Source organism: Chrysoperla carnea, chromosome 1 (genome assembly GCF_905475395.1).
Source record: "Chrysoperla carnea chromosome 1, inChrCarn1.1, whole genome shotgun sequence".
Classification (NCBI taxonomy): domain Eukaryota; kingdom Metazoa; phylum Arthropoda; class Insecta; order Neuroptera; family Chrysopidae; genus Chrysoperla; species Chrysoperla carnea.
In genome coordinates, this window is record NC_058337.1 from 12,468,944 (window position 1) to 12,541,032 (window position 72,089).

Consider the following 72,089-nt stretch of genomic DNA (forward strand, 5'->3'; position numbering starts at 1 on the left):
CATAAGTTAAAAAAAAATTGTTTTCGTAATGGTAGGGTCTGCCTGTAGTTATAGATAACACTTTAAAATCTAAATCAATCGCATCATATGATCGTGTTGATTGATGTCTCCTTGATCGTCAATTGAATAACCTTTCATTGTCAATATTGTTTAATTTTAATTATTAATTGATTTGATACAGTTGAGTACATTGAACATACTATCAAAACTAGTAAATATTTCTATAATAGTTCAATTAATAATGTATGTCAAGCAAGGCCAAGCAAGTTTTGTCGATTAAATTGGTAATAGGCCAAAAATTAGCCGATATTTAAGCGTAAATTAACCGGGAAAAACATTTCAAGTTCTTTCCATAACAGAGATTTTGATCTGTGATTTCCATAACAGAGTCTTTATTAATTTGACAGTCAAGTCAGTGAAACAACTTTTAATTTTAAATCCCACAACAATTTTCAATAGTCTCATAATTATAATCGCTCTTTAACCGTAAATTAACCGCGCAAATTTATTATTTGGCACCCTTTTCATAACGGAGAAAAGTCAAGTTGATCCAAAAAACAGCTCCCTGAACTTTTATAATTTATATTTAATAAACAGTAATTAAATTTTTTAGATTTTGTTTGTCCCAATTTCTTAGATCAATTTTATTGTATTATATATAAAATACATATTTCGACTACGAAGTAATCATCACCAGTATGAATTAGCTAGTCCGTAATTACTCTTATTGTGTATGTTACTCGTTGCTAATTTAGTAGGGGGCTGCGGAAAAAATATTGATCTAGGAAATTGGGGCAAAACATCGAAATTTATTTCGAAATATCCTACAGTTCTCATTTATTATCTTTGATAATATTTATATGTATATAACGTAATGTTTGGCAAGTACAACTTAAACATAACAAGTGAAAACAAACAATTGACTGAATTAATTGTTGAAATACCATGCATAGTCAGTGTTGATTTCTTTATACATAACAGTATACATAACACATACATACATGTGACACATACATAACTGATATTCAAGTATGGTACATACTATAAAATTTCCGCCTAGTTGGCGCCCTCACGGGTAAACAGTGATGTTTACGAAAAAATGTTTCAAACAAAAGATGTTTAATTTTTGATAAGGAACATTTTTGTTCTATCTCTAACGGTTTACAAGATGGGTCCTACGGACCCAAGACCCAATTAACCAATGAATATGATGCTCATTTACGAACTTGACCTCAATTTTTACGTCTTGAGTACGCTGTAAAAATTTCAGCTCGATATCTATTTTCGTTTTTGAGTTATCGTGTCCACAGACGAACGGACAACCGGAAATGGACAAATTAGGCAATTTTATGAACACCTATGACAAAATTTTTTTCCTAGCATCATTATTTTTAAGCGTTACAAACTTGGGACTAAACTTAATATACTATGTATATTTCATATATACATGGTATAACAATATTTTTAATTGACCTACCTTACCCAATAAATGACTTTCACTCTACATAGTTAGGTTAGGTTATATTTAGGTTAGGTTAGGTTATATTTAGGTTAGGTTAGGTTATTTAGGCCATAGAGCCCATTGTGATACCCATTATGCGTTTTACCACCTTTTCGCTGATAATTTCATTTATCAGTTCCACAATCATTTTCAGAGGCTGAGTGCATCTCCTTCATATACCATATACCATACACTACACCAACCCTTCACAACTATTAATTAAATTAATTTTTATTGTGACGGAGAAGAAACCGCGTACGGAGTTGGCTACGCTTTAACTAACTGAGCCGCTAGGGTCGAATTCACTTTACATGGAAAAAACAAATCAAAGTTAAAACAACAATTTTGTTTGTCGGGATTTCATAATATGTGGAAAACGATTGAAAATTTCCCTTAATTACTTCCACTGATTTATTTTAGTAACAGTACCTGGATGACCGAGCTCCGCTCGATATTTATTTTAAATAAAACTAAGCTAGATTGATTTTTCGCCCCCGAAATCCCCTGCATACTTAATGTCATGAAAATCGTTGGAGCCGTTTTTGTTATTACAGTTTCCGAGAGAAAACGACGTATTCTTATAATGAAACCTAGCTAGATCGATTTTTCACCCCAAAAACCTTTTGCGTACTAATCGGGTAACAACGCCCTCTACTGAAACTTATCTTTAGTGTTTCAGTGTGTAAAACAGTTAGTTGCTCCCAATTTGAAAAAATAATAGTATTACTACGAGTACTAGCCAATAGATGGCAGCAAGAGTCGCATTTTTCAGTCTGTATCAGTTTTTCCCATGAAGGTTATAAAGAAGGAGAAAGATCGCTATGTACTAAAGCATTAGCGCACCTGTCCCTGAAAATTTGTAGAGTTAATAGTTAATTTTTAAGCCACCAGCCGCGCTGTCATCAAGAAGTATTATCTGCGAAGTGGATGAAGTTAGTTGCATAATGTACAAATTGATATATCATTTCAAATTAGCGCACAACAGCCCGCCTTTATTGATACTTCTTAGCGGTCGCAGCGCCTCACTTATTTTATCCATATTTCGGGGACAATATTTTCTATAGCGATCGTTCTCCTTCTTATAAGCTTCATGGTTTTTCCTGAAAACACTCATAAAACGAAATTTTCTAAAATGAAACCAAGCTAGATTGATTTTTCGCCCCAAAAAAACCCTGGCATATTAATTTTCATGAAAATATATAGATATATTGTCGTGTGCCCAAAAGGTCTTTACTGCCACCACAAAATCTTAATGTTTTATTAGGATAAGATTTCGAAAATCCTTGAGGATGAAAACAAATTCCAATGAATGAAACACTGATGTAATTTTGATATTATCTATAATTAATATTATTATATTCGATGCGTTTAAATATATTTTATGAATTATCACTTGTATGGATTGATTGAATTAAGTTTCACTTGAATCTCTAAGTTGTAATAATTACTGTATGATTCTGATCAATTTCCGATGTCGAATATAAAACTTTTAGGTCAAAATATTAAATATTGTGACGTAAAAATTAAAATATTAATTATTCACATAAGGATTTAAAAAAATACATTTTATTTTATGCAAGGAAGGTTTATTTTGTTAAAAGTTTTACACAATTGATTGATATTAAAAAACAATTTTAAAGTTTATAGGTACAGTGATGTTTTTAAAATAAAAAATTATTTGAAAAATTATAAATAACTCATTTAGAAACATACTAGAAAAATAAAAGAGATGACATAAATTATTTCTCTTAAAGAGACAACATTTGTCCTTTTATACTAACTTTTATTTTAATTTTTTTTTTTTTTAATATTTACTATATCTCTATATATTATTTTGTATTTATTTTATTTTTATATATTATATAAATTTGTCTAAAATTTTAATAATTTTCTATTATTAATTTTTCTTTGTTATTTAGTTTTATTGAGGAAAAAAAACATTGCAGATTGAAAATTGTTCAAACGTGTACCTTTAATTAAAATAAATCCCTGCAAATTAATCTTGGAAAACGTTCTTAATCGAAAATGTATTAAGTAGCATTTATAAAGAGAGAGAATAGTTACAAATGCGCGATTAGTTATCTCTCTCTCTCTTCACGCAAATATTAATTTAAGTGCGACAAGTAAATTCGCAAGTAGCAAGAAAACTAGTGCGGAAAGAGAGGACTCAACCTGCATGAATAAAATAATTGAAATATTTGTATAATTAAAATTGGATAGAAATTTTATCATCGGTTGTATCGACTTTCTATCTATTCTGATATTCCATGAACTCTATATGACAAGATACACAATAACAAAAAAAAAACAAGTGAAAACAAACAATTGACTGAGTTAATTGTTGAAATACCATGTATAGTCAGTGTTGATTTCTTTATCACATTACATATACCAACATGTGACACATACAGAACTGATAATCAAGTATAGTACATATTATAAAATTTCCGCCCTAATTGTCGCCCTCACGGGTAAACAGTGATGTTTACGAAAAAATGTTTCAAACTAAAGTTGTTTAATTTTTGATAAGGATACATTTAAACTTTTGTTCTATCTCTAACGGTTTACAAGATGGGTCCTACGGACCCAAGTCCCAATTGACCTATGATGCTCATTTACGAACTTGACCTCACTTTTTACGTCCTGAGTACGCTGTAAAAATTTCAGCTCGATATCTTTTTTCGTTTTTGAGTTATCGTGTCCACAGACGGACGGACAACCGAAAATGGACTAATTAGGTGATTTTATGAACACCTATGACAAAATTTTTTTCCTAGCATCATTATTTTTAAGCGTTACAAACTTGGAACTAAACTTAATATACTATGTATATTTCATATATACATGGTATAATTAATTTTTATTTGGCATAAAGAGTTTCCACAATGAAATAAAGTACAAATATAGTAGTCTAAGATCCCAATTAGGATCGACCTTCACCCATCTGTTTACCGAATGAAAGTTATTTTTTATGAAATATAAAATGTTAACAAATATCCCGGCAATGGGTTGCCTAAAAAAATGTGGTCAAGACTTTTCACACTTACACTGACTTACATATCTAACGAATATTGATCTACTCGAAAGTAAAAGCCATAAAGAATATGCAGCAGCTATGCTGTCTGCCTCTTTTCGTTCACTATTTTCGCATTTATACAAGTTGTGAATAGTAATTACGTTCATCTGTTAATTCATTGACTCGCATATATAAATAAAGATAATTTTATTGCAAATACGGTGCTATATGATTGTCCACAAAATATCAGTCAAAAAATAAAGTTTACAAGCTTTTCAAGTTTTGATATTTTTATTAAAAGTTGTCTGGACCATATTTTTTAGGGCAACCCACAACAGGGATATTTGTAAATATTTTACATTTCATAAAAAATAACTTTCATTCGGTAAACAGATGGGTGAAGGTCGACCTTAATTCGGATCTTGTACTATAGATACTCATGATAGATACTAAAACTAATGTTAGGTTACTATAGGTATGTTTATTGTTTAATCTCAATAAATGTTTCGGAAAAGGTCTACAGGACAGTATCTAATCAGATGAAAAAAATTAGTATTTTCTTTGTACTATACATGAAATGCAAAACTAACATTTTGACAACGGGACACTTTTTTCTAAAAATTTTAATAAAAAAAACAGAAAATTTTTGTTCAAAAATGCTAGAAAAAATTTCAAATTAAAATTTAAGCTAACTTATGTCGGCTTTATTAATTGCTTAACGTCATGACAGATTTTTCCAATTTGCAATGTTTTTTTTTTTCCAATAATTATTTTTAAATAGTGTAATTTATCTTAAAATTTAAAAACTAAAATAATCACATATGAAGGTAAGGAGCAAACATTGATATAATTTTTTTCATATACAAAAAGGCAATGATTTTGTTTACACTACCATTGAGAGTTTTAGTTATTTTTTTTGTTATTTTTTATTTTTTTTTTATATATATTTTTTATTTCTCTACAAATTAAAATATACTAAATAGATGATTACCTACTATAAGTTTGACTAAAGTTTCATTTTTGAATTTTATTAGGGAAGTTTTTTATTGATTAATAATATATAAGTCTAAGCTTTGTTTAGAACAAAGTTTTTCACAGCATCATTGCCTTACTACTAATATATTTATTAAACATTTCTTTTATTTATGATCCAGAATTTTTAATTATTATTTTCCTTCATTTCAAATTTAATGTAGCGATTAATTGCGGGTTCACTATAACTTTATCGTACGGTATATGTACACGGTTTCACTATTTCATTCACTAAAACATAAATTTTTCAGTATGTTGGCACGTTGAAGGGTTCAAAGGATTGTACTAGATGACCTTGAAGTTGATTTACAAAGGTATTTGGTACCTAACTTGAAAATTTCAAGTAGAAACACCCATTTTTGCATTATAAATGAACCGAGCACAAAATTTTACGTATAAAGATATATTCGTGGCCCGGGGTAGCATTGTGTCTAAAGTTCGTGGAAATCGATTTCAAGGATCTTAAAAACGAAGAATATCGGTATAAATATTATCAAAGATACGAAATCCCCCTCCCCACATTTCAAACAATATATCTAGTTACTTTTATTCAGATTCTCTTAAAATTCATAACCAAGAGTTTAAATTACTAAGGAAAAATTTGGTTGCATCAAGGTACACTCATTGCTACAGTAAAAATTCTCATGGCCGTTATAAAGTGAATTTCTGTGAATGAAATTTATACCTACGATTAAAATTTATCGCGATATAAAATAATTGGTTTGTTTTATAAACTGAATAAACGGACAAGACTTTATTATATTATAAAATTGATATATTATTATTGTAATATTTTGATTGAAAGCAGATTTGATTGTAAGAATTATTTAAACACAAGAAAAAGTCTTAGTTTCTTAACTTCACTAATTTGGCTTAATTAAGTTTTATTTATTTCTTTATTTGATTTATTTGATTATGTGAACATTCTCGAATTTTCCTGGATATGTAGCCTATAGCAATCCTAGGAACACCTTAAGGTCTAGCCTTGTGTCAAGTTTAATCGAAATCGTTAGAGCCATTTTTGAGGAAACCCCAAAAAAAAGGTTTTCCCTAGGGTGTGGGCCTTCTCGAATTTTCCCGGATATGTGGGTTATACCAATCCTAGGAACAACTTAAGGTCTAGCCTTGTGCCCAGTTTAATCGAAATCGTTAGAGCCATCTTTGAGAAAACCCAAAAAAAAGTTTTCCCCAAGAGTATGGGCCTTCTCGAATTTTCCCGGATATATGGCTTATACCAATCCTAGGAACACCTTAAGGTCTAGCCTTGTGTCCAGTTAAATCGAAATCGTCAGAGCCGTTTTTGAGATAGACCCAAAAATCCTGTTTTGGTCTAGAGGGAAGTACCCTTAAAAAAAGGCCTAGGGAAAAAATGAAAAAATCGTCTGGAATTATGACCAAACTGAACCTATGTACCGAGTTTTAGAAAAATCAGTTGCAAATTGAAGGCTCCAGCTTGGTTACAGACATACCGACATACCGACGGACGGAACATTTTTTAAAAACCACTTTTTTGGAATCAGGGACCCATAAAACGTGTATTTCCGTTGAAACTCCGATATCGATTTTTTTTTCGATCACAATACTTTATTATATTTATAATATAATAAAGTAAAAAAAAAAATTAAATTCTTAATAAGGTGTAGTATTATACGAATTTGGTAATATTATCTTTTATAATTCTGCGAAGTCGTAATTAGCTTCGAAATTGATACCAATTTACAAATATAAATATCAAATAATAATTTTTATGAATTTTGTAATTAATAATAATTAGATATTATGTGAAGGTACACATCGTTATCATTATTATTGAAGTGTCAATTATTATTATTAAGTATAATAATTAATAAATACGATAATAGATGCTTGTCGAGTTGCCTATCAAAATGTGACCGCAAGTATTTCTAACTAGAAGTAAATTTATTCAAAATAATTATATATTTAGTACGTCGCATTTAAGATAAAGACACCATCATATTTTCATTATTTATAGGAAAATCTAATTGAAATTTTGTATAGTCATACAGGGTGAAAAGTCACATTTTTTAAGATACTTAACCGAAATCAGAAGAAGAGGCAGACCTCGACTCAGATGATTGGACCAAGTTATCGACCGCGATTTTTCATTATGTTGGTCTTTTCTCAAATTTATTACAAGTTTATTGAAATATTTGAATACATAACACAATTAAATTATCAATTTGTCCAGTTTTTACATTCCATAGCACACTAGTTAAAAAAGTTTATTTTTTCATTTCATAGCTGGTGTGTTATAGAATGTAAAAACTGGACAAATTGATAAATTAAAGTGTTATGTATTCAAATATTTCAATAAACTTTATTATGAGTGTAGACCCAAAAAAAAATGAAAAATGAGAATTTTGTCATGACAATCCGTGTAGGTATGGGTATAAAAAAATATTACAAGCAACTTTTTCTAATAGTTTTTTTTTTCGATATCTCTAACCATCTCTGACAATAGACAAAATATTAATAAAATCGACCCTATTTGTCAATTTTTAGTAGGCTGAGTTAAAAGCTCAGATTTCGATGAAGTATTTTTTTTAAATGTGAACCCTGAAGAAGCGCAAGCGCAACCAGCGGTGGATTTACACTAAGAGCAGTCGGGGCTAGTGCCCAGGGCGGCAAATTTTCTAGGGCGGCAAAATTTGGAAAGTGGAAAAAAATTTTGTTATTGTCATCAAAATTTCTCAATAGAAATTTTTATTCTTATAATTAATCATACATCGTTCATCAGATAGTTTAAGAAATTCGATTCATACAATATTTGTCAAATCATTATTTTGGCACCTTAAGCGAAATGGAAATATTTGATTTTTTAATTTGCTGGAATCATAAAATTTAAATTTGGTTTTTTTTTGGAAAAATTAAGAACGTTTTTGAGTTATTTTTGCATTTAAAAAAAAATAAATTTTAATTAATCAATAAATTTCTTCAAAATTGAATAATTTAAAAAAAATAAGATCAAAACTACATAACTTTTTCAATGATGGGGCGGCATTTTTTCAGTGCCCAAGGGCGGCATAAGTTTAGATCCGGCCCTGAGCGCAGCCGGGATGTTAAAAGATTGGCATTTAAATTTTTCGTTCTATTTTGTGAAATAATGACTGTTTTAATTAGTACGAATTTTTATCGTCAGGTGGCGGAATTTATCTGATTTGGATTTGAAGCTGTTAGTCTAAATTGGTACTACTGAAATCGGACCTATTTTTTCTTTTAATTAGTATGGCGGGTTCAACTCCGAGATCTCAATATTAGCTAATATATCCTATATTAGTTAACTTATATTAGCTAATATTTTCCATTTTAGTCAATATAAATTTTTGAAATAATTTCATATATTTAAATATACAGGCTGTACCTAAAATGTCTATGCAACGTTCTACCAGATATAATACAACTCAAGATAAGTCGATTTAGCTAAACTTGATTTGAGTACCATTTCGCTTTTCTATGATTTTATCTCAAAATTGTTTGATCTTACACTTTAAACTTATCTGATTTAATGCACTCCATTCCTATTTCTATCGTTTCTTCCAATATTTTTGAGTGCGATGATTACTTATACTTAAAATCGCTTAATCGCCTCAACCGTGGACAACCGCAATAACATATCAAATAGAGTTGATAACTGTAATATTAGATCAAAGTCGTAAGAAATTTTTCCTTGATTTGAAACAGATAATTTTAGAAAATAATAGTTTTAAATTCAGGATCATATTTTTTGCTGATTGTGTAAACGCAATAAAAATGGAAAAAACATTTATCGCACATTAAAATAGTTTTCTTTTATGTATATAATATATGATATCACGAATTTTCATTCTATATAAATAATTCACACACACACAATTCGTCTATAAGAATTTTCTTTCAATAGAAATTAAAAAGGAAGTTCACATTTTTTATTAAAAATAAATCATAATAAAGGAACATACTAGTATAGTATTCGAAAAATAAAATAACGAATAGAAGATATATTCAATTCCTTAGATATACTTAAATATATTTATTTTATTCGCCTGGTAAATCTGAAATCAATCAATTAATAAAAGTTATTAATAATTTATTTAAAAAATACAGTCGAATTGATAACCTCCTCCTTTTTTGTTTGAATTCGGTTAAAAAAGTAGTTATTATAGTGCAATCATCCTAGAATTTTTAAATCACATTTTTGGGGAGAAGTCCGACTTTTTGGTTACGGTTAGGGTGGCCAAAGATAAGTTTAAATTTGAAAGGACGGGGAAACTATCCCTTGAGAGAAGCTTGCCATCTTGGTTTAAAGTTTTTTTTTTTTTTTTGCATAAACATACTACACTATTGATTTTAGCAAAGAAAGTGTCCGGAGAATTTTTGTAGAGAATTTTATTCTCTACAAAAAAAGGTCTGATGTATTTCTTGCGTAAGTCAAATAGTAAACACAATCTACTGGAATAGTGCAACATTTGAAACAAATAATTTTGAAATTTTACGATGCACACATTGCAATAATTCCATAACAGCAACATTTATATAGGTATTGTACTCTCAAATAGACATATTAATGTTTCAGAGGCGTATAAGCTGCTTTTAAATAAATCTGTATGTGCTTTGTTCGAGAGAACGAAACTTGGGCGACCTTTGATGCGAGAACAATTGTTTAGACAAATGTTATTGCTTGTTATGCTGTCTATAACTTTCAGTAAGACTTTTTTTCCCTTCCTTTCGCCAAAAATGCTTAAATCGCAAAAAGAAAAATTATTTGTTTCAAATTTGGCACTAACTTTTCAGTAGTTTGATTAATATGTGACTTACGCAAAAAATGCTTCCGACACTTTTTTCGCTCAAATCAATAGTGTAGCAGTTAATGCAAAAAAAACAAACTCACTCCTTCAAAGCAAGATGGTGGACTTTCTCTAAGGGGTAGCATCTCGTCCTTTCAAATTTAAATCCATCCTGTAACTGTTACCAAAAAGTCGAGCTTCCCCCCAAAAATGCGATTTACTGTATAGCATTTCGGCTAGGATTACTGTATTATTAAGAATATTTTAAGATTACCTGAAAGTTGATCCAGTTTATCTTCCTCATCTGAAGAATATCTAGATTCAACTAAAGATGATTGCTTTGATAATGACTGAAAAAAATAAGATATATTTTGATTAATAATATTTATATAGAAAGAAATTAACTTTTTCCCGGAAAATTTATAATAAAATATATAATGACGGAATGATCTAGTTATCAAATTAACAAAAGGCCAATTTTTTAAATAATACGATAATTTGTTTACTTGTGTAATTCGCCGTCTTGGAGGTGAACGTTTATTCCATAATGCTTCCAATTGATCAAAGTGTTGTGATTGTGCTAAAGAACCTTGTCCTTGTTGTTGAGATGCTAAATTTTTATTTTGCGGTATTTTTGAGATTTCTTCCATGCTTGCTGAAACTGAGAAACGCCGTTTTAAACGTTCATCAACAGCTGCAATCATTATATTTGATGTTAAATGACCATATTTCTTTTGCCATGTGTATGTGTCCAATGACACTTCTTTCTTTAACAGTCGCCGCATTTGTCGTTTTGGTACAGGTCGTGCTGAAATAATAAATTTTTATCGTTAGTTTTCATTTTTACAAAACTTGTAAACTTTATTAGTACGCAATATGCTTAAATGTCACTTTTTGCTAAGAATTCATCCCTTTAACGATATTCTCGATGTCATTTCAATATATATTTTTTCACCCCCTAGAAAAGGTGATTACCACTCCCTGGGCAAAAGCACTACTCGATAACATATAACTTTTGTTTTTTGCGGTCTTATATACTTATCGTCAAATTTTCCAGTCAATCGGAGTTATAGGAAAGAATTTAGTGGTTTAACCCACGTTTACTGGAGTGATATTGGTTATGTATAGAAACAGTACACGATCACAGATTTGAATCACTGCAGATATTTTGCAAATTACCAGTTAATCTATAGAATGATTATAGCAAATTTTATATTACATTGCTTAGAAATAAATTTATAGCATACAAATTGTTTAGAAAAAAACTTTTTGCCTAAAAAATAAGCTATTTTTTTAAACACCGTTATATATCGAAAACGGCGAGTTTAGGTGAAAAAAGTCATAGGATAAAAATTATTAAGACGTGTCCAAAATAAAAGCTCTAATAATAATTTTATCAAATATTTGATCAAAACCACACAATAATAGTTAATTTTGACAATGCAAAATTTTTGAACGCTTATATTTAAAAAGGCCGCAAGGTTTAGGGGAAAAATGAAAAGGACAAAAAATGCTAAGAATAGTTCGAAATATCCGGTGCAATAGATTTTTTCCCCCATTTTCATGGTATTTCAGCACGATTGGCTATGACAAACCTGACTACATCCTCATTCGAACAGTTCGCGCTCGGCCCCGTAAAAACCGAAGTTGTACTTATTAATTCCGAGCTTTTGGTCATTTTTTTGTTTTATTACCTCGATTATTTGATATGTGGTGTGACTAAATAAAGTATTTTAAATTTATTTTCAACTTAATACGTATTTGGAGAAGAATTGCATATTAAATTTCATTGATGGAATACTTTTCATTATTGAAAATGTATAATTTCTATGATATTTTTTTAGTGGTATCTAGCGGTACAAATTGGAAAGAAATTATTACGAAGTTACGAAGAGTTTGGAGTATGATAAATTTCAACAATTATACTATTTTCGTTTTGAAACTTATTCACAAGATGGTAGCAGTAACCCTAAATATATATACATACCTTCTACGTCTTTTGCTGGTGCACAGTATGTTGGCAACTTAACATATTTGGCGGGTGTATTATGTAAACAAATAATTGGTAAATATTTAGTGTCTTTTAAATATACGACTATTCTAGAACAATCACATGTTATTTGAACATTCACAACAGGAATGCATAGTTGTAATGATGTTAGTAAAATTCCTTTTTTTGTATCCCAAACAATAATCGTCTTATCTTCACCTCCTAAAAATCAATTTAAAAAAATAAATTTTATTGTTAAAAATATTTTTAATCTAAGATATTTGTCGAAATTCGAATGTTTTAGTTAGAAATCGTAGAGGGAATTAAAATAACTTTAAGATAGTTTAAATGAAGTTTTACTCTTCATGCCACAATAAGCTATTATTTCATCTTGAATTTGGGAGTGATTTCGGGTTTTGTCGTTTGTGCATGGTTTAACTGACATTTTTTTTTGGGAAGTATGTAGCCATGAAAATCCTTGAAAATCCTTGAAAATAAAATTCCCTATCGACTGATATAATGTTCAACCAAAGAATACAGATACATATTTAACGTTTAATTTTCTTTAAGAAGCCTGTCGTCTGAGTGACTAGCATTAAGAAAGACTTAAAATTGGCATTTTTATTGACTAAAGTTGAATGAGACTTCAAAAAAGGACAAATTAAATATATAATTTAAGGTGTACTTGTTATTCATGTATCAATGATAGAGCACGTTGTTTGATCCAAGATACATGGTGTAAGTTTTTTAAACTTTACCTCTCGACATTTAACGTTATGTTCAAAACATATTATAAAAAATACCCAACAATAGTAGCGATTTACGTAGAATGTGACTTAAAATACAAAACACAAAAGCCAACTTTAATTGAACAGTTAAACTTTTTTACTTTGAAACATCAAAAAATTTCTACTTTAGGTACTTGAAAGCAAATGCACATGGATAGTCATTCTATACGTTGCTTGCCTTTTTGAAAGTAATCCTTGTCTTATATAGTTGTTATCTCATTCATAACAATGTCTGATAAGAAACTGAAGAATGATTCAAGATACCTTGTATCCGAGGTACTACACTTTAACCTATCATATACATCAGTAGGGAATTTTTTTCTACAACTTTTATAGCACGCCTCACGGCAGGAACAGTAAGGCTTTAGGCTGTCGACTTAGGCACATACTACGTGATGTATGATATAAAATAACCACTACTATGAATGCCAGATAGCTTAGGCAGTAGAGGCGCAACTAAAGTTATTTTAGTAATTACTTAGTTCGAATTCAGCAGCAATCTGAAAATTTTTGTTTATATTATTTTTTTATTTTTAATTATTATCATATGTAACTCTTGTTGTAATTACGAGTTGGTTGGATTGAGTTTGTCAACTACAGAGGAGTTGGTTGGATTGAGTTTGTCGACTACAGAGATGTTGGTTGGGTTCTGAAGTTTTTAGGCATTAAAATCAAGATGTCATAAACAACTATTGAGACATGAAGTCAAAAATCAATTTCGAACTAAAATACATATTCGGAATTAAAAGCAAATCTATATATCAGCACTGCGATCATCTAAGCTAGGTTTAACCGATTTTATATAAAGTGTAATAATAATGAAACGATAATTTGAATAAATTGGGGAAAGAGAGTCACTATATAGAGAGGGCACTATACAAGGACATTCAACTTCATGTAACCAAATATCTATAAAAAACAAGATGGCAGTTGTGTTAGTGTTGCACCGTGATAGACGAAGGAAAGTAAGGCGCGAGTTTGATTTTAAAAATATGGCGCATTTATGTAGTATTTCGTTCGTATATTCGTATTTATCTGTATATATTTCGTGCAATGCATTTCGGTGTAAAAGGAACACCACCGACGCTATCATTTCTACTATTTCGTTGATAAATTTTGTCAATCCTCTCGTTTGAGTTGAGTACCTTTGTACAGTAAGAGTCCATCGAGAGAGTCATAATTTTTTTAACTATTATATCTATGGTTTATAATATTCATTTTATTTTAAGTTAGTGAGGTTAAATGGAACAATGATATTTCTTGAACCTAGCTTGCGTTAGTAACGGATTTTAACAGACGTAAGTCACTTTGTTGCTTTTAATTGCGGATAACTTGAATATTTACACAAATTGCTATTCATTAATTACATGATACTTTATGCTTTTCAAGATAATAGCTGTCATTAGCCAATATAAAGCCACATCAAAACCTACTCGAACCTAACGAAATATGAGTCCAACACTTCACATTTGAAATGAAGTTACAGTCAAAACAATTGACTATAATGGATAAAAGGGGTTACAAAGATAGAAAACAGTTTCATTTGCTGACAAGGTCATGTCAAAATCCTCTGTTCTAGTTCAACTAGCACCTGACCGTATTTTTTAAATCACCTAGGCATTATGGTGCCTGGTGAATTAATGTGCTACTTAGAGTAAGATTATTATTTTGGTTCTAGTAAATACTTGTACAGACAAGTATAAATATGATTCGTAGTTTTTTCTAGATAATTCTGTAATAAATTAATGTACTTAATGAATAGTTTATTTATACAATTTAAAAGGGTAGAATACCGCTAACTGCCGCACTTCCATCCGGACTAACTTGTAGACATGTAACAGGAGCCAAATGTCCAGCTAATGTATGAATATCACTGCCGGTATGAACATCCCAAACAATACAATTTGTATCACAAGATCCACTTACAATTAAACTTTTATTTAAAGCCGATACGGCTACACATGTAACTGCATCTGTATGCCCAACTAAAACCTATTAACATTTTATTAATTTATTTAATTTTAAATTGTTAACCGTTTTGAATTTTTTCTTTATTTTACTTGTGATAGTTTTCCACCGGACAGCTGCCACACTTTTAAAGACATATCTCTGGAACCAGTTATCACTTGTAATGAATCCAAACTTAATACAAAACATGTGATTTCTTCTGAATGACATATTGAATATTTTTCGTCATCTCGTAACAATGACCATATTTTTAGAGTATTATCACCATTTGTGCACGCCTAGAAAAATAAAAATTTTATTAGAAAATAAATCAAGCTTCTTGAAATGGTGGGGATTCGACTAAGTCTATTTTATAAAGATATTTAGGCGTTATCATTAATAAAAAAATTACTCTGGGAAACAAATGTGCTTGGAAGAGTCTGGAAAGCACTTGTATATTGCTATATAGCTTGTACTGGAAAGCATTGTTGTTAGAGAATCAACAGTGGCGTGGAACTCGAAAAATAAGTTTAATCGAGGAAAATGCTTTAAACGAAAAATGTTAACTTAGTTGCACTCTCAATGTGCAACTTGTTGGTACGAGTAATAAGACTTTTCAACCACGATGTAATTAGTGATTGTTGAAAGTACCAATTTGCAACATGTTTAGTAAATGTATTTTAGAAGGAAATTTTACTTAGAAATGTTTTTAATGTAACAGAAAAGCTTACATCATATTTCATATATTTTTTAAGCACATATTGTTATTTATAATTATAATGTACTCTCCAAGACCTTTAATTTGGTACCAAAATTGCGGGATTATCGCTTGCAGCGGGCGATACAATTCTAACGATCGTTTTGAAACGCTGATCGTTTTGAAACAAACATACGTAGACTGGTAAATATATAATCCTCTTTTTGGGTGTAGTCGAGTAAATTTAGTTAATGTATTTTGTAATAAAAATTCTACTTGGAAATGTTTTTAATGAAATAAAAAGACTTACAACGTATTTCATATTATTTGTAACTGCTAATCGCTCGCTTGGACCTTTACATGATTGTAACAATGATCCATTGTCAGCTAACCAAATAGCCAACATTCCATCTTTGTCTGCAGATATTACACGAGCTGAATCTAACATCACTGATAAGGTTGTAATTGGTGCTTGGTGACCCTTAAAACAGAATATTTCATAAGTACGAAGTTTTCAAAAACTATAAGAATTGCGAAAATATATACTTACAGTAAAATTGACCACAACTGTGCCCAAAGTTAAGCCCCAAACTTTAACAGTACTATCATCCGAACCACTTACTAAAAATAAACCATTTGGAGCAAAATGGACACATGTTACGGCAGCTGTGTGTGCATCTAACGTTTGAATTAATTCATGTGATGTTAATTGCCAAATATTTACTAAATTATCAGCTGCACCAGATGCAGCTAACTGATTATCACGTGATACATCACAACATGTGATATAAGACGTATGTGCTTGTAACGATTGTTGTAATTTTCTATTCAGTTTGGAGAGAACCGGTTTAATAGCATCCGTTTCCCGGAATGGATAAATATTGACTTTGTTTCCACCTGTAAAGATGAAGAAACAAAATATATTTTTAGTTTTAACAGAAAAATAAATCATTAAGATTTTTTATTGAATACGTAACGGTATAATGTTTTGACGGTGGGATGATTAAGTCGAAAATCACATTTTCTAAAATTTTCTTGGATAACTGTAAATTATTAATTTTAAGAAATTTGACGTTAATTAAAAAACACGGCTAATAATGGTTGGTTGAACGAAATTAGTCAAAAACTGTCCGAGTTTCGTAAAAAATTGTTCTTTCGTTTTTTTATTTTGCGGATGAAATGTCCAAGTTTGGTCAATTTATCAAGCACTTTTTGGTGTAAACTACATTCAAATGATATCATTGGAATAATTTACAAAAGAAAAAAAAAAAAAAAAAGAAAAAAAAAATGATTTTGTAAAAAATATTCTGTTAATAATTTCCCTATGACTAAATTACGTTTCGAGGTCACGCCAATAAGCCTTTTTTTAGTTAAAGGGGCAGTTGAACCCAAAACGTAATTTCTCACAAGAAAAATTGATTTAAAATTACTATTTAATTTTTTTTATTAAATTTTCTCCCTAAATGTGTTTGTTAAGCTCCCCTTCCTTGAGTAGTCGACTTTTCGGTACGAAATTTTAACAATTTCAGTTTAATGATTATTTCAGAAGTTACAGAATGTTAAATTCTGAATTTTCTTTTTTGCTGGAAAAGCAAATATCTTTTTCCAAAAAGCTTGTACATTTCCCACAGTTCAACTCTCCGTGTTAATCGGCAAGGGGTGATAAAAATTATTAAGCTTTAGATTCCACGACTGGAAATTACAAGTTTTCAAATGAGCTATTGCAATTTCAAATTTTATTATTTTTCGCAGAGATACACCTGTTTGAACTTTAAGTAAAATTTTGTATTAAAAAAAGTTTTTCTTTAATACTTTGGTCGAGTATCTTAAAAGTCGATAGTAATATATTACTAAGAATTGAATACTAACCTGCGGTAATTAAAAAATCATCTTTATCAGTAACTCGGATACATGTGACTTCATGACCTTGACCAGTAATTGTTTTGATTATTTTACCAGCATGCATGTCGTATATACAAACATTTCCATCAGCACATCCAACCACAGCTCGACAACTATCTTGAGCAACACATAATGATCGTACCTATTGTTAAAAATGTATTAAAAAGATGGATGTTTTATTATATTAAAATTAAAAGTCGTAATTTTCCATCTGTACATGTCCTAAAACACGTGCCGCCATGATGTGACATCATATAGGCAAAAATAATATATAGATTTTTAAAATAGCTCAATATGGGTACGGTACTTATAAAACTTATTACAATACATAATCATTAATATTATTGATTTACCTTTGATTTATGTCCAACTAAATTATGTAGTTCAGTACCAGTAGCTAATGTACGTAAATATAAATTATTATCTTCGCATGCAGCTAGTAAAAATACGCTGTCACTTGATATATCAATCATTTGTATTGGTGAAACTAATGTGATTGTATTTAATAGTGTAAAATTCTCTAGTGACCATAAACATATATTTTTATCATGACTACCAGAAACTAAAACGTCTCCAGTTGAATTCACTTGAACGGATGTAACAGGTCCTCTGTGATGGTCAATTTTCATTACCTGATAATCAAATATATTATCTGATATATAAAATATAATAAAATATAATATCTAATGGCTTTTAATTAATTTTTTGAGCAGAATCAAAAAATAGATTATTTTCGTTAATAATGAGTTATCGACGATAATCTGCATTTTTTTTTATTTTAAAATGCTTATATATCTCGAAAACGGTTCGATTAGGTGCAAAATATCAGGGATGTAAAAAAAAAGATTACGGTCGTGGGACCCACGTTAGGAGCGAAGTTTCTTACGATGCGAAGCTGTACAGAAGCAAATGTTAATCCATACTAATATTATAAATGCGAAAGTAACTCTGTCTGTCTGTCTGCCTGTCTGTCTGTTACTCTTTCACGCCTAAACGGCTGAACGGATTTTGATGAAATTTGGTATGGTGATAGATGATAACCTAGAAATGGTCATAGGCTATAAATAATCACGCCATCGTTCTTAGGGGGTAGGCAGTAGGCAGATAACTAAATTGAGTTAGTGATTTTTAGTCGTTTTTGTTGGGACTTTTGCTCTTTCACGTCTAAACGGCTGAACAGATTTTGATGAAATTTAGTAAGGTAATAGATGGTTACCTAAAAACGGATATAAGATCAAAATGATCACGTCATCGTACTTTGGTAGGAAGTAGGCAGAAAACTGAATTGAGTTAGTGATTTTTTTATGGTTTTTGCTGGGAGTTTTGCTCTATCATGCCTAAACGGCTGAACGGATTTTGATGAAATTTAGTTAGGTGATAGATAGTAACCTAGAAAAGAATATGGAATATGGGGGGAGGGGTGAAAGTGGGAATGTTGCCCAGCAAAGCGGGTAGTTCACAGCTAGTGTTAAATAAATGCATATAGATAATCTGTTCAATTTGTAGTGTCAAGTAGGCAGGGTTCGAAGACGAACATAATTATAGTACACTAATTTTTATTGTCCGACCGAAGTTTTGGTTTCGGTTTCGGTCAAAAAATCTAGTTTCGGCTTCGGCAAAAAATCTGCCAAACTTTCGGCCACACCGAAACTCTGCGTTCGTGAATTCTCGCGCGTCGTTCGGCTAACTTTAAGTGAGGAGCCTACCAGTCCGGTGTAATTTTGTTGTGACTTTATGTGTTGTGTTGAGTATGCGTTCTTGGATTTGGTTTTATAAATTTTAACCACCCAAACATTGAAACAACTGCCTGCTATCGCTATAATTTATTTGTGTGTGATCTTCAGATACTTGTTTGTTGATTTTAATTGTGAGAAAAAACAGTATGTAAACAATATTCATTTAATTCAAACTACATTTTAATTTAATCACTAGTGGTGTGGATTTTATTTAGATCAGCAATTTTCTCCAATATTATTAATATTAAAATAATAAAAGGTAATTATTGTCTGTATAAGTGTAAAAAATGAGCCAAATTTCAGTAAACAATCAATTTTTCGGTTTCGGCCGAAACTGAGACAGATAACGAAGATTCGGTTTCGGTAAAAATTCCAGTTTCGGTCGGATACTACTAATTTTACCATTTTTGTACTATAATAAATAGTGTAGGTGCTGGTGGGTTTCGTATGCATTTACAGATCCCACCGAACAAGGAGTGTATTCCGACGTATTTTGACCCGTTGAACCCTAATTTTCAACTTGCTCATCGCTGAGAATGAGGGGAAATTTGGTTTGTAACGAAACCCACTCAGCGCCTCCATGGATATGGCACACACACACACACAAAGCATATCCCATTTTATTACGAGACGGTTTTTGCCAGTTTGCTCACCATGGCAAGCCGTTTTAAGGAACTCCAAAAAATGCTTAGAATCATACAAAATATAAAATGAAGTAGAGAATGTTGTGTCCGAAAGTAGGGTAATGTTAGAAATTAAAATGCATATACTTACAACTTGACCATTTGTTAATGACGTAATAATGATACTGCTATCTTCACCACCACTAACAATAACACTATTGTTTAATGCAGATGTGACAGTTAAAACAGGTGCAATATGTTCATAAATGCGTAATTTTAACGTTAATGTTTTCAAATCCCATACAATAATACTGATATCCTCTGAGCCGGTAATTAAATATTGTGATTGTTTTGTAATATGCATACATAAAACTGGACCACTATGACCTAGAATACAGTCATCAAATTTTAATTAAATTTTGAATATCATCCAAATATAAATGGTTTACCTTTAAAAGTATGCACCAATTGTTTACTCATTACATGCCAAAGTGTTGGTTGTTCAGCGTTCGACATATTTTTATGGCTAACACATACAATATGTTGTCCAGGTGGTGTTGCCACACATTGATAAACGCCATTTACCTAAAATGTTAAAGCGTATTATAGGGTTTTAATCAGATTCGTGCACACGGCACTGGCTGATGCTGAAAACCGTTAGCGATATCTGCAATGAATACGACATGAAACCGTCAAAACAGACTTAACGCTCGAATGTATCTTTTGGACAAAAAAATGCGACACTTTCCCATGATCAGATATACTTGGTGACATTAAAACACATATTAATTAATATGTATTTTTCAACCACCAAATATATCTGATATACAGCAAAGTGTCGCATTTTTTTGTCCACAAGTATACAGACTGATTCAGTTGAAGATTATTTGCGGATAACAATCGATATACCGTACATTGATTTGTTTCATGACACATTTACAGGATTGATTTTTGAATCACAGCAATATTTTATCAAATTTTGCTTCTCTCTTTCTCAGCACTTACTACTCTTATGTCTATACGCTTCAATTTGCTCGATGATTTCCGTGACATCTGGGTTTAGGTCATTCACTCGAAGCACTCGATATTTACAATGAAGATGCGTTTCTAAATATCTACCAAATGAGGCGCATTCTGACAGTTTGCCTGTGACAAGACTTATCAATGTTTCTCAAAGTCAGCGATAACGCCACTGTGCGGGCGCTAGAGTCTTACAGGGAGGGGGGCGGTAAGGCTAATTTATATAGGATAAATATAATGGGCTATGACTAATTTAACACGCTTTAGAGGAGGAGCGCTGATAAATAATTAATTCTCGAAGTGGGGGGTAAACGAAATAAGTTGAAGAATCTCTGCCTTATATCGAGAATGTTTAAAAGTTAGCTAAACGGTTTAGCCTCGCGAAATATACACCACGTTGTAGATGGGCATGTCGATGGGAAAGACTTTTGAAAGAGTTTTTTTCTGTACCTTGCAGAATCAACTTATTGATAAATAGTGACTGAATATCACATTTTGACATAATAAAATGTTCTCTTACTCGAAAAAAAGTTTCAAATTTTATCCACTTTATAACCTAACATGAGAACAAAATTTGCTCTCAGTCATGCTTCTATAGTATATCTGTTCATATAAATGTAGACAAACACTGATGTATGGTTATGTACACTGATGTACTCTGATATATATAGATGAACAACTGTACATCAATTGTGATGTAAGTTTTTAATCAAAAGAAATCATCGGAGACATCCTGATATATAATCCAGTTTTTGCCGGGCTGGTTTATTAGATTAGTGGCTTTGGCATGAGCTGAAATAACAAAACTGGATTGTCCAAGGCAGATCCATCCTCGATTCTACCGTCAAGTTTTCCTTTCCAACCTTTGTCGAATCATAATTTGTTTAACTCCACACATAGTTTCAAATATATACGTTGCCAAAGATGTATAAGATCGTCGTCAAAAACGATAAAAAAAAATATAAAAAAATATGTTCACCTGTAAACCTCTCCCAACACATCCACCCAATGGAGTACTCAGCCAACATGTCAATGGAAGTAACAAAGGTAATGTAAAACCATCACACCAAGCCATTGCTTGTGTAACCAATAATGATAATACCGGACTTTGTGCGTCTGCTGACGGTCGCAACCATGATATAATTTGAGATCCTAATTGTAAAGGATCACGCGTTAATACATCACTTGATTTACGTATTGTGTAGTAAACAAGTTCTAAATCACGATCCAATAAATAACAACGAACATGTTCTAAAACACATCGTAAATAACTAACGGAAACTGTTTGAACCTAAATGAAAAAAAACAAAATCAATTTCATTCAACATAATCAATTGAGTTGATTCAAAATAAATCTGCAGCTTCTAACAAAATTTTGGGGTCGATTAAATCGCGTTTGCTTTACTGAATTTTATATTATTTTAAAGGTTTTTATTAACGATTGCGGTTTATTCATTTGCACTCTTGAAACATGAAACATACAATAGAATGAAAAATCGTATAGCGCTTATCGGACGCGTCACTTTAATTTTTGGAAAATGTAAAGTAAAACAAAACCACCCTATTAAAAAAGTTCGATTCATGAATGGAAATTTCCAATTCTACCAATCGGATTGAATAGGATTTAATTGGAAAAAATTTCCAAATAATTCCAATTTTAAACGTATTAAAATTTTGAATCAAACTTTAATTGAAATGAATAGGATTTAATTGGAAAAAATTTCCAATTCACTCCGATTGAATTCCGATTTAATCCAGTAGAACAATCGGAAATTTCCAATTCATGAATGGTATCGAATTAAAAATTGCTTATTTGATTGGTTATATTAGATTGAATCGGAATTCCATCGGAAATTTGAATCGGAATTTAATCGGACCTTTTTATCAGAATCAATTCCATCAATTCTAATATTGTGACGCAATCAAAAATTTTCAAAGTCTCTCGAAATTAATCCTTTTTTTAGAATTTTCCCATAAAAAAAGTGTTTTAGATTCACCATTAATACAGTGAATTAGCCGGAAAAAAGTGTTGATAGTGGAAAAGATGGGAAACAGCAGCTAGTTATTGGGGGGCATAGAACCCCAGCGGGACGCATACGTAGCCTAAAATTTTTTTGCAATATTCATTTGGGATGGAAAAAGTAGATATTTTTGGTTGCTGAATACGAATTTGATGTCAGATTACACGAATTCTGTCACGTGTTTCAAAAATCCGACATCGAATTCATAATCAGCGACCAAAAATTCCCCCTAGAGCACAAGTTGGACAGTAAATACTTAGTTTGCCGTTTTTCTGACAAAAAAAAATTTTTGGGCAAAAATGGCTCGAGTTTCGGAGTACGTGACAGTATCCGTGTATCAATGTACAAAAATACCATTATCTGAATGACAATTTTAAGCCAAAATAAGCATTTAAAAAAAAAAAATTGGGTTACATATGTACCCGCTGAGGCCCTATGCCCCTATACGACCAGTTAAAGTTGGCTGAATGTTCCTTTGAGTTCCATAAACTCGTAACAGAAAGTAGTCGGTGCTTTTTCCTAACTTTTCAATACATCCCGGCTTATTAAATATGCCACATAACGAAGTTTTTTTTTTTAACGAAGTAAACACATTGAAAAAGGGCCTTGTACTTGCGCACTATATCTTTCAATAAATTAAAAATCTTGAAGGACTTACGCGATTCGATCGACAAGAAAGTTCTGTTACAGCTGTCGATCTAAAATGTTGAACTTACAGCGGCTAATAGAAAATCAAAATTACAAACAGTTAATGTTTTCAATTTTGTTGAATCCCCAGCTTTGAGTAAATGTATCCAAGATTCTTCTACATGCCGTAAGCTGTAGGTAACATCGCTGTGTAAAGTTGACTGGAAAGGTGTATCTTTGATGTCAATAACAGGCGGTGCTAATGAAAGTAATCAAGCAATTAGTAATATGAACTTATTAGCTGCACCCTGCTGTGTTACCATCGATTAAAAGAGATTTTGAGAGTTTTTATCGTTACTGGGTAAATAAATCAAGCCTTCTTGAGAAAAATGCGATAAAAAATCGATTTCTCAAACTTTTACAAAACCGTTTAAAAACACGGTTCCTGTATGCTATCACATAGGAACCGCACATTTTTCCAAAATAAAAATAAGCCTATGCTATTTTCTAATCCTTAAACTACCACTACCTATGCAAAACATTATGTCGATTCTTTGCGAGAAAATCCAAAAACAAATTTGGAATGAGTTTTTCTCGGAAGCTACATTTGATGTCATTGGAGCAACGTCATACGAGTTAAATTACAAAAAGTAGGTGGCGCTAATGTATCAAAAAAGGGTTTTTCACGATTTTCATTAAGAAAAAATGATTTTTTTGTAAAAGTGTAAATGAGAAAGTTGTTTGACTCAAAATTAGCTTCAACTTTTTTTTATTTAAACAATTTTTATGAAAAACTTACCGTTTCTGAGCTATAGGCCAAAAATGCAACGCACCGTAATTAATGGTTCTTCGAACAATGAATTCAATTTTAAATTCTACAATAATCTCAAACATCGCACGGCATAAAATGTCCGATGTGTACTCTTCAGCACGCTGTATTTCAAAAACGGTAAGTTTTACAAAAAAATTGTTTTAATAAAAGTTGAAGCAAATATTGAGTCAAACAACTTTCTTATTTACACTTTTACAAAAAAATCATTTTTTCTTAATGAAAATCGTGAAAAACCCTTTTTTTGATACTTTAGCGCCACCTACTTTTTGTAATTTAACTCGTATGACGTTGCTCCAATGTAATAAAATGTAGCTGATAATGTCCTCTACATTTTTTAAAACTTTTCCCTTAAACCAATACATTTCGAGAAAAACGCATACCAAAATTTTTTTGGATTTTCTCAAAAACAGCGGAACGAAAAATTCTCTTAATTTTTTTTAAAGTTATTTACATGCCCCCCTAACGATCTATAACCTCAGATCCACCATTGAAATTTTTTCCAGTCAAAATGCCAGATTGACTGTACTATACAGTATAATAGATTTTCTTACAAAATCAAATATCATGGAATGAATATTTGATACAGAACTATTAATAGTTACAGTTCTACAAAATATGAACTAAATTTTTTCTTTCCCGTCATAGACACGCATACCTCTTAATATTCATGAACAATCGAACATTTTCAAATATACTCAAGTGATGGGGTATCACATAAAAGAGCGCATCACGTGTACATCCTAAAACTGTGGTCCCGATGCAAGTCCGATATCAAATACGAGGACATGAAGTTTACATTTAAACTGTAAGTTACATGAAAACCAGTTCAGCTGATTTGCTAGATACTTCTCATCTATTTGCATTCAACTCATAATGTCCCACAGCGAAGTGTGGTGGGGTACAGCTAGTAGAGTATAATTAACGATGTTAAAAATGAGTAGGTATTGTTCTTACCAGTTTCTTGTTGTTCTTCATTCTCAGAATTTTCTTCATTTTCACCAAATTCACTAAAGAATAAATTTGCAATTTCCGCATGTTGTGTACGTATATATTCTTGATTAACCAAATAACGTTTTTTTGCAACATCACGTATTGAATCATGACTCCAATCAATTAAAAGTTTGCCGCTCATTAATTTCTTACGAAGAAAATATGCTATTTTAAAAATATATAATATTAATACATAATTCATTAATGTAATATTTAAATGTTGTCTAAAAAACTTTCATTCATTCGATTTGTTATTGCGTGACATTATTTCCCTTATATTAAATATTTATATTATGATTATTATCACGAAAAAGAAAACCAGTTGATAAAACCATCAGTGCTGTAACAATCTAGGTAAAATCTGTAAGTAGCTAGATATAACATCTAGATACATTTCTTGTATCTTGTATCTGTATCTAGATATATTTTAAATGTATCTTGTATCTTTAAGGATGTATGAGCATGGTAGTGGGGGCACAAATTTAAAAATAGATATTTTCAATTTTGATGATAAATTTATATTATTACTTGACGATATAAGACGAAAAGTAAGAATAAAATTTTTCGATATCTGGCTTAGTTTTCAAAATATCGAAAATTGAAAATTTTGTTTAATTATTTTCGTCTACATTCATGAAGTTATAACAAAATTCATCATCAAAGTTGAAAATAAGATAAAAATAATTTCAACCCTTAATCTACCCTGCTCTTACATCCCTTATATGGACGGTGACACTAAGTTTTTTTCTTTTCTAATTCATTGCTAATATGTTTACTTTCTATTAAAAAGTTTTTTTTTTAATTTGTTTTCATTCATTCCAAATGAAAATTATCAAAAACTGAAACCTAAGCTGAAATTTTAACATATTCTTTGAGTAAAAGACTACCTACAAACAAATTTTGAGCCTTTAAATCAAACATTGTTGTCATGCTCATACATCCTTAAATGAACTTCAGATACAGATACAAATTTTTTTTTGATACCAAAATTTATGTGTTTTACTTTCATTCAGCCATCCATTCATTTATTTGATATAATTATCAATTTTACAAATTTTGGTTTTCAAATTAATAATAATTATTAATTTAACAATTTTACCAAAATTGGTGTACATTATATGGATTTGTATTATGTAAGCTCTACGAATTTGTTCAAAATTAATTACGGTATAAGCTTGGTTCACTTTTCCATATAAAATATTAATTTAAATTTTTATAAAGGGCAATAATTTATTAAAAACAGCTATGGATTCATATTTATGTAATTTATAAATAAAATTTGTGAAAAAAGCTGAGAAAATTGCTGGGTTAGTTATTTTTAGATAAAGATTCCTTTTACATTTAGACTTTTCTTTTATCACTTACGGCTTACAAAATGGGTTCAACGAACCCAAGACCCCATTGACCTATGTTGCTCATTTACGAACTCAAACTCAATTTTTACGTCCGGAGAACGCATTTACATTTAGCTTTTTGTTATGAAACAAGGCAACTTGATACGCTGTGACATCAACTATTTGAAGACACTCGGTGACCGCCCGGTTTGATTTCAGATTCCTTTTTTAAGATACACTCTACAGCGAAACGCTCTAAACTGCAAGTAATTGAGCTGCGGAAAAACTGTATCGAGGTTTTTCACTTTGCTGATCTCAAAAAAAAAAAAAAAAAAATACTAAAAATAATTTTTCACGGGCAAGTTTTTGTTGTATTAAAAAGTAAATTGTTTTTAGGAGTCACTCGAAATTGGTAGCTTTCAATAACATAGCTTTACTTGGTTCAAAACATTGATATTTATCAGTTTCTGTGGAACGGGAGGGATATACAAAAATTGGAGCAATAGAATTTCTGGTAACATTTGAAATAGAAATGTGTAAGATTTTCTGTACAAGATATATTTATCAAAATGCGGTACACATATTTAGTTCTGGCTCCTGGTATGTAAATGGACGTGGTTTGTTTGTTTACCCACAATAATATAATGTTTACTCACAATAATATTTCTTTAATAAAATAAAAATAGAAAAAGTGGGATAATTTGGCCAAATCCAATTAAATCATTTTATACTATAAAAAAAAATCCCTTCCATAGTTCAATATTATTAAATGGAACCTACTTAGGTCTACTGATTATTGAATGATAGTCAGCGAATGAACAAATTTTTCAATTTTTGTTATGCCCGTATCTATCAAATTAGGCCTCAGATTCAAATTTGGGAAAAAGTTTTTTCGTTGCCCTTGATGAGCTTATTTTGGTAAGCTGGATTTTTGCAATAACTAACAGAACACTCTGTATATACTGTCATTACTTAGGTAGTCATTAATACAAGAAAAAATAATGAAGAATATAGCACACGACAGGACGATAAAAAACGAAAAAATTTTGATTTTCTATTCCTACTTAAGAAGACAACCCACAGTTATGTGCAGCCCCAAGTACTTTTTTGAGATCAGCGAAGCGAAACCCCTCAGTAAAGGCTTATTCACATCCCAAGGTATTGCTCAACTGCAGGTGAGTACATGTAAATTGATTTTCATGTACTTACCAAATTTGAGATACCACAGCGTAAGAAAACAGCGAAAATCTATAGATATGATTGAAATTTATTTTTTGGAACTAAAAAAACTTCTGAAGTAATGAACATCGTCTGTTCAAGATAATTAATACATATGATGGAATTGAAAATTTTTTACCAAATTTGAACATATGTTAATTTTTCACATCATAGGATAAACATCTAAACTTATTTTAAATTATTATTATTTAATGCCATGTCATGCTACTTTACTTTTATTACTAATTTTATATGAAATATTCTATTTTATATCGAATAGTTTCATAAATATTTGTTCATTTTAAGTACAGTAGAATCTCGATAACTTAAACCTCGGTAACATAAAAACCTCTGTTACTTCAAAAAATACTATGTTCCCTTCCCATCAGAGCCCAAAACCTCTATAACTTAAAATACGCAACCTCTATAACTTAAATAAATAATCTCTGTATAGGCCCTCAGTAACTACATAGAAACATGTACATACCTCTATATTAACTAGGGTACATAGAAACATGTACATACCTCTATATTAACCTTTACCTAACATAGACACTTGATAACTTAAAACCTCTATAACTTAAAATATTTTGTGTTTCCCTTGGACTTTAACTTATCGAGATTCTACTGTAGTTAAATCAGTAATACAGTAGAATCTCGATAAGTTAAAGTCCAAGGGAAACACAAAATATTTTAAGTTATAGAGGTTTTAAGTTATCAAGTGTCTATGTTAGGTAAAGGTTAATATAGAGGTATGTACATGTTTCTATGTACCCTAGTTAATATAGAGGTATGTACATGTTTCTATGTAGTTACTGAGGGCCTATACAGAGATTATTTATTTAAGTTATAGAGGTTGCGTATTTTAAGTTATAGAGGTTTTGGGCTCTGATGGGAAGGGAACATAGTATTTTTTGAAGTAACAGAGGTTTTTATGTTACCGAGGTTTAAGTTATCGAGATTCTACTGTAATAGGAGAAATATATACTAGCAAAAAATATTTCCAAGCATAATATATGTATATTGATGAGTAGAAACCGCTACTGTAATTAATACTTGCCGCTTTCCAATTTACTTTATTTAGGTACTGACAACATCTCAAAAAGTTCAGGTAGTTTCAGATATCCTATATTTTTTGAAATATTGTAATTACTCCAATAAACGAGGAGTAAAAAAGATGAAATATCTAAATTTTGACCAATAGTACCGATTTCGATGAAAATTTGGGATTAAGCTTTGTGAACTCTCTAGAACAAAAGTTATATGGCGTCGAGTGGTGCTTCTGCCCAAGGGGGGGGTAACCACCTCTTCCAAGGGGTAATAAATTAATTTCTAGAGAATTAGAACGGCAAAAAAAATATCTGACTTTCGAGTATTAATTTTAAATTTTTTCATACTAAATTCATTAGTTCGTTTGTTCAAAAGTTATACAAGTGAAATTTACAAAATTAAGAAAAACTTCGACAAACTTTTCTGGAACGGAACCCTAAATTCCCTTTTCCTTAAAGCCTTTTCTAAACTGAATTTTAAACTCACACTTCAAATATAGCTAAGAACACTCTCCAATAAATTACTTTTCAAACGAAACAAAAAAAAAATCGGTTCATCCGTTTAGGCACTACGATGTCACAGACAGGCAAACAGACACACACACAAACACACACATAACGGTCAAACTTATAACATTCCTTTTTTAGTTCGGGGATTAGTAAAAATTTTCCATGGATTGATCAAGATCTTCATTCAAACGAGTATATGATACAATATGTAAAATTTAACAACAAAATACTCACCAATTTTTTGACAAACAGTGGAAAATGTAGAAAAATTAAAATTTCCATCTTCTAACAACAAAACATCTTCACTGCTATTAATTGGCATTAACAATTCTAAAAGTTCTGTTTCGCTTAATCCATATTCAGAACACGTAATTAATGTTGATAATTTACTGATTGCCGGTCTAGAGAATTGTTTTTCATAAAAATCGAATTTTTCTTCAATCATTGTTGTAGTTATTTGATCGTTATCTCCAATATCAAAGAAGACTTCATTACTACGAAAACGTTCCTTTTGTACTGGCGTTAATTTTAATAATTCCAATGGTACAGCGGTTGTAAATATTAAAAATACATTACGTGGTAAACTGATTGGTATCCATGATAATGCTGCCACAATATCCGAATCCAATGGATTAAACTTATGTAAATCATCAATGATTATAATTAAAACATGATTAACTAGTTCTTCAAAGCGTCGCAATAAATTTTGAAACCAATTGTTTATGTACAACGGATCAAAACTCGCATCTTTTGGTAAAAATCCGTCTGGTAACTTTAAAACTATACAAATTTGTTGACAAATAACACGTAATAATTCTAAATTGTATGCGGAACGTGGTGTGGCCGCTGCAAAACGTACAAATCGAAATATTCGTGTACAACCGAGACTTGAGAACCATTCGGAACAATTATTATAAATTGATTTAATTAAATAACTTTTTCCAGAACCAGAACCACCTTTCACAATGAATGGACAGTGCTTGGTGTTGTTTGTATAATTTGTTTTAACATGTTCTTCAATTGTTTCTAAGATATCTGATATCTTTTTTGTGGTGTGTGTATCTACAGTTGTTTCTTCAAAACATAGTGATAAATGTGTAATATTTTCTTGAAATACTTCCTAAAACATATCAATGCTTTTAAGAACCATATTAATTTATTAAATTGCTGTCAATAGGGTATTACACCCCCTTCCGAAAAGTGTCTCAATTAGATTCTACAGTGCTAATAAACTACTAAAAAAAGATATAGAACTACTATAAAAGATATAATTTTATAAATAATCAATCGTCAAAACGGGCCTGACTATGCTAATATGCAAACACTTCTAACTTTTGGACGTTGGAATGTGAACAATTATTGTGTAAATTGAATATGCGTTTTAAAAAATATTTCCAAAAAATTGTTTTGTTTGTTTGGAGTGCCTATATGCACGGATAATTAGCTATTACTTAAAATATACCCAGTTGGGAAGGGAGTATAGTTAGAAACTGCGCTGAGAGCTTCAACGTTACGCTGGCGCGTACGTATGCATAGATGTGCAAGTGTGTGAATGTGTAGGAACTGGCGACTGTAAGTGCTTCGGATCAAAAAATGGAAGAGGACTTTTCTTCTTAGAATTTTATTTTCTATCTGATGCAACAAATGCGTACGTTACTCCTGGGACACCCTGTATATAAAAAGCATATACTGTTACACAGTGATTCACTATTAGTTTGATCGTGCTGATAACAACCTTTGATCAGTATGCTAAGATCTACAAATTTTGCAATATGAGCAAATTTGAAAGATACCCAATACCTGTAATAATTAGTGCGGGGTTTCTTTATGTTTTATAACATTAACATTATCACCTCTTTAATATGGTAAGCTAGAACCTGTTCTTAGTTAACAACTAATTTGTTAATTAAGAGAAATTTTATTTCGATAATCCGATTGGACGAATTGGCTTAAAATAAATTGGATCATTCTGTTTCTGTCGAGGTTATTAGTTTTTCGAAAAAATCTTTCCAGCAAAAGTTGTTTTATACAGAACAACTTTCTAGTTTAAATATTTCATGCATCTCTTATCATTTATGAACGTGAGTTGAATTTGTAACTCACGCTCATAAATGATAAGAGATACATGAACATGTTTCGGTATTTCAGGAACGATTTTTCCGATGAAGAAAAATTTAAATGGGGAGAATAAAATATGGTTCTGTTAATGATTTTTCCGTTTACGACAGCAAAAATAATTATTCAACAATTCAATTTTAATTTAAAATAAAAAGTATAAAAAGATAGAAAATTATAATAAAAAATTTACCTGAACAATTTTTTTTCGTGATACCAATTCTGGTTCTTCTTCTTTATGTGTATTTATTAAATATTTAACATGTTCTCGTATATGCGATCGAAATTTACTTAAATATGTATCGTGTTCTTCAAGATCACTATCAATTCCATCAGGTCTCCAAGGTACACTTCGGAAAGTGTAACGAAATAAAAGAAATATTGTAAATACCACTTTAATTATAAATTGTTTTAAAAATGAAAGACTATGTATGAATGTCTTCAAAATATAGCAAATTATTTTTGAAACAGTAGTCGGTTTAGAATATTAAAATATGTATCCACTATTTTTAAAATATCAAACTTATTTAAAAGAATAGTATTTAAAAGAATTAATTAGTCTTCCCGCGGTTATACCCTAATTTATAGGAATTTTGTAATGGAAACAAAATTTTGTATTGCTTTAACCGAAAGGAATGATATCTAACAATAAAATAACTCAATAATTTTGTTTTTGAAAACTCTATATAGATTCTCAACTACAGATTTTCCAAAATATCTGCCTTGGGAGGAGTGTTTGTTTGAGGAAGAAAGAAGTTTTTTTTGTTATAATATAATTTAATTGTTTGTCACAGGTGTTGCAAAATAACAAAAACTTTAAAGATATTTTGTCGAAAAATCTGTGCCAAATAAATAACACTTCCTTTTAAGCGGAGCTGGAGGTTTTATACATTTTAAGTAAATAATCTTACGAAACTTTCGCATTAAATCATCAAATTAATATTTCTTTTTTGTACTTTGCCCTTTTTCGGAGATATATAGGGTGGACCATTTGAACCTATTATGGGTAATAGCTCGTTAGCTTGTTATGTTTATTATTCGCACATATGTTTAATAACTTTCTCTTCCATTTCCCTGCCCATTTCGTTCAGGTATAACTAATTTGATATACCAGTAGATAATAGAAAATAAATATTTATGATAAAAGATTACCTTAAACAAAGGCAATTTTGTGGATCTACATTGCTTTTAACATAACTTTTAAATGTATCTATTGCAGTTGGTTCTTCATCGAAGAAGTTGGTATCTATTTTATCGTCTGCTGCTTTTTCAAATTCACGAAAAAGTGCTATTATTTTCCGTTTTTTATCACCACATAATTCTACGATTGAAAAAAAAAATATTCAAAAATAATTTTATTATTATATACAATTTTGTCGAGTTTTTCTCCTTTGAATGTTGCCAAATTATTCTGCTTGATCAAGTTTCTTATTTAGTACTATTAAGCCATTGTATTGTATCAAGCTGTATATAGCTCTAAAACGGCAGACTTAACGAAAACATTACAAGCTAAATTGGCTACATATGAAAAACTTTTTATACCATGTATATATGAAATATACATAGTATATTAAGTTTCGTCCCAAGTTTGTAACGCTTAAAAATAATGATGCTACGAAAAAAATTTTGGTATAGGTGTTCATAGAATCACCTAATTAATCCATTTCCGGTTGTCCGTCCGTCCGTCTGTGGACACGATAACTCAAAAACGAAAAAATATATCGAGCTGAAATTTTTACAGCGTACTCAGGACGTAAAAAGTGAGGTCAAGTTCGTAAATTTTTTTGTAAACATCACTGTTTACCCGCGAGGGCGTTAATTAGGTGCAAATTTTATAGTATGTATTAACATAGGAATATCAGTTGTGTGTGTGTCTATTTAAAAGTGAATATCTTTTGTTATTTACGTGACGTCAAAAAAACAAACGATTGCGCATCAACACTGTCTATACATGGTATTTCAACAATTAACTCAGTCAATTGTTTGTTTTCACTTGTTTATTATCAGGTTTACGAAAAAAATTTATTATTTATAAAAAGCTCTGCTTTCAAAAATATTAAGATTCAGCTATTCACTTTTGATATCGAATATACAGAGTGTCCACAAATTGAGAAAGTTCGATTGGAATGCTAATGATCGTTTAGAAATGTAGACCATTTAGAATCGGGAAAAGATTCAAGAAATCAATCCCGAGATATGTTAGAGTGTATTTAATGAATTTTGTAAAAGAACAATTATATGTATGGAACGCGAAGGTGGATACGTTGAGGCAAAAACGAACAGAAGATAACAGTTTTTTACTTGCGTCAATAATGATAATTGTAACGGAATGTAAGAAAAATAAATTTTCTGTATTAATTATTTTGTTATAAATGTTTCAAATTACCAAATAAACAGTTTAAGTATTGACATGGTCAATTTGGATAATAGATAACGTTTTTATACCATGTATATATGAAATATACATAGTATATTAAGTTTCGTCCCAAGTTTGTAACGCTTAAAAATATTGATGCTACGAAAAAAATTTTGGTATAGGTGTTCATAGAATCACCTAATTAATCCATTTCCGGTTGTCCGTCCGTCCGTCTGTGGACACGATAACTCAAAAACGAAAAAATATATCGAGCTGAAATTTTTACAGCGTACTCAGGACGTAAAAAGTGAGGTCAAGTTCGTAAATGAGCATCATAGGTCAATTGGGGCTTGTAAATCGTTAGAGATAAAACAAAAGTTTAAATGTAAAAAATGTTCCTTATAAAAAAATAAAAAACTTTTGTTTGAAACATTTTTTTGTAAACATCACTGTTTACCCGCGAGGGCGTTAATTAGGTGCAAATTTTATAGTATGTATTAACATAGGAATATCAGTTGTGTGTGTGTCTATTTAAAAGTGAATATCTTTTGTTATTTACGTGACGTCAAAAAAACAAACGATTGCGCATCAACACTGTCTATACATGGTATTTCAACAATTAACTCAGTCAATTGTTTGTTTTCACTTGTTTATTATCAGGTTTACGAAAAAAATTTATTATTTATAAAAAGCTCTGCTTTCAAAAATATTAAGATTCAGCTATTCACTTTTGATATCGAATATACAGAGTGTCCACAAATTGAGAAAGTTCGATTGGAATGCTAATGATCGTTTAGAAATGTAGACCATTTAGAATCGGGAAAAGATTCAAGAAATCAATCCCGAGATATGTTAGAGTGTATTTAATGAATTTTGTAAAAGAACAATTATATGTATGGAACGCGAAGGTGGATACGTTGAGGCAAAAACGAACAGAAGATAACAGTTTTTTACTTGCGTCAATAATGATAATTGTAACGGAATGTAAGAAAAATAAATTTTCTGTATTAATTATTTTGTTATAAATGTTTCAAATTACCAAATAAACAGTTTAAGTATTGACATGGTCAATTTGGATAATAGATAACGTTTTTATACCATGTATATATATGAAATATACATAGTATATTAAGTTTAGTCCCAAGTTTGTAACGCTTAAAAATAATGATGCTAGGAAAAAAATTTTGTCATAGGTGTTCATAAAATCACCTAATTAGTCCATTTCCGGTTGTCCGTCCGTCCGTCCGTTCGTCCGTCTGTGGACACGATAACTCAAAAACGAAAAAAGAAAACGAGCTGAAATTTTTACAGCGTACTCAGGACGTAAAAAGTGAGGTCAAGTACGTAAATGAGCATCATAGGTCAATTGGGTCTTGGGTCCGTAGAACCCATCTTGTAAGCCGTTAGATATAGAACAAAAGTTTAAATGTAAAAAATGTTCCTTATCAAAAATTAAACAACTTTTGTTTGAAACATTTTTTCGTAAACATCACTGTTTACCCGTGAGTGTCACATGTTTGTATGTGTAGTGTGATAAAGAAATCAACACTGACTATGCATGGTATTTCAACAATTAACTCAGTCAATTGTTTGTTTTCACTTGTTTATAAGTAGGATTTGAAAAATTTAATTTAAAATTGAAGTGGGAACAACTATATTCCCATTGTTAACAATTCATTCTTAAACACTTATTTTCAGTTCGTTTTTCCACAACGTATCCACCTTCGAGTTCCATACATGTTATTGTTCTTTTACAAAATTCTTTAAATACACGCTGACATATCTCGGGAATGTTTTCTTAAACCTTTTCCCTAGTTATCTTTTCAAAAAGGTCTACATTTTTAAACAACCATTAAAATTCCTATCGAATTTTCTCAATTTGTGGACACTCTGCATATCGATGTTAAAAGTGAATAGCTGAATGTCAATCTTTTTGAAAGCAGAGCTTTTTATAAAGAATAAATTTTTTTCGTTAACCATATAATAAAAAAGTTTTCCATATGTAGCCCACTTAGCTCTAGCACCCTGTACATAAAATGTGCGAAATAGCCAGAAAAAATTTAATTGTCGTTTTTGTTGAAAAAAATGTAAAAACAATTTTTGGCACCATTTACGAGCCAAGTACCCTTGAAAATAGATTTAAGCAGCTAAAATTACGTAAGAAAAACTTGTCTTTAAGAAACTTAGCTTAGCATCTAGACACAAATGAGCTTAAAAAAAATTGAACATACTTATTGCATATTTAAATTGTTTTTCAACATTCGTTTGTGATAGTTCTTTTAGTTCTGTAATTAATTCATTATTTTCCGTGCATAATTCGTCAACACATTCTGATAATAATGTTGTCATTTTTATACTAATTTCTTGCCAATCTTCAATTGAAATATCACCTCTAAAATAATAGAAAACTTTATTTTATACATCTCTGTTTTATTAAAATATTGTAGGAAAAATTAGTTATGTCGTCTCTGCTTTTAATTAGAATCGAATTATTATTTAAGGTAAAAACTATTTAAATTATTTTTAACATCGATTTTTTTGAAATCCAAATCAAAATAACTAATTTTCGATTTTTGAGCAAAAGAAAGAAGCGAAAGCCGGGACTCGAATCCGGGTCCTCTAGATAGACAATACATAACACACAATGACACAAACATTTCGCACTATTTGAAACAAAAATGTTAAAAGCTTAGTTTAATAATAAAAATATGTAACCTGTATGACTTTTAGCGAAATTCCGAAGAAAATGAATGTATATATGTATCTATGTTTTTATTGGTATCAAGCAGGGTTTTGGTATTTGAAAGGTCAAGTTCGTTAATAAGAAAAGCGACGTAAAGTACAAAATTTTGAATTTTTTCAAAGTAAAATTTTTTTGTATTTTTTGATCAGTTTTAGGCAAACAATTACTCTTCTATTTTCTTTCTCTAGGCGCCTAGTTTTCGAAATAAAAATTCTTAAAAATAAAAAGTCAAAATTCGATTTTCAGAAAAATATGTTTATTTTTGTTCCATCTATTCCCTTTGCTAATGCAGCTTCTGTGCTATGAATTTTAATAATAGTGCGAAACGTTTGTATGTTCTGTATGCACAAACATACAAATAGAATAAAGACACGAAAAGGTTACATATAATTTGTATCACTCACGTAGAACAGGAGTGACGGAGTTGGTTACGTCCTAGACCGGATATCTAAAGCACCCAGGGTCGAGTCTCGGGTCTTTATATTGAAATTCGATAACATTTGTCTTTTTGACAAATCCCAATAAGATTTTTATGAGTTGAGAAATTGTTTGAGAAAACTTTTCCTGTATATTCAGTCCCATTGTGCTTGAGACTGAATTGAACTCGAAAAAACAGTTTTTTCAAAAAATAAGTTTTAAATAAAAATTATAGAGCTAAAATCTAGACTTACTTAGTTGATCTAGGTCTAGGGCAACTCTTGCTTGTAACGGATAAAAGATAGAGGCGTACTTTAAAAATAAGTTGTTTTAAATAACTTTTTTTTGAAAACGAATACATTCAGGAGCAATTTAAGAAAATTTTTACTGTTTCTACGTTTTAAAAATTGGACATCCCTATTACCTCAAATTACCTTGATAATAAAAAAAGTAGTTTCATCAAAAGTTTCCGAATAAAAATTGTTATCACTGTTATGAAGAACAACTTTCTAATTTAAAGTAAGCCTCGTAGGTCCAGATCAACATCATACATACTCAGCACAGTGTTTTAACTCTACAATTTTTGAATAAAATTTTTATTCAAAAATCTTTTTTTTTTTTTGCCGAGTTAAAGCTAAATCTGAAGTAAAATAGGACACCTTTAATATCCAATAATTATTTAATGGAATTTTTTTAAATCAATTTACCTATTTTTTAAAATAAATTGTTCATTATGTTCTGCATACCATTCACTAAATAAATTATTATTTGAATCCAATTTTTGTATTTTTGATATTAATAATTTGTATAAAGTTGATGAAATAACTGTTGGTAATATTTTTGGCGAAGATTTATTACCAACTAAACACTATAATTGAATATAAAAAATTAATATTATATTACATTCATAAGGTTTTTTTTTGTTGTTGTTGAATATGTTACTGCCAAAACCCAAAATCAATAAGAATTCTGATACACAAAACAAACAAAAACTAAGACACAAAAACCAAGTTTTATTATACTCCCTTTATTTTACCATTCTTATTATTAAATTTTAAGTTTTTTTAATCATTTTTTCCCTGTAAAGTTTCAGCTCGATTAGATCACGGGAAAAGAGTTAAAAATCGTTCCAAATTTTTTTCAGCGGACAAGCAGAGCCTATGAGTTAAAATAAAGGGAGTAAAATACAGTCAAAATCGACATTAACAGCAAGTTTCAGCCAAAATAAATTTTGATTAAAAGTGATCAAGAGTGTTCAGTCATTACACTTACCGGCACAGAAATTCGTCATAATAACGAGTGCACCATCTTTTATGTCAATATGTATAAACATTGAATAACTTTACATAAAAAATAAATCCATTTCTGTATATAAGGGTAATTTATTTGGACTAGTTTTTAAATACAACGTTAATTCACCGTGCCCGCCTCTATTTGCCAAAACAAAATGTGCCCTTTTTGCTGCGTTTTTCACTTCCTTTTCGAGCATCTCGGGCCGTATAGCGATAAAAATTGAAATAAATCAATATGCGCTACAAATTGACGCAGAAATGCAGAGCACGGTGACGATAAGACACTTTTAGGTTCTGGAGAACGCTCTCTCCGACCGCTGCAATTAGTTCATTAGAACTCTTTGGTCGTGGATGAACTAGGAGTGAGTATAGTATATGATAAATATTTACAAAATAATTTATTAGGGGATAATAATAACTTTTGAGCAACATTTTCAAATGAAAGGCCATCCTTTCGGTTAAGCTGAATACGGTGAATATCGGTTCATTTTTCACATAAATACAGATATCTGAAATAAGGGCAATATATTAAAATAACTCTATTGTGTTGAAATTCTGTGCCCTTGAGTGTAGTATTTGATAAATACTTAAAAAAAGAAACATTCTTTTGAAAAAAACACAAAGATACTGAATTAGAAATATAGGTAAGCTTCAGTCGAAATCAATTTTGACTGAACGAAAAAAAGTAGTTTCTTTCAATTATATTAATAAAAAAATTTAAAAAAGTAAGAACTATGGTTAATTATTTCAGGCCATTGCCGGTCTAAATATCAGTCTATGAGAATCAAAGTTGGTAGGAATTTACTCATATTCACAGTTTACGAGTGGTTCGCCATGACGCAAGTATTTATACCAAATTTGCGGACAAAAGTATAATAAAATTTTTGTGATTTGTATTTGCTGTTAAAAAGGTAATTTTTTTCATTAAATTTATCAAAGTCAAAGCTTTTTGTGTATGTGCCCCTTTTTGCGCGGTAAGATTTTTTGTAACAGGGCAAAGTTTAAGTATTCTATAATATGTTTATGAAAAAAATATTGCGCAAGCTTGCGCTTTTTCTTTTAAGGCTAAGATAAGGATAGAGATTAAGATAGCTTAAGTCAAAAGTCAAAAAAAGTAGCAAGCAGTTTTACAGTGAAAATTTGTAACTCATAATTCCAAATCACCTTTTTTTTTAAATTTTTGTTTATTATTGCCTAATCAAAAATACTTTTCCATCTAAATAGCCTCTTGAATCAATTTTAAGGATAAAAATCTCTTCATTATATTTTGTCCGGAAATTTGGTACAAATACTTCACTGTGTGTCGTGTAATTCAAAGTGCCACAATTAGTTGCACGAAGACATATTTGTATTAGGTACCATATAACCAATACACATGTGGTATAAATTTTTAATTCAGTATTAAAAGAATATAGTTTAAAAACTAAAAAACACGCTTGTTGCTTGTTCTAAGTAAATATGTATAGTATGGTTACCGGTAGTATAATAAATGTATATAACTGATGATGTCCTATGCATGGGTATGATATTAGAGAGTTACATACAAACATACATACATAACGATTAAGCTTATATAAGCGTGTTAAAAAGAAGCTCTTTTCTACATTTTTTTGTACCCTAACACTCTCTTAGTTTAAATTTGTTTTAACTAAAACTCTTGGTCAAGATCACTTTTATCCAATATTGTTTTAACCAATATCAATATTGATTCATTTCTCTAGTCGGATACAATTCTGCTGGTTATGGGTTTTGACTATAACACATATACTATTTCACTAGGTGTAAGTAAAAACAATAGTAATATTGAGTGTTATAAGACAATCATTTGCTAATTGCATTCTACTTACACCGGTATAATAGTCTAAGATAACGACCTACCCTCAATTGAGTTTCCTAATGAATATTTTATAAAAGCTAATGTATAATTATATAAAATGGACTAGGGTTGCCGCCTTACATCCTGACAAGGCTATACGTAATGAGCTCATGTAACGGTTAGCCTATTATCGAGTTTTCATACATATTATACAGTTTGCATCACTTTAATCTATTCACGCTTCACGAATCTATTCACAATTCGTTTTATAGTTAACCAATAAAAAAATAACAACAAAAGTTGTCGAGTTTGATGGGGGACATAATGTTCTGATGTCAGATTGGACCTGATTCCCTGGGTTGCCTGATTTAATAGTCAATTTAGATCCTATAAGGTAAGGCAAAGAATTACACTTTAAACTAGAAGGTTGATCTTCATACTACAACTAACTTTGTTTATTTAAAACATTTACGAAAATCGTTAGCTTTCGAAGAAAGCGATGTAAATCATTCATTAGTCATTATTGCTTTTAATGATAACAGTAATGCTATTTCCATATGAAAATATTATGTTTGAGATATTTTTTGCATAAGTAGAGTAATTTTTGTGAATATACAGGGTAGACCATTGATTGTGTTTGAGGACACAATGTTCTGACATCAAATTGGACCTAGTTCTATGGATTTTCCTAACAGCCAATTTAGGTCTTAAACGGTAAGAGATACAATAACACTTTAAATTAGAAAGTTTATCCTCATAAAAAAACTAACAATTTTTGTTCAAAACATTTTTTCGAAAAATGTTAGCTTTCATCACAATTATTGCATTAAATCGAAAGAAAATACTCTTAAAGTTTATCGATAATTGAAGGCCAAATCATGGACACAGGTGAATGCCATCTATTGGCCGTGGTAACTTTTGACTAAAGCATTTTCCCGTAGTTAGCTTGTTTTCTTTCGATTAATTATGCAATAATGACATATTTTTAAGACGAATTTCCTCCGAAAGCTGACGATTTTCGAAAAAATGTTTAGATGAATAATGTTTTTTATGAGGATCAACTTTCAATTTATTCTCTCTCTTACCGTTTAGGATCTAAAGTGGTTACTAAAGCTACAACTTTTGTTTAAGTTATCTTTTGATTGGTTAGCTACAAAGCGAGATGTTTAAGTGTATAGATTAAAAAGACCATCCTTGTATCTTTTTCTTACATAAGATTAAGTATTTGGTGATAAAATTTTTTATGAGATATAATGAGCGTTTACAAAAAAAACTTTTGTAGTATGAGCTATTTTTGTTCGATATTGCATTAGGTCCCAATAAACATTCTCGTTTTTAAATTATTATAGACACTATAAAAATAAAAAAAATAATTACTAAAAAGAAACAGCCTTTAGAAACATCACAGCATGATTTGATTTCATTTAAATGATCTTCCAATAAATATGGATCATATGCATAACTTTCGGGCATTCCAAAATGTACGTCGACAAATTCAATCTACGAATTGTAAATAAATAAATTAATTAAATGTGATTTATGGGTAAATAATTAAAACAAACCTCAATTTGATGTTCATCGTATACAGCTTGTAAATCAGGACCAAGCATTTCAAGTATTTGCCGACGTTCTTCTATAAAATCTGTAATCAAAATAAAAAAAAATTACTAATATTTTACACAGATATTTTATTGTTTTCATTATTATTGGAAATTTATTAATAGGATTTAGCTGATCACTGGTCAAGAAGTGATCTAGAAAGGAATGAGTGGTGTATTCTGGAGGAGGCATTTACCCAACCAATGGAATTATTACTATTATAATTTACGACCAAATTTGTCACAATTGCACTGCAACAAACAAACACAATAACTATTTAAATGTAAAAGTTTGTCACTATTGCAAGTTTGTCACTATCAGATAAACAAGATACCAATCAAAACATACGCACAATCACAACACAAAATATTTACTAACTTCCCAGCAGGATATCCAAACTTTTAGTATACCGCAGTAGGGATAGTTAAGTCTTCCTAGGAAAAATTAAAACATATACATAAAATTCACAAAAAAATTGATTCTGTATATTCATACTATATATCAGTAAAAATAAATGAAAATAAACAATTGATTGACTTAGTTGTTGAAATACCCTGTATAGACAGACAATGTTGAATATCAGTGCTAGTAATATTTTTAATAAATTTGTAGTTTGAAAAACTAACACATTTATGACCTTTGTTGCTCATTTACGAACTCGACCTCACTTTTTACGTTCTGAACACACTATAAAAATTGCACCTTGATATCTCTTTTCGCTTTTGAAAATGAACTAATTAGGTGATTTTATTAACACTTATACCAAAATTTTGTTGGTTGCATACATATATTATAAATGCGAAAGTAAGCATGTTTGTTTGTTTGTTTGTTTGTTACGTTTTCACGCTTAAACTAGCGAATGGTTTTTAATGAAACTGTACAGTAAGATTATTATTCCGAGTGTTATAGAAAAGGCATAAGCGGGAGCAACCTTCATCAATCTTTACTTTTAAACCCAGTAAATTTATAAACACAAATAGGAATTAATTAAATCTTAAATTCCAAACATGAAATTTTTCTTGGAATATTTTAATTTTGAAACTTTTACGAGTAAATTTTTGATTTCAATTCAAAATTTTCTATGGAAAAAGAGACTAACGTGAGATAAAAGCTGTTGTGAAATTATTTGCAAACACTTTTTTAACGTTTTTGTCATATTAACGGTTATATACCTGTACTTTATACAATGCATGTACTTTATTTTATTTAGACAATATGAAATGTGTTATGGATATAGTCAGGTAAATAAATAGAAATCGAATGAACTAGAATGAACTTCATATTCCTTATGAAATCTAGAACAAAGTTGGAAATCGTTTGGCAGTGGCGAATTTGTATACCATGTATGTATGAAATATATCAAGGTATACTAAGTTTAGTTCCAAGTTTGTAACGCTTAAAAATATTGATACTACGAACAAAATTTTGGTATAGGTGTTCAGCAATCAAAAACGAAAAGAGAAATCAAGCTGAAATTATTAAAGCGTTGGTCGATTGGGTCTTAGGTCCGTAGGACCCATCTTGTAAACCGTTAGAGATAGAACAAAACTATAAATGTAAAAAATATTCCTTAAAAAAATAATCAACTTTTGTTTAAAACATTTTTTCGTAAACATGTTTACTCATGAGGGCGCAAATTAAGCGCAAATTGTATAGTATGTATTATATGGGAATGTCAGTTTTGTATGTGTGACATGTATGAATGTGTTATGTGATAAGAGTAATCTACACTGTCTATGCATGGTATTTCAACAATTAACTCAGTAAATTGTTTGTTTCACTTGTTTTTTACTGAGCCCAGGATCTCCTAAAAAATCTTGGATATGGCAAATGAGTGACAATGAATTTAAACACATATTGCATTTATAGTTTCATGGTATCTAAAAAAATTGATAGAAATCTGAAAAAAATTTCACGTTTTTTTTTTTCGATTTCGAGGCCCCAAACTTGAATTATTTATGATGCCAATATCATAAACAAGTCGGCAAAAAATCGAAAACTTTTCTAGCTGCTGATATTGACCGCAACTATTGTCCCTATGCGTGGCCACTTATATAAGTAGCTTAATTTTGTTTCATGCTAGTTTATTCAAAAAGTTTTTCATGCCTTGCCTAATGTAGAATTAGGGTGGTAAATATATTCCTCTTTCGTCTACTTTATGTACGTGAATTCCCTTTAGAATATTTTCATGCATAAATGAGTATTATATAAATATATAGGTATAAATGAAATCGATATATACTACCTACCTACCTACGTTTCTGTATTTACGTATTCAATAAATATATTTGTAAATATGTATTTTATATTCAGTATAAATATTTTCTTTTATTCACAACCATAGGTGTCACAGTATTATGTAAAGCTCAATAATAAATGAAAATATTTCGAAATTATTTAATCGAAATAGATAAATATTTCTAAAATTCTTTAAACTATTCGTAGTAAATCATACGATAAATAATTCACTTACATGCAGGGTCACTTACATGAAAAATTCCATGAACATTTTCTATTCTACTAGAGTGATACCCACCCGCTTCGCTGGATTTAAAAGCAAAGATTGATCAATATTGCTCTCGCTTATCCTCTTTCTATAACACTCGAAATAATGGTAAGGATTGTTTTACTCAGGTAAAATATATGTATGGTTTTCTATTTTTTTAAATGTATAATAGTCGTAATTATTCATTGAGTATTTCAGAAAAGATGGCGGTGAAATATTTTATATTGACTATTTTTACAGAAATCTATAATTTATGGTAATGTTAAATGACTACTTTTACAGAAATCTGTAATTTATGGTAATGGACAATAAAATCTATCTATATATATATAAAAAGAGAGTGTTTGTTTGTATGTCCCCGATTTTCCCTAAAACTAACCATTGACCTTCGGTAGGGGATTATGTCATTGGGTAGCCCTTAGGCTCCCATTGTGAATAAGGGAGTTTGGTGGGGGTGGAATTAAAAATGATCTAGGAATTCATAGAAAATAGATTAAAAAAATAGTTCTAATAGTACAATAGGCCCCACTGTCAATAGTACAATTTTCACTAGATGGCGCTACTGGCGCAAATGTCTTTCGATTTTTCTCGAAAATTCTGGAATGTTCCATGGATTTCTATCGAATTTTCTAGAATTTTCTCGAACATTCTGGAATGTTCTATGGATTTCTATCGAATTTTCTAGAACTTTCTCGAATATTCTCGAATGTTGTATGGATTTTTTATTGAATTTTATCAAACTTTCTCGAACAATCTGGAATGTTCCATGGGTTTCTGTCGAATTTTCTAGAATTTTCTCGAACATTCTGGAATGTTCTATGGATTTCTATCGAATTTTCTAGAATTTTCTCGAACATTCTGGAATGTTCTATGGATTTCTATCGAATTTTCTAGAACTTTCTCGAATATTCTGGAATGTTCCATGGGTTTCTATCGATCTTTCCCTTACTTTTCCGTACACACAGAGAGTGTAGACATAATATTGGGATCGGCCAAAAAAATCTTACCGTTCCGTACACACAGAGAGAATTAAAAGAATTAAAAAAAAAGTCTTTCATTTAACAATTTTGATATTTAAATGTGCAAAAACAACCCAGCGAAGCGGGTTTAATAGCTAGTTAATTTATATATTTTTTTTAAATTAATATATCTTTATAAATTATATCTCATGTGTTAATCTGACATATGAGCTATATTGCTGTACAGTTTCATTAAAAACCATTCGCTAGTTTTAGTGTGAAAGCGTAACAAACAAACAAACAAACAAACAAACATGCTTACTTTCGCATGTATAATTTATAGAAATAGAGATAGATAGAGATATACGAATTCTACAAGTGATGGGAAAAAGTCATATATCAGTATATAGTGAAATCTTTATTTCACTGTACAGTGTGTTCATTTCAAAAGTATTCACCTTTAATAGCTCTTGACTTGATGGGATTATCGTTTTGAGTGAAAACACGTCGATTTAGATATCGAAAGGAAAGTTCATAAATAGTACCTAGATAATTTTAGGTTTCATTACTTCACCTCTTGCAACCCCAACTGTGAAATTTCAAAGGGCACCTCCACCCTAGTTATACATAATTTGAAAGGGTATAAAATTCTCTATTCAACCACGATTAAAAGAATGAATTTGTACGATTGGTTCCTAAGATAGACTACACAGAAGATGAAATTCGTACGTTCCATCTTCTCTGTAATCTATCTTTGAAATTTTATTTGGCACCTCCTACCTGGTGATACCTAATTTGAATCATGATAAAAAAATTTGGAAAACGGTTGACCCTACAGGTCATCCCTGTAACTTCCCGCTAAGTATTGACTCATAACGTGTAAAAAATTTTATCTATTCTGATGTTATATCCACTCGCATTTTATTGTAATTAGATGTGATCTTAGACTAAAATCTGAAATTTTCAAATCGCGATAACTTTAGAATGAATAAACCGATAATAAACCGAAGAATCTTTAAGTTTCAATTGATAGAACAAAAAATTTTGAGGTTATTCCGAAAAAACGCTTTTTTGGGTTTTCTTTCGTCAACGATAACTCACGAACGAATCGACCGATTTTGACCGGACTGGTGGTGATCGACGTGGTTTTTTGACGTTGAGAGCTGATTAGTTTTTGGAATTTATCGATACAGCCGTTTAAAAGTTATTAAAAAAAAAAACCACTTAAAAAAAAATTTTTTTTTGCAGTTTTTTTGAAACTATCGGTCGAGGCTAGACCTTAAGGTGTTCCTAGGATTGGTATAACCCGCATATCCGGGAAAATTCGAGAAGGCCCACACCCTAGAGAAAACCATTTTTTTGGGGTTGTCTCCAAAATGGCTCTAACGATTTCGATTAAACTTGACACAAGGCTAGACCATAAGGTGTTCCTAGGATTGGTATAGGCTACATATCCAGGAAAACAGTTTGGGGCTTTAAATCGATTATTGTTGGAATGCTCATACATCCGTAATGCTTCCTTATATCTGGATTATCGACTTGCCTTAGAATGTATAACAATCATTTTCAATGAATGATATATAATTAAAAAAAATTATTCAAAAGATTTTTTCATTTCATTTTGTGTTACACATAAAGCAGTCAAATGGAACTTTTACATATTTGGCATTTATTATTTTTTGATTTTTTTGCTACAAAACTCTGACTAATATTTAATTATGTTAATATAAATATTAATAAAAAAATTTTGCCAGCCTACATATAGTTCTTTGTTTCTGTATATGAAGTCAATTTTAATATTTGAATACCCTAATAAAGGTATCCCAAAAGTGTGTAGGATGTTGGTATAAACATTATGGTATAAATATAATAATATGTAGTATACATGAAATATTATTTTTACTATTACTAGCAAAATATCCTTTACCTTACTTGACCTCACTTACAAACCACAATCCCTTACCAACTTTAAAAACAAAAATGGTCACTAAATATCTCCCAACCCACTTAGCCTGCCATCTTAACTACAGTATTACTTCCATTCCTTGAAAGTAGAAAAAAAATGGTTTATTGTAAGAAAATGTGAGATTTTAATGTTACATCTCCGACCGATGTTATCGTAGCGAAATAAAATACATACTAGTTTTTAAGTCTGATCATAAGTTAAAACAATTTGAGAATATGTGCGGGAAAATACACAAAACGATAGGCAGGCAGGCAGACAGTTCTTTAAAAGTAAAGATTAATAATATACACTCACCCTTGAGTGGAGTATTTATACCAAATTTCCGGCCAAAATATAATGAAGGGATTTTATGCTCAAAATTGATTCAAAAGACTATTGAGATACAAAAGTAACGTTTATTTGGCAATAATAAAAAAAATTTTTATTAGCCATATTCATCTTCAAACCGAGTTTCCTTTTCTTCTTCAATATTTTTAATTTTTTTGTTGTTTCTGAGTCACTTTTTTTCTTATCTACACTTGCTTTTGTTTCCACGTCAGGTAATTTTGGAATTATAAGTTACAAATTTTCACTGGAAAATTGCTTGCTTTTTTTTTGACTTTTGACTTAAGCTATCTTAATCTTTTTTCTTATCTTAGTCTTGAATGAACTGACGTCATAGTATGTGGCTTGTCAGACTTGTTCACATACTGTATGGTATTAATTACTTATATTTTGTATGGTATTACCATGGATATATACTATACTTGTTTATACTATTCATTCGTGGGTATTACACCTGTAATTAACAGTACATTGAACTATCACTAATTGACAGGTCACATATTAATACGTCATCAACATAGAGCGCCAAAAGGATTGTGTTTACACATTTCAAAATTATTCCCTATTTTAAATATTTTTTTACACTTAATTACAGCATTTTTAAACAGTATTTATATTTTTTACTTTTTACCAGGTTATAACGGTATTAACAATGAATTAAAAATATAAAAAAATACATGAATATTCCCTATTTTTCATTATTGTTTCGGTAGGTATAATGTAATATTTACGAGAAATTTACGGTAATTTCCAGGAATAATAATAACTTCTGAATATCTATCTACCAAAGATGTTGTTGATTCTATTCTATACGAACGTGATTTAGCTTATAGAACGTTATTAAAACACAATATTATTCTAGTCAGTTTGTCTTGTTGGTATGTGATAAATACCAAAACCAGAGAATTGTTGTGAGTGAGGGATTTGACTACTTAACAATATACAAATACATGTACCAATATATTGAAATCAACGTAAATGTTATGTTGCTACCATAATATAAAAGCAGCTTCATAAAATAAATTCTACTAAATGATTCTTTAAAAACTTCGTATCATAATTTTGTCGGATTACTTACATAAAAATCTCGTTATCAATTTTCAATAGAGTTATTATTGCGAAACGAGCTACAAGCAAGGTTTTCTAAAATAATTATACGTAGACTAATTTTTTTTATATATAGTTGCTATTAGTCTAGTTTACAGGTGCATTTTTGTTCATCTTTTTTCAGCAAGTTCGGAAAATAATGAACAAGGTAGGTATCATTCATGAAATTTATTTTATGAAAATAATAAAGTACCGCTTCCAAAAAACAATTGCAACAAACAATTTAGTGAAAAAACTAGGGTTAAGTTCTTTGCAAGTATCTCAAAAAGTAGTTGAGATTTTAGGAATCTAAAAAATATTCAAAAAGAGGAGAAAATTTCTTGAAGAAAAGTCCCGGAAACACACCTACAACTCCCGGAATAGTGGAATCAATATTTCTATTTTCAAGAAAATTTCAGACACCTATCAACAATTTTTTAGTGCTTAAGCATACTGCATTGACCCGTCCGCCATACCTATTGCTTATGTTACTATTCTCTGAATACAGTACACGGAATGACATTCAAATCGATACAGAATGGCGTTCGCACAGATATTTTCATAGTGATATCCACAAAAAATATTCAATTACCGTGTAGGACTTAATTTCAACATTGATCAGTAGTTCTGGACGTTGTTTTGATCTAAGGGATCGGATGGCACGTCTTTCCAAACTTTACCTGCGCAACAATTAGCCCACCAATAAGCTGTGATATTTTTATATTTATTTTTTTCGTAGATAGCAACAACTGTCAAGAGATGGTGATTTATGGTACTATCACCAAGGGTGATTTATGGTACTATCACCAAGGTAAAACTAATATTAGGTCTTCCTAATATTTCAACCTTTTTAATTTTGTTAAACGTAGGTCATAACCCTATGACTAATATACAAGGCGCCATTTATAAGAAACAAAACCATATCGCGACAAATTTATTTCCTACTAGCGACCCGCCCCGGCTTCGCCCGTATTGCGATACACGGGCGTATGTATTCAAGGTATTTAATTGGTTAAGGATTAATGCTGTATTGGTTAAAATCGCTTCGATAAATGACAAAAAAAAGTTATTGTGGGTTATCCATAAGAGATAGACATATACTATCACGGACTTTTCTGTAGACCTTTTCAATGTGTACAATACTTAGTACATTATTTTGATAAAACTCGTAGGGTTCAGCCTGCGTTTGCAATGTATGCGGAAAAAATGTAATTATTTACGACATCACATTAGAAACCTCAAAAATAGCAGTACTTCTCCACTATTTATTGGATGTTATTATACATATAAACCTTCCTCTTGAATCACTCTATCTATTAAAAAAAACCGCATCAAAATCCGTTGCGTAGTTTCAAAGATTTAAGCATACAAAGGGACTTAGGGACAGAGAAAGCGACTTTGTTTTATACTTTGTAGTGATTCTGCCTGATGGTATGGAAACTTTTTTTAAGATATCTCAGCGTGTAGAAAGTCATTCAATAATAAATTTAGCCTGCACACCAAAAAATTTTTGTCTAGTATTTGAGTAGGTTTAATCGATTATTTTAATATGCTTTCTATAACTCGACGCAAAAAGTGGGGTGTTATAAGATTGACCGCCATGTGTGCGTATCTGTGTCTTGTTTGAAAGGTAATTTTATCGAGTGTTCTTAGCTATGAAATAGCCACATTTTTCGGGGGGTTTTTAAATTTTGAAAATTTTACTTGTATTATTTTGTGTGACTAGCCATCACTATTCATGGGATCTTGATTACTCTGACTGTAAGTGAAAATGCTTTTTAATCGATAAGTAGGTGTTTTATTTACTACATTACTGCCACTGAACAAAATTAATAGTATAGTCTAAGCAAAGCTTAAAGGACTTGTGTAACGGAAACTTCGAACATGATTTTGACCCATTTCAAAACGTCGGATTAAGTCTAAATGTGGCATACTTATCAAGGACTGATGACAATACAATAATTTAATAAGTTTAATTGATCAGGATTTTCAGGAATAACGTTTTCCGTATCTACATTTATTTGCGCTCCCACCATATTTATATTGAATTTTTAATTAATAAATAGTAGCCTAAAAAAACTAAAAAAGCGCAAAATAAATAATAGTTTCAAAAACTTAAAAAACCCGCCTTTGTAACTAAATGGTAGAAAATAAATTCTTTAAATTCAAAAAAATCATTTTATCGTAAAAAAGCGGGGGTTGCTTTTCAAGATATTTTATAATGACTTAACTTTTACCAATATCTGCCCATAAAATATATACAATAATTAATTGAAATTAAGCACCCTACGCTTTTTACGATAAAATGATTTTTTTGAATTGAAAAAAATTATTTTCTATCTTTTAGTTCAGCTACTCACAAAAGCGTGTTTTTGGTTTTTTTTAAACTATTATTTATTTGTAACTAGAGTTTTTATAATATAGTGGGTTTTGAATGTTCCTGCGTTGATACATGGATTAACTTTTATGCATGTATTGGTAATAAAGTCTTATTCTACTTTGACAATGAAAACAATATTAACAAGTTATGGTAGACCGAAACGATTACCTACATAACAATCAATATTCAAACTTACAACATGAAATTTTACAATTGCCTCATCAATCCACATTCTATTTTGATATTATTTCAGGAAAATGACTTTGTATATTAACGTATTAGTTTCATCATCACAACACGGTTTTTGGTGCCGTAAGAAAGTTCGAGATAGGTTTTTTTTTTGCAATCGATTCAGGTAAAAAAGTATACAATTTGATAGCAATTTATAGAAGTATATTTGAAGACCTGAATATATATCTGAAGATGCCTCTGGTCATTTTTTTCAATTCAATATATAGATTTTGAAATACGATAAGTTTCCACAAAATTACGATTCTGCAAAATTTGGATGAAATGAAATTTTGCATTAATTTTGGCATCGAATGTGTTAGAGTAGAACAAATCTGTTCATATTTATGTTAGTGATGGAAGCTTATTACCCGTAAAAATAAATAAAGAACAAAATCCTCCAAGAGTTAGTTAGGTAAGATTCGGTAACTAACCTAACCTAACCTAGCCTAAGAGTTAGCTAAAAAGAAGTACAAATTTTTTTCACAATCACAAATATGTACTTTAATTTGAAGAAAAAACTTTCAGTATGAAATGAAAATTTTCAGAATTTTCATAGGTAATTTATTTTTATATATCAACGTCATATAATGTACATGTTTTTTACACTTTTTTATTTTTCATATTTTCCCATATATTTTCTATGTCAAATAAATTTTTTCTTCAAACATCAAATGATGTTCAAAAACAAAGCAAATGAATTTCATACAATATTTGAAATATTTATTATATGTAGGTAGTAAATACACAGGAAATAAACATTCTGCACTGTAATTTAAAGTAAACGATGTGTAATCAAAACCATTGAAGTGAAGATTTATTTTAAAAACTATTGTGAAACTCTGAGATTGCGTTACAAGGGTTCTTCGAGTGAGACACATATTCTTATTAAAAAAATCGTTCTACAAGGATCTCTGAACAATTTGAAGCCATTCAAGAAAAGCCGGTGATGTGGATATCTGTAAAAGCAGATAATACATTCAGAACGTCTTCGATTGCATTCTATTCATATCTGTATTGTAGAGCCACAAGTACTTTCGCCTCTCAACTTATCAGATTAGTACCTACCTTTGGATTTTTAAGGCGCTCGACATCTTTGTTTAATTTTTAGTTTCATCGACTTCGAAATTAAATGGTACTGTGACTCGGCACGTTTTATCATTCTGATACCTCAGCCCAATAAAATAGACATTCTTTTGTCATTTAAGAAAATAGATAAACCGAGTTTAGGGATTTTAACGTCTTTAGGATGTCAGTGAGATAGCAAAACCGTTTCACGTTACAAGTTTGACTACTACAGACTAGGCACAATTTATATTCTAAATAATAATATTACGTGAGTTTTTAAATTATCAATTATTGTCAGTCTTGGTTCTGCCCTTCGGTCTGATCAAGTAAGTCCCATTTTTATAATTTTAGTTTTCCGTACAACATTAGCTATAACTTTTTCTCCATCTTGCTTACGCGAAGATAAATAATGCAAGTATAACAAGTCAATGGCTATATTTGTGCTTTTATAATATTTGAGAATGAGGATTTCTTGATAATTTGATTTAAGTTTCTAAGAAATTGTATAAACATTACCGTTTTTGTCTTTTGTTTAGAATACAGAATAGACACTTCAAAAAATTTTTGTCCCCGTTTTTATTGTCTTAAAAGTTAGTTTAAGTCTAAAAAATGTCTGCTAAGCTATCGAAACCGTATTTTAACCGTTCATTTAATTAAAAATTTAATGTTAAAGTTCAAGTTTTTGCAAGGTAGTGTAAATATCGGTTTTGAATGGTTTTGAATCCAGGCAGTTTATATACATAGAGAACGCGATGGAACGCTGCTAGCCTGTAAGTGGATGCGAAATGATGAATGAGAGAGAAGACTGCCAGTGAGTTCCCCTGTGTCCCTGTCATAGTCATATGTCATAATAATATGATGCATAGAGATTTTATGTCTGCTATTATATTTGTTTTGTACAAAGAGATTATATACAGTTTTGTATTATTTTTTCTGAAAAATGAAAAAGTGTTTAATATGCAGATTTGCATATTCTCCAATATATGGGCGCAGTTTATACTAAGTACACAATAAACTAAGTACACAATTTGTTTTCAGAAACATTGTAATTGAAATATTGGTAAATGATAGCCCACTTAAATTTAAATATAATTAAACTCAATAAAACTTTTAGTTAATGTTATTAAAAATTAAACAGTTTATATTGTGTTTGTTATATAAATAAAGTTTCTTTTGCGTTTCTACTTTGTTAATAACTTTTAATGTATTAAATAATATTCCATAAATCGTTTTCTAACTTTTTACGAAGGACACACTTAGGCTATAGAGCCCATTGTGATACCATATATGTGTTTTACCACCTTTCCGCTGATAATTTCATTTATCAGCTCCTCAATTTCAGGGGCTGAGTACACCTCCTTCCTGCATATACCATGCACCACGCCAGCCCATCACAACTATTAATTAAATTACTTTTGATGAGACGGGAATCTAACCCGCTACCCTAAGCATACCGCGGACGGAATTGGTTACGCCTTAACCAACTGAGCTAATAGGGCGACGAGTTAACCAGTTACTACTAGCTATTTAAAAAAATGAGTGAATTTTTATAAGGGCTTTTTTCACCTCTGGTATCTTTCCTGTTAATTTTATTAAAAGAATTTTTTGTATACATTTAATAATAAAACTTTGTTTTGTGTATTTTTCGTTCGTGTGAATATATTATACCAAAGTTGTATTATAACCACTATGGAGATACTGTTAACATTGAAAAAATTAGGATTGAACGCCTCACAACCTCTATATACAAATATAATTCAAGCTCAAACTTATTTCGAGTGGAAATCAAAAGAAAAAAAAACAATCTATCAATAAACAAAAATTTCATCGGTGATTCAAACCAATAGAACGCATGAAACAAAACTAAAGTTTTATATACTGTAAGAAATTTGACCGAGGAATCGACTCACAGTGCAGTATTTATACCAAATTTCCTGACGAAAGTAAGAAAACTCAAGCAGATCATGATGTAAAACTCTTTTGTTTTGTATTGAAAGTTGTTTTTTGGCGTAGTTAAATAACCACACAATCGCAAATAGGTCACTTGAGTTACCTTAACCTTACCCTCACCTGTTTTATAAGCCGTAATCTACCTGCTTTTATGGGTACATATTATTATCGAGTATGGTATCAAAATAAACGCGATTCAAATTGAATTACAAAAATAAATTATATACGTTTAAATTTAATTAGGAATAAAAAATTGGTTAAAAAACTTTTGGTATAGTATAATAAGAGGGCTTTTTAGTACCGGTTCATTAAAAATTCAAAAATAAAATAAATAATTAAAAAAAGAAAAAGCCCGACTGTGTTAAATAAAATCTGAAAAGAAAAAAACAAGTCCAGTAGTTTACATAGCGACTTTAACAGTCGGGGCCCATTAATATCTAGACCGGCTAAAATCTTCCCAAAATTATTTAAGCGTACTAAGGACTTAAAAAATAAATTTGAGTTAGTAAATAAGCAATATAGGTCAATTAGGTCTTGGGTCCGTAGGATCCATCTTGTAAACCGTTACAGATAGAACAAAAGTTTAAATTATAAAAAAAACCTCAAAACTTTTGTTTGAAATATTGTTCGAAACTTCATTGCTTACGCATGAGAGAGCAAATAAGGTAATTATATACAATACATTCAATATAATGTTCTCGCTTAATTTACGATTTTCTCATGAAATTTGAGGTTATGTTGAATGAAAAGTCTTTTACAAAACTTGTTCAATTTTTTATTATTTACAGCTCTTTTGCAGAACATTTTTTGCTTGGAGGTCATTTTCCACTCTAAATCGCAAAAAAAAACAACGATTCAGCCCAGAAAATCAACCTCCATTTCACCATTTCCAAGGGTCTCGAGTATAATTGTCTTTGCTGTCTTACTCACACCCCAAACTACCACTTTTACTTAGTCCCTGCAAGATTTGCCAACAACTTTTGTTTTTGCAATCGATAGTTTCCGAGTTACAGGGATTTAAACCTTTAAATTGTTAATAACTTTTGTTTGTACGACTTTACAAAAAATCTAAGTACATATTCGTAATCAGTGACCTAAAAACCTTCTTCCACCGTCTACCTACTCATCTCGGTTTTACTTTCTACGAACTCATACGAATTTTTTTACTCATTTCTGAATTTTACATGCGAGAATTAATCCCGTATACTTGGAAATACTTGAATCTAGTTCATATAGATATATGGACCTGTGACCAAAATATCTCAAAAACTGTTCACTACACACCTTAGGTGCATCGACACTTTTTATCAACATAGTAATATATCTGCCTCCTACTGACACTCCTACTAATAATATCTGCTTCCCACCAAATTTTCAGCCAATTCAGCTGAAAACCATTTTCCGTAAGAATTCTGAAATCTGCTGTTGGTTTTATAAATCAAAAGCCAGAACTTGGCATGAGTAGTGGTGTTTTTTTACTTCGCCAATATACACCAATTTGAGTGGGATAACTAAAAGTTGATTGCTCTGTCCCAGTGAGTCCATACGTTAATGTTTGTACACAGAGGTAGGAAAAGAAGATATATGTTTTTTTTTTAATAAAATTATTTTTTTCTCGTTATTTGGGTAAATACTTTTTTTTTATACAAATTTATTTATAAAATGTTTTTATATAAATAACAAAGTTTTATGAATTATGATTGGTAACATTTAGTCCAGCTTTGTGGAAGGAGTCGCGTTTAATTCTTTTTTCCACTCTAGCAATATTATTAATAAATTAATGTATATAATAAATAAAACAAAACAATTTTGTTTAGAAATCCATTGCATATAGAATATTTCTCATGTTGATAGAATAGATCAACAGATTTGATTTTTATTAAAATGATTACAAACGCAAGTTCTTATTGGTATTAATACATCTCTCGGTACTCCAGTAAACGATGATTAACCCTCTAAATTCTTTCCTATAGCTCCAATGGACTTGAAAATTTGACGATAGGTGGATAAGACCAAGAAACGAAAGTTTTATGATGCCGAGTAGTGATTTTGTCCACGAAGTGGTAGCCACCCCTTCTAGGGGTAGAAAAATATATGTTAAAATATTATACATTCAAGCATATTTCGAAAAGTCATTTCTTTCCAAGTTATTCGGAATTGATTTTCGGAGCATATAACGTCAAATAACTGAGAAGCTTTATGTTTTTTGAAAAATTTATATTATATACTTTTTAAAGCATTGTAAAAGTCCTTGAAAATAAAAAAAGTTTCAACTTATTTGCACGAAAACTAACTTCGTGCAAAGTTAAAGTTATAATTAAAAGAACGTACCTTTTTTTATGTTTTATTCAACACAAAAATTGATGAATTTACCAAGGGAACTAAAATTAATGCTTATCTCTTTAAAATTTACTCTATTTAGGTACTGACAACATCCTCGAAAACTTCTAGCAGTTTCGGATATATATTTTTTAAATATTGCAAAAATAATTTTCGAAAAAAGCAAAAAAATGGTCTTTATCGTTACTATTACTCGAAAAATAATAATACGACAAAAAACTTTAGGGTGCAAAAATTTTGTTCTTCTCCTGCTGAATATTTTATCTTCAAATTTTATTTTTTTTTTGTAACTATCTTTCTTTTGTAAAGAAATTATTTTTTGAGAAATTTAGCGATCAAGACATATTTTTTGCTTTATTCTTTATATTGCATTTAAATTGTAATATTTCAAAAAATATATATCTGAAATTGCTTGAACTTTTTGAGCATTTTGCCGGTATCTAAATAAAGTAAATGAGAAAGCGACAAGTATTAATTTGGGTTCCCGTAAAAAAAGGTATCAAAAAAGATGCGAGCAACATTAAAATAAAAAAAATTCATTATCAAAAAAACTCTAACTTTGCACGAAGTTAATTTTCGTGCAAATGACTTGAAACTTGTTTCATTTTCAAGGACTTTTATAGTACTTTAAAATTATATGATATATTTTTATCAAAAAACATCAAATTTTTCAGTTCTTTGTTAATTACTCCGAAATTCAATCGTCAATAATTCGGAGAGCATTGACTATTCGAAATATGCTTAACTAACACTTTTTGCTTAGATTTAATCCTTCTACCGATTCCTGTTATCATTTTCAACATATATTTTACCACCCCCTGGAAAAAAGCACCACAAAAAACCATATATAACTTTTGATCTAGAGGGTAAACTTTGCTCGATCTCAAATTTTCATCAAAATCGGTGCTATAGGTGAAAATTTAGTGATTTCGTCTAGTTTTCTCCTCGTTTACTGGATTATATGATAATGAAATTAAAATAAACATACCTGATCTTGAACTGGCAATAAATATCTTGACCAAACGTGCTGATGGCCATTTTTCTATTTTATTTCCCTCCAACACGTTCAATATAATATCATCATTAGTTTTCGTTGGTATTATTGTCGCAGCCATTTTTTTTTTATTATTTAAAGTATTAAATTTGTATACCAAACAAAAATTAAATTAAAAACAAAAATGTATAAACAAAAAATAATAAAACTTGTTTATATAAAACTTTTTGTTAATATCATTTTTATGAAGGTGTTATTTAAGTATGCAAAAAAAAAAAAAGAAAGTGAATATGAGTTTTTTCTTTACACGAAATCCCTTTTTTTATGTGTGAATATTTTTGTGGTTAAATAAAAATAAAATTGAAAAAATAATATCTATCCATGGTTTTTGTTCGAGTTTACTTATATATGGGTAGGTACGTTTGATTATTGGTATTCTTTTTTTTATCTCTGGAATCCACTGGTGCGTTTTGTGTTTAATAAATTACATTCTGGTCGATATTATATTAGTGATATGCGAAGGTTGTCTGAAACAAAAAGACAAAAATTACTTTAGTAATTTGGAAAATATCTTAAATAAAAAAAAGTTAAGTTTATGGTTATTCATATACAAGTGTGTCGCATTTAAGATGAAGACACCTTCATATTTGCGTTATTTATAAGAATATTGATTCGAAATTTTACACAGTCATACAGGGTGATGGGTCAGATTTTTAACACGCTTTTATTAGCTTCATACGTATGTTAATATGTTTGTATGTTAGTATGTTAGTATGTAACAGAAACTTTGAATATGATTTTGACCCTCTTCAAAATGTCGGATTAACTCGAAATTTGACATATCAAAGACCTAGGATTATACAATAATTTATAATTTTATTTGATTATCAGCATTTTCAAGATTGACGATTTCCATATCTGAAAATACACACATTTACTTGCGCTCCCACCATATTTATATTGAATTTTTGATAAATAAATATGATAGTCTAAAAAACTACAAAACACAAAATAAGTAATAGTTTAAAAAACTAAAAAACACGCTTTTGTAACAAGCTGAACTAAAAGGTAGAAAATAATTTATTTAAATTCAAAAAAATCTTTTTATCGTACAAAAGCGTGGGGTGATTTTTAAGATATTTTATAATGACTTTGGTCTTAGCAATATCTGCAGAGAAAATATTTACAATAATTGAAATTAAGCACCCCACGCATTTTTACGATACAATGATTTTTTCTAATTTAAAGAAATTTGTTTCTACCTATTAGTTCAGCTTGTTACAAAAGCGTGTTATTTAGTTTTTTAAACTATTATTTTTTAAGACATTTAACTGAAAAACGCTAATTTTACAGAAAGTTATTGAAATTTATGTATTTAAGATATTATTTTTTAAATATACTTAACTATTTTACAGTCAACCCTAGGAGCTCGGTTGGTTAAAGCGTAACCCATTCCGTTCGCGGTATGTCTAGGGTAGTGGGTTTGATTACCGCGGTCACAACAAAAATTAATTTAATTAATAGTTATGAAGGGTCAAGCTAGTACATGGTATGCATGAAGGAGGTGAACTCAGCCTCTGAAAATAATTGAGGAGCTGATAAATGAAATTATCAGCGGAAAAGGTTGCAAAACACATATATGGTATCACAATGGGCTCTATAGCCTAAGTGTGTACTTAGAGGTCGCTGATCACTATCTCGAAGTCAGAATTTCGTTATACTTCCCCACCCTTATTCCTTTGGTAATTCTCTCCACTGGTCCATAATAGCAATGTTCTGTAAATATTCAACAAAATGGGTCAAAAAAATATACTAAGCGGGTTTTTTCCGTCGCTGATCACGCTTCCAAAGTTTGAATATACTCCCATCCTCCTAGGGTAATTAAAAAAAAATACTGGCCCAAAACTGATCAACGACGCTGAAAACCCCTTAATTATACTTTTTTGGCTTATTTTGTTGAATATTTTCAGTTTTAAAATTTTCAAAATTCATTTTAGAAATGGAAATAATTGGTTTATTTGGCCAACAGCAATGACCAAAGTTTTGGCATCAAAGATGTCGATTTTGATCCATTCAACTTACAGAACATTTTCAAAAAAAGCTGGCCTTATAGGTAGAGGTACAAAACAATTCTTCATTTTACACTATTTCGTCTAAAATGATTCGTCTTTAAAGAAAGTTTAATAAATTATATAGTACAGCGGCCAAGGGCGGTTCGCTCCGTATTAAATGAACCCTTTCTCGCCCTAGCATTTGCTTAGTATTTTGATCCCCTGATTCCATATTTTGAGGGCAGCTAGTTTCTTTTTTTCTTTTTTCAGTATTAAAATGAATTCAGTCATAAAATTGTTGCTTTTGAGATTCAGCATAATTAAAAACTTTTAAAATATTTATATTTTTTTTTAAACAAATGATATAAAAAGTTGTATTATAAGTTTTTCTTTGGCCGGAGAAAATACTTCGATACTTTTTTTTATATTTGGGCTTAGGTATAAATAATAAAAGTTGCATTATATTAAGTTTATTTTTTAGAGTGTGTGTACCGTACGCTCTATAATATAAGTTGTATACATAGAATAGTGTATACACTACTGGTAAATAATATAAATACTTTTTTTACTTCGTTGATTTTTGAATTTAAGGATCATTAACTAAACTTCATTATACTTAAATGTTTATGTGTTCAAAATGTTTATCTTGATGAATTGCTTTTATTTATGAATGTTTCTATGCATCAAGTTTTATCCGATTAATATATATCATTTAAAAGCAGGGCTGTAGCTAGAGCTTCGAATTTGAGGGTAGGGCATTCATTGGTTACAGGTAGGGCGGAAGTAAAAAGGGGATATACCGTACTATAGATTGCAATATAGCCCATATTGCAATTTATGGATCCGGGAATCCCCTCTGTATCAAAAATACTCCCTAATAGCACAGTTTACCCTACACTACAATTTTTGTTGATCTCAAACTAGGAACAAACAATTTTATTATAATAATTTATCTTAGTTTTTGGTATTTTGAAGGAAGGGCATTGTGATTTCAAGGTAGGGAGTTGCCTCACAATGCCCCCATCCTAGCTACGACCAAGTTTAAATGTTTATCTAATGTATACTTAAAATGCAAATCCTCTTCTAAAAACATGGTGGTGTCCACATATTCGTTAGGTGTGTAGTAGTAGTCTACAGTACAAAGGGGGGGGGGTATGGTTTCGTGAAAAACACTCTTACGAAACTTCGTGAGTGGCTTCATTTCAGTGGAGTTACAGTTCAATCTACAACGTTTGCATTTACGAAAACTTTGGAATTGGGGCGTTTTCAATGTGGAAAACGGAAAACATGTCAATTAAACGAGCTATTGAAAAAATATGTACAACCATTTGCTTATTTCTTTAATGCAAGATAAATGACTATAATAAGTGAGAATAATAGTGGCCTACAAAAATATTGGATCGTTTAGCGTGACTTCCACTCTCAACATGTCGGAAAAACGAGGGTAAGAAAAATTATCAACAACCGGCTAATTTTTACAGAAATGTTTAGTTAGAAAAATTGAATGCTCATACTGGCCTACAAATTTCGTGAGCTATTTACTCAGATCTACGCCTTAAACATGTCAATTTGACGACTATATGGTTTATCATGATAGATGCTAACTTTGGAGAAACGTACCAAATTCTTGAGTTTAAGGGTACGTTCGATTTTTCTGCTGTAACTCCTTCCCTAGTAAAAGTTATCGAATTATTTCGCCTATAAAATAGGAAGTAGAGGTTGACGCTTTTCTTCGCTTTTTCCGTTGCTTTTTTGTAAGAATTTGGAAGATGACACTTTTTAACTAACCTTTTGTTAAAATTTTATGTCTGTAGGATGCATAGTTATTGGTTTGTGAAATAAATATTTCAATATAAATAAAAGAAGTAAAGGTGTTGTGTTAAGTTGGTACATTTTCTACTTGCTCGAGGAAATTATGTTTCTGATGGTTTCAAACATTTTAGTCCGAAGAGGGAAAATTGGAATCCTCGACTTCAATCCGCACTAGAGTTTTTGAACTCTTGAAAAATATTTCTTTGACCAAGTAGAAAATGTACCAACTTAACATAACCTCTTTGCTTTTTTTACACTGATATATCAATTTCACTGAAGTTTAAACATCTGCAATAACAGAATTATGAATCCTGCAGACATAATATTTAAACAAATGGTTAGTAAAACATTATAAAATTTTCTTGGAAAAAGCAGCGGAAAGCGTGGGGAAAAAACTTAAACCAATATTTTTTTAGGCAAAATAATGCGATAAATTTTAAAATAATCAATGTATTTTAATTAATATATTAATAATTTTGTAATTTACAATAACTTTTATATAAGACGCGCCCTTAAATGCAAGGTGGCAATACGTTACCTCAAAAGTTTCATACCAAATTTTTGAAGTTAAGCAACATCCATCCATCCATCAAAGGACCAACAACCATATATCAAAATATCTTTCGGACTCAAATTATTTTTTTTTCTAAATCATGAATTTGATTGGAGTAGGAGCCATGCATATTTCAAAATACTATTTACAGTCAATAAAAAAATTTTCTTCGATAATTCTGGCCAGTAGTGTATAATTTGTTTGAACATGTACATTGTACTTATTACATTACTAGTAAAGTATAAAAGTTTTTCTCTAGTATTAAATTTATAAAACGTCTCCTATATTCGTAATGTAATGCACGTTAAATACTGCAAGTTTCACAATTATTGTGGATTTAGGTAGATATTATTTTTATACCGATGTGCCTATCAGTTACATTGTTGAATCCAAACGGAAAAATCGATAGACAAATAGAGTTAGATTAAAAGTTTAATGGCACTAAATAAGAAATTCAAAATCTAAGTTTTCCTCAACTCTTAAATTTTCTCTGATTTTGATCGTTCACGAATTTCATTCTTTAATATCAAAAGGAAATTTAATTTTAAATTTCGTTCTCAATGAACTAAAATTGTGACCCGTATAAATGAAACTTTTTGCTATGAACCACATTAAGATCGGATGTTATGTGAATCTTAGACTTAAAAGTATCGAAAGGTGTTTGATTTACATATCTTTAGAAGTAAAAACTTTAGCCTACAAGTTTGAATTATTATTATATAGGCGAAGTACAATACCGTACTTTAAAATTGTTTATTTTAAACTCATTGAAAAAAAAATTAAGAGAGTAAGTAATCAATTATGTTATTACAGTAATTATTAGACGAAATGCTACATAGTAAATATCATTTTTTGGGGGGAACCCGACTTGTTGGTTACCGTTAGGATTGTCAAAAATAAGTATAAATTTGAAAAGGCGGAATGCTACTCCTTGGCGGAAGGCCGCCAACTTTGTTTGAAGGGGTGAGTTTTTTTTTTTGTGCAATTCTGCTTCTCTATTGATTTTAGCGAAAAATGTGCCGAGAGAATTTTTGTAGAAAATAACACTCTCTAAAAGATCCCATGCGTTTTTTTACGTAAGGCATATATTAAACAATCTACTGAAAAGTTAGTGCAAAATTTGAGACAAATAATTTTCCTTTTTGCGATTTAAGCAAGCAAAAAGAATGTCAAAAGAGTCTCAATGAAAGTTATACACAGCATAATGAGCAATAACATTTGTCTAAATAATTGTTTATTATGACTCATTGTTCTCACGCCAGAGGTCGCTAAAGTTGCACACTTCCGAACAAAGTGCATACAGAATTACTTAAATGTAGCTTATGCCCCTTTAAAACATTGATAACGCTAATCGAGAGTAAAATACATATATATATATATATATATATATATATATATATATATATATATATATATATATATATATATATATATATATATATATATATGTTGCAATTATGGAATTATTGCATTGTGATCATCGTAAAATTTCAAAATTATTTGTTTCCAATTTTGCTTTAACTTTCCAGTATAGAGTTGTTTAGTATGTGTCTTACGCAAAAAATTCACAAGACCTTTTTGTAGAGAATTTTCAAACGGTCTAAGACTAACGACTTAGTAAAAATAAAACAAAATAAAATAGATCTGGAACGCCCAGAATAAGATATAAATATTTTGTATGTGATTCTGTTGCAGATCTATATTATTTTATTTTTATCTTTTAAAGGATTTAAGTAATGCTACTGAAGAGGGTTGCCAAAGCAATCGAAACTGATCTAGCTAATTAATAATAATTTTATAATCTAGCTAAATAATAACTCTTGCTGTTATATTAAGCAGCTCCAAATGGTTAGGGGAGTAGTGGGCGGAGATGGGCAAATTTTTTTTCGGTATCACAACAGACCCTTTGGTGTAAGTAAGTCTTACCCCAAGACGGCCACTTTAACCTAACCTAACCGAGCTGTTAAATGTTATTACCTTACTTACAATAGAGAAGGCGGTAAAACGGTCTCAAAGCCTGATAATTTTGCGTAATCGTTACAAAAAACGCTACGGATCCTTGTTTACAGGAATACATTTAGGCATTTGTTTACAGGAATACATTATTTAGTAACATAAAAGTAGAATTCGACTTCGAAGACCTTCAAAGTGGGATCTCGAAAATTTTTTGTACAGCTTAGCTAAAATCACTTTTTCAGAAGAAAGTTTAATAGATAACACAAAAAATTAGTTTACAAAATCCACTAAAATGCAAATATTTTTAAAATCAATAAATAATTACATTTGTAACAAATACCCCGTACGGGGAGAAACAATACCCCGTACGGCCATTTTAAAACAATTGCAATGCTACAGAAAAAAAAAAATGAATGTTTAATAGGTTAAGTTCTATAAAGTTGAAATTTCTTTAGGATGAACGCGTTTCCAGTAACGACTAATGCATTACACATAAATTTCCTCAACACTACTTCGCTGTTAGGAAGAAATTTTCCGCCGACAACATGCATTTTTTGTTATTTTACACTCTTTTCCTAAACAATAATATAATTTGAAACCCTGCTAATTAATATATATACCAGGCGTAATTTTCCAAACGTTGGTTCCAACTAGCGTCTACGCAAATCATATTTCAACAAAATTTGAACGATATTAATAGAACAAAGAATATTTTGAACTAGCTTGATACCCGCCCGCTTCACTAAACTTCAAAGTAAAACCCACCGCTTTATAGCCTCCAATTCTCTTGATCTCACTTATCCCCCTTCCATAAACACTCGAAGGGATTGTTTTACACAACTAAAATATATGCACAGTTTTCAATTTCCTTAATTGTAAAATTGTCATAATTCTTTGAATATATCAGAAAAGATAGCCATGAATTGTTTTACATTTACTATTTTAAATTTTTCAGAAATCTTTAATTTATAGTTTTCTAGGGATGAACATAGATGGAGCAGTAAAATTTCAGAATAAATTTAATTTAAAAAAAATATATATATCTTTATAAATAATAGCTCATGAGTTATTCTGATGTTAGTAGGTATTCTACGTTGTTGTACAGTTTCATTCAAACAAACAAACATCCGTACTTTCACATTTATAAATATATAGGGATTGAAATATCATATAAAATATTGTTTGATTGCAAAGCCCCATGGAAATAATAATGAGCACATACAAACAATGTGTAGATAAAACTCATTACAAAAATGTAAACAATTTATATATTGTCATTAAATGCAATGTTATATGATAAACGCAACGCATGAATAAATTTAACAAAAATTTATTCTTATTTTAATTTCGAAGAACTAGTTTTTTTAATTAATAATGTCTGGATTGTATCAACAACTTGTTTAACGCCCCATGGTATGCTACTTCATTATAGTAAAATATTCGGGAAAATTCTAAAATAAGCGAAATATGCAATGGTCATGTTTTAAACCATTTTAAACTAAAAAAAATGGCTAAAAATGCGCTTTAAACCATTTTAAAGTAAAAAATGGCCAATTGCAAAATAATTTATCTTCGACAGTTTTAATCGATTTCAAAAAAATCCTAAGATAAAATACGCCTCAAATTTTAAGCTTTAACTGAATTTTTTTAAATAAGAAAATATTAATTTTTCTCATCGGAAAATCTATGAATACATGTAGCATTTTTCTGAGTTTAGATACATTGTGTTTTTTAGCCTGAAAATGAACTCTGATACATAAAAAAAAAACAAACAAACATTTGTTTGGTCAGATATTTATTGCGAGTTTTATATCGTTTTACAAAAATTATTTTTTTTCTGGATAATCTGTAGTAAATTCTTGTTTGCAATATTACAAGATTTTTTAGCGAAGATAAAAAATTTTCTGAAAAAATTAAGAAAACGCTAGTATAAATGTATATTTTCTTATTTTAACAAATAGTCAGTTTATGTTTAAAATCTGAGGAGTATTTTGTAGTAGGATTTTTTTGAATTCGATGAAAATCTAAATTTTTACTTTAGAATGGTTGCAACTTTTTCTTAAACGCATTTCTTCGAAAAAATCATAAAGTAAAAAGTGTTATATTTTGACATTTTAACTACTAGAATGCATTTTCGAATTTACAAAAAAAAAAAAAAAAATTTATTGGTTAACAAATTAATTTGTATATAACAATTGCGGGTGGGACCCGCATAAATTTGTTTTTCTTTTACGAATTGACTCCTTTTGGTGCAAGATTTACAAAAATTACAATCCTGTATCGTTGCATTCACATTTTCAGTGATTGGTCAGTCGTTTTAATTTTTCAGGGCGTTTACCGCGTGTCTAATAGCATTTTCTTCGCGCAAGGATTGCCATTTATTTAAAAAATAGGCAATATTATAACAAAGTTATAGAACTTTTAGGCAATTACATTTAAGGTGTTTGTTTCCCTACAGTATTGTAAAAAACTTTTGGTTTATTGCACGTATATACATATAAACCAAAGACATGCTTTGTAGTCAAATAATGTGTTATTTTTAGCTTTACAATTCCAAGTATCTACAAAAATATATTATATATTGTGTGCACGTGATGCTTATAAATTTGATAATATAGATATCGCTCTTCAATCATCAATACTATAACTATAGTCGTCTCTGTTCATCAAATGATAGATCTTCGATGAACTCATAATTAAATTAAAATTTTGTTTTCGATAAAATAATTATATAATAAAAATCCCGATGACGTAGAATTTTTTGTGATTTTGTTAATCAAAAAATGTATTAATAAAGTTTTATTGAAATCCCTGGTATTATTCAATCCTTGCGTATCTCCTTAATTATATAAACATTGAAAAAATTCTCACAAATTTTATTGAAAATATAAAAAATATATTATATATTGTGTGCACGTGATGCTTATAAATTTGATAATATAGATATCGCTCTTCAATCATCAATACTCTAACTGTAGTCGTCTCTGTTCATCAAATGATAGATCTTCGATGAACTCATAATTAAATTAAAATTTTGTTTTCGATAAAATAATTATATAATAAAAAGCCCGATGACACAAATTTTATTGCAAATATAGAGCTTTAGATTTATTTTTTGTTTAGTTATCTTGTACAAAAAAATTCAACGTATTTCTTTCTTAATTCTTAAATTAAAGATTCATTTCTACCAAACAAACAAGAAACAAACAAGTGAAGTTAAATAATACAATAAAATTTGATTAATAATTTCCACATCTGTATTTTAATTAACCAAAAGTAAATTACTGTATTGTATTTAATTTGGTGCACACAGTAAAAGACATGAATAATTTTGAGATATAAGTAGTATAGAAGCTTAATAGTAAACCTCAAATTAGATTATACGTTCATGTATAGTTAGTTGTAGTAAGCAAAAGATGTGAGTTGCGGTTATTCGCTTTTTATTTCAGTTAACATTTTAGATATTTGATATCGGCAAATAAATGAGAACAGTTTTTAATTCGAAATGCGTGCATATTTTTAAACAGGAAAATGTTTGGCGTGAAATTATTTTTGACATTTAATCAGTTTAATTTTTTTTCTAAGTAAAAATTGTAAAATATCCCAGAGGAGTAATAGACCAGAAATACATTGAAAAGTTATACATAAAATATTTACCTTCATAAAGTTATTAAAAATTTTGAAAGCTAGTTCGTGTGTAAATATAAATATGTAGTTGTAAAATGTTAAAATTCAATATTCCCTATGGAGGTTTTACTTTCTCTTCTCTGAGTTGTTTAAATTATCATGTATCATTAACGAATATTACTCCTAATATTAGTGCAGTGAACCGGCTCAGTGGTCGAGCGATCTAAGGCGTTAGTCTTTGACCGTTTGGCTACTGACTGGGAGGTTGCGGGTTCGAATCCAGGCAGCGGCATGAATATCATTATGATTGTTTTGATTTTCGTTTTAAAATTATACACTTATTCAAATTCGTACTCAGTAATTTAAAGAATATTTAACGCGGGACATATTTGACGCATGTGCAGAATGCGTGAGCAAATCTTTGATTACGGGACTAAAGATTATTGAACGGGAATGCTGACGGGTTAAAAGCCTTGCTGTCCACAATGTTTGTTTCTTTTAAAAGTTCAAAAATATTATTTAAGAATGCGTGATATATCGAATATTATTAAGATTTCCGTAGAGAAATATCACAGATGCTTTTTATTATTATTATTAATATAATATTATTATTATTATTATTATTTTAGGATATACATAGGTATAAAAGGAAGTAGAAAGGTTTTTTCATCAATCATTTGTAAAAATTTATGTAGTGACAAAATAAAAGAAAAAAAAAACTTGGAATAAACACAACGACGCTACGTTCTAGTTGGATTTACGTGAATTTACAATTCTTAATATTAAGGTAGAGTATCGTACCTTGGATCGTAATATACGCATAATATATAAATTAGGGTGTCCCAGAAAAAAAGTAATTTGTTTTTTTCTGGGCCGCCAAGGTCTAAATGAAATATGTTTAAGTGATTTAGGTAGAATGAGAAACATAATTGTCAACTTGTAAAAAAATTAAAATTTAAAGAAAAATTTGTTTCTTCTCATACAAAAAACAATTATTATGTGAAAGCAATGGCACATGGAAAATCAATCTCTTCGTTGATTCCTTTCTGGTAAGCTATAACCTTCATATAATTGCTATACTTATCATAGTTAGCAATATCGTAAACGAAACAGAAGAGTTCAAAGAACATTGCAACTTAGGTACGACAACCTCTCTATATTGTACTCTTGTATATTTTTGAATAATACATATGAATGTGTAAAACCTATTTAAGTTGAAAACAAAATTGTATTTTTATTTAGTTCAGTTTTTAGGGTTCCGTTCACCAAAAATGGAAAGATTATATATTTTTTAAAAGAACTTTTCAAAGAGAAACGAAAACGCTCAACAACAAAAATGTTCATGAACGATCGTGTAACGTCATAATGTTAACTAGAAATTTATGCAATGTATACTATTCTATTAACATTGCATGTAGGCATGTAGGAATAGCTTAGAAATTGGAACTTTGTAGACGTAGAAACATCTACATGTTACACTGTTAAATATGTTTATGCTTTTTAATCGCAGTAATAAATTAAATTTTAATTATCTATATATAATTAAAATTTTTCACTAATTTTTCGTTCAGCAAGATTTCTTTGAATGTAGGATTGCAACTTGAATTTGAAATAGCAGTTTTTTATGACACATAGGTATCAACTATGTACGGAATTTTTACTAATTTCCCAAAGTAAGGCGTTGAAATAACGCTTAAAGGTTGTTTGTAAATTCTCTACAAAATTTTTAAAACTGCAAAGCGTTACCAAGCGTTGTTTGAAAGATAAAGATGGATTAGAATAAACAGGGATAGAGATAAAATAAATACAAAACAAGATATCAAAGTTTTTGTAGTTTCGGTTTTTATGAAATTTAAGTGTTAATTAACTATAAAGAGAGACAGGAAAGTAGGAAGGAAAAGGGATGCATTGACTTTCAGAAATGTAAAAATGTAAACCTCCTTAAAACTTTAATAATTTACTATTTTCTGGTTTTGCAGATTATTGAGAAGAAAATTGAGTTAGTAATAGAGCCCAGAAGTTATAAAATATAATCTTATTTCTCTTTAAGAAAATTATATGCATATAAATAAAACATCAGTTTTTTTTGCGACAGATAAAATAATGATGTTGATTTCCATATTGTGAAAGAAAATGGGAAATAGAATTATTAGAATCGGTAAATATATTTGTTATGCAATACTAGCTGAAGCATCATTCACCCGAGTTATATTCCTGTTGAGTTTTGCACTCCCTTTTTTAACCTAATACTAATTCAATACATGTTGTTCGAATATAATTCTGTAACATGTAACAGGGTGGTATAAATTTAATAGCCATGGCAAAAATGCAAATTCATTAATTCATATGTTTTATAGTTTCATTATTTATAGTTTCATTATTCATTAATCTTCTGAAATGATCTGAAAAATGACAGGTTTATAAACTTATAAAACTCTTTGAAAACAACTTAGCTAGCGTTCCCTGTTATCACATTCTTTCTCCATTCACTGAACAATCTTGTTATCTTTTTCACTTAAACTCATTCCTTTATCTAGATATTTGAAGATTTCGTAACCGTTATCAATTAAAAAAAAAGTAGAATCAGTCATTATCGTTTCTCTTTAATTGGGTCTAATCCTGGTGATGAGTATTTGAAAGATTTTCCATAAAATTTGTACGCAGTTTAAAGAACTGCATAATCCTTATTGAAAATGAATAAACTTCTAAAACTTTACTTTTTTAATAGTCCTCAGTGGTGTGTTATTCCACAGTCACCATAAACACAAAATTTTAAAAACTTTTGAAAAATCCTTGACCACTTCCAAGTGACTGTGAAGTAGTAAAAGTCCTCACTTAGTTTTTTTATATCCACAGGAGCTTCATTTTCCTGAATAATGTTCGTGGGGCATTTATTGAATTGAGGAATATTACACTTAAACCTAATTAATTTACCAGTAAATTGTTCACTATTTCACTTCAACAAACCAGCAAATGAATTATTTAAATATAACTGAATAGTTTGTGACTAATGTACAACAATCGACAAATAAGATATCGATCAAAACAAACGCATAATCATAACACAAAATATGTCTGTATCGAATTAATGAACTGTTAAACTTCTCAGTGAATTAACTTTTGCTAATCCACAGCAGGCATAGTCAACTCTTCTTAGGAAAAGTGTGTTTACTCATTTTTAATCTACTAAGGCAGAGTCAACTCTTACTAAAAATCGGCATTTACTGGAACATATACATTTTTTTGGGACACTGCGATACGATTTAAAGATGATCCTAAAAAATCTTGATTTTTCTTAATATTAAGAATTAAGCTATGTCATTATTTATATTCTTCGTAAGATTATTTCTCTTTGCCTTATGAGCTAGTAATAATATCCCTTGCAGAAAAAGTCAATGGTACTGTCTCAGAATTTATTTTGTCTCAGCTATCAAATACATATGAAATGATTGATAACGTTTCATTGATACAAGTTAAACTTTTTTACTGATACAGACTCACTTTTCACCGTTGCAGGTTTGACTTTAAGGTAGTTCCTCCGCGACCGTCCAGTCAAAAAGTTTTGGACTAATACTATCATTCAGTGCATTATCTGTGCTATGACTATTATACATATACCATATATTATTTTCAAAAGACTGTAGTTACTCACAATTATATATTCTATTCGTTGTGTGCGTAGTCATGGTGGGGATAATAAAATCGATGCCAGCGCTTTAAGTGAAAAATTTTGGAGATAAAGTGGGCTGTTATGACTAATTTGCAATTATTTACATGTTAATGATATAGAAACTGTCAAATTAAAATGATTGAAAAACACTAATTAATTAAACTTAATGCATTAAAAATTGTGAAAATAAGAAATCAAATTGTACAAATATTATTTTTCAAATGTTAATTATCGTAATTATTTATTTAAATTTGTGAAACAAGAATATTAAATTTTAAATGTAAGTTTTCAATGCAATCCACACAATTATATATGCATCCATTAATTCTATAATTAAAGTAGTGTATCGTTGTCATGGAAACGAAATTCACGCTCGGAGCGAATACGTATACACACACATACTTTGATATCTATCTTTACCATTAGTTTTTATATGCTTTCCACAAAAATCATCGCTAAAACGAGTTATTTATTTAAGTTTTTTATCGAAACTATATGGTAAATAATTTTTATTTTTATTTATATATTTTCTAAATATAGTATTCTACATTATATTAGTTTTTCATAGAGATGGTGGACGTCATTCATTGGTAAATAAATATAATATTTGTAAATTTGTGTATTTTTATACACTTCTCCCATGTACACGTACAAATTGCGTCAC

General features: G+C 29.9%; 1 protein-coding gene across 1 annotated transcript; it reads right to left on the reverse strand.

Annotated features, from left to right (window-relative positions):
- Positions 1 to 9,584: 9,584 nt before the first annotated feature.
- On the reverse strand, positions 9,585 to 57,877 carry LOC123290780. Its single transcript, XM_044871104.1, has 23 exons — positions 57,751 to 57,877; positions 41,919 to 41,998; positions 41,734 to 41,856; positions 40,596 to 40,606; positions 36,320 to 36,480; positions 32,885 to 33,053; positions 31,926 to 32,082; positions 29,852 to 30,737; positions 25,471 to 25,671; positions 23,774 to 23,919; positions 22,034 to 22,327; positions 20,466 to 20,601; positions 20,168 to 20,403; positions 18,011 to 18,289; positions 17,625 to 17,799; positions 16,306 to 16,652; positions 16,066 to 16,236; positions 15,172 to 15,357; positions 14,905 to 15,103; positions 12,321 to 12,545; positions 10,840 to 11,141; positions 10,608 to 10,683; positions 9,585 to 9,601 (listed from the first exon to the last, which is right to left on the reverse strand). Exons 1-23 carry the CDS (start codon positions 57,875 to 57,877, stop codon positions 9,585 to 9,587), a joined length of 4,704 nt encoding a protein of 1,567 aa, XP_044727039.1.
- Positions 57,878 to 72,089: the final 14,212 nt, after the last annotated feature.

Excerpts from the sequence above, each read along its gene's own strand:
- LOC123290780 (XM_044871104.1), bottom strand. The coding sequence starts at position 57,877 with ATGGCTGCGACAATAATACCAACGAAAACTAATGATGATATTATATTG. Across the intron at positions 16,237-16,305 it reads CAGTTGTGGTCAATTTTACT|GGTCACCAAGCACCAATTAC; the intron begins GTAAGTATATAT and ends TTCTGTTTTAAG. Across the intron at positions 12,546-14,904 it reads TGGAAGTGCGGCAGTTAGCG|GAGGTGAAGATAAGACGATT; the intron begins GTATTCTACCCT and ends ATTGATTTTTAG.